The following is a 72,089-nucleotide window of genomic DNA, read 5'->3' on the forward strand; positions in this document are numbered from 1 at the left end:
CTTCTACAAGAGCAAATCAGAGCCAAGACGCCAAACCCCCTGTCACAAAGAGAACTACTCAGTCAACATGAGGAGGAAGGCATGGGTCATAAGGGGAAGAAGAATTGCCCAAAAGGTTGTCGATGGCTGCATGGTCTGCAGGAAGGCAAAAGCAAGGAAATGCCAGCAAGTGGGTGACTGGCCAGCAGAGCCATCCACACAGTTAATAAACACCCTATCAACAGAAGGATTCCTGATGGCCCATCAAAGGTTTACTGCAATCAGAGGGTATCCAAGAAAAATCTGATCAGATCCAACTCTGCACAGATTCCTGGATGGCCTGAACAAAGCATAACTGGAGGAGACAGCGGCCAAAAATGGAACGGAGTGGATGTGGAAGATCCATCCGGCCGATTCTCCACACAGGAATTGTGCTACAGTAGTCACTGTACGCATTGTAAATTGGGCACTTCAGAGCCTTGGAAAAGAGTCTGTGCTCAGTTACAGCGAGTTCCAGACAACTCTGCACATAGCAGCCAACCTTGCAAATGAGCGCCCCACTGACGCCAGGGTACAGAGCTGGGAAGACTGTATTCATTATGTCACACCCAATACTATCCAACTCGGTCAAGCATCTCAAAGCAGGGATTTCAAAACCTTTGACTTTGCTAGCTACTCCTACAAACGACTCAAAGCAATGCAGTCAGAGGTGACCATGTTCTGGAGGTGCTGGAGTCAACTTGCTGGTCCCAATCTATTTGTAAGGAGCAAATGCACACCACACAGAGAAATGCCACTGTTTGTCTGGTTATGTGATCAAAATGCGCTGAGGGGGCAGTTTAAGCTTGGCAGAGTCATCAGTACCAATCTGGACAGAAAAAGCATTGTGAGGGATGTCAATGTCAGGACCTTCCCCAGCTACCGTGGTCCTTTGACAAAAGCTTTAAAAGGAAAAAGTAAACCATCCAAGCTCTGATGGGCATAAGGAGAGGATCCAAGCCACTGTCCTTCACAGGGATGTCAGACGGCTGGTTGTCCTACTACCTGCCGAAGAACAGATTAAGTAATACATCTTAACTTGATTTAAGAATGTCGAACTGAGCCTGCTAAGTTTGCCTTTGAAGCTGCGATCTCCCCAGTGATTTCATGGGAAGATTGAATGGGATATGTCAACTCAAACTGGAGTTTTCCAGGAATGGACTGAAAAAAAAAAAACTTTTAGGAAAAAAAAAATTAAAAAAGAAAGAAAAGAATTTCTGGAATGCAGGAGGGATGAACCCACAAATCCAGAGAGGCAGTCGGTAAGATGCTGAACTTTAAATTAGTTGAGACACTGTTTTCCTGACAAAGATTTGCTGCTGCCAAGCAAGTTTGGTGGATGGATTAATGAACTGTTCAAAGTTTGTGTGTGCCAGAGGGTTTGTTTATTTTAGAATCTAGTAAGCTATTAGTTGCTGATTGATCTGTGAATCTGATGTTTGTCAGTAGAAGCACGGGGAGCGGTGATAAAAATGTTGATTATTGATTAATTGGCATTTGAAGTATATTCTGGTTTAATTGTGGTGACAAACGTGGTGAAAAATGAATGATAAAACTGAATCAGCGGTGTAAATATCAACGGTGCCCAGACTCCATCAGGGACCCATGAAGGAAGACAAAAAAAAAAAAGCCATTTTCCAGCACTGCCACAGGGGCCCCTGTTTTTGTGAATGGAACACCTGGGGGCGGGTCGGTAAGGTAACACTGAGTGGCTGGTATGGGAGGAAGAAATGATAATTTGTCCAATCCAATCACCATGACACCTGTCAGTCATGATGAATCACAATGACGTGACGTCAGTTGTTTCTCCTTTCAGCAAAAAAAAAAAAAGTGACAAAATGTAGACGAAAGTTGACAGTTAGTTTAATCATCATGTTTAGCAAGCCGAAACAGAAAAGCGGCACACATACGTTTTTTACTCAAACCCAGACAAAAGCTAGCGTCCCATTCCCGCTTGCCAGCTAGCTCCACAAATGACGCGGCGGCATCAACCCTACCACCTTGTACTGCTTCTTCGGGCAGCCAGAGGGAGACTTCCCTGCCACCGAAGCCTCAGAAGTTGGAGTCGGCGGACTTGGCTGTGCCCACCAGTGGACCTGTTGCAGGGATTATTCTGACCACAGATCAAGGACTCTACAACATTAATGTGTCTCCCGACGCCAAGACAAAAAGCTATAAAATAGCAACTGGTGTCATAAATGACTTTGCTGAGCGCAAGGCCTGTAAGATGAGCTTCTAACAGTGAGTACAGCTTCTCTTTGTTATGAAGTGGAATTAGTGGGATTTCTATCTATGGCAATGTACTTGTAACCTCATATTTTGGGGAAAATATGCACCTACTGTCTGTAATGCTTGTCTGTGATAACATGCACTGATTGTGTGATATAGGTGCCACATCCATTCGTTAATGCTGTGTTTTTGGAAGGGATATAATGAGCTGTGTTTTCTTGATGGTTATGCTTATGGGCATACTGTGTAATATATCTTTGTGAAGCTTTGTTGTTGTTGGCTATATTTGTTTGGTTAGTTTGGAGACATAATCAGGCTGTGGTAGTTTGAGCCCAGGTCAGGGCAGGCTGTTAGATAAGTGTTGATATGGAGCTTCGGTCACTGTCAAATCAAATCAAATAAATATGATTTAAATACAGTTAAAATACATACATTACATGGTGTTACAGTTAAAGGTTCAGCTAGGCATTAGCTTTATTCACATTTAATGTGGAAAATGTATAAATAAGATGCTGATGTCTGATGCTAGACATTTCTGTAAAGCATTTACAAGAGCATATATTTTTCTTTTTGTGTTTTTTCCTATTTAAAGGTTTCACCTAATGATTAATGAAAAATGATGGAACCACTGAAACTATCTAACTGAACTATCAAACTGAACTGCTGAACCTGCCAATATAAAAAAAAGAAGGAAAAAGGACAAGCTGTTTGTCATTTGAGTGGAATCGAGACAGAAAATCTCCAGGTAAATGCAGGTGAAGTCCATGAGTTGCAGGTGAAAGCTCTGAAAAAAAAAGTGAGTAATGGGCCTTGAGTGACTTCTTTTTGCTTGTTTATTTTACTTTTACTTTTCCACATCCCTTCTGAAATTCTGTATCCATTCTGTTCATTAATAATTACGTTACAAACAATATAAGTATGATCAGAAGATGCAGTGCTTAACAAATTTATTAGACCACCTGTCATAAAAATGAGAAAACATAAATATTTTTGAAATCTTTCAAAAACTTGTTTAAAACTAAAAATGTTAGTGTTATTTATTTGCCAAATAACAAACTGAAACGACTAAATAATCCTTTTACACACATAATAACCAAAAAAGAATATTTTGTATGGCCTCCTTTGGCCTTGATAACAGCTTGCATTCTTGCTGGCATTGTTTTTATGTACTTTTTGACAGTCTCTTTTGTTATTGAGTTCGAAATAGTTTCTAGCTGTTCCCACAGACTTGCTTTATATGAAACTTTTGTGCGATCAATCTTTGAATCTACTAAATCCCAAATTTGTTCAATAAGATTCAAATCCGGACATTGACTTGGCCAGTCCATCAGTTCCAGTACTCCAGATTCCTTTTTCTTGGTCAAATAGTCTCTGCACAGCTTTGAAGTATACTTGGGGTCATTGTCTTGTTGGTATATGACCCCACACCAAATCAGATTCAGTCCAGAAGAGATTCCATGATGCACTAAGATGTTATGGTAGACAGTCTTGCTCATGATACCATCGATTTTCACTAATTTGCCCATGCCTTTTCCACAAATGGAACCCAATGCAATGCATCTGGCATCAAAGCATTCTCCAGCTTTTCTGCGGACATAAACACAATGATGCTGACTGAAGAGTTCAAACTTGGACTCGTCCAGAGTACCCTCTTCCAGTTCTAGTCCAGTGTTTGTGCTCCCTGGCAAATCTGAGGCATTTCTGGATGTTTGCAGGCCTCAAAAATGGCTTCTTAGCAGCTATTCTTCCCTTTAAGCCTTGTTCCGTCAGTCGTCTGCTTATGGTCATTGTGGAGACTTTCTCAGACTCTGATCTAGAAGCATTCATCTCTGCCTGAAGATCAGCAGTGGTCTTCCTTCTGTCTCTAGTACTTAAAATCTTGAGGTGTCAGACATCAGTTAACTTTTGTTTCCTGCCTCTTCCTTGGTGCATTTTCAGTTTCATTTTCAGTGAGCTCTTGACGTTTTACCATTTTGAACAGGAATGAGGAATTTCAAACTGAATTCACCTTTTTATACCCAAATTTGAGCTGGCTCACTGGACTTCTCTGAGAAGTCAGAAATTAATCAAACATACCATTCGACCACTAAAACTAATTTTTCTGTTCAGGAATGCAAGTAAATAACTATAATTTGACATATTAATCAAGAAATAATAACATGCTTCACTATTTTTTCAGTTTTTTGTAAATCAGTAAATTTGAAAATTCATGGATAACAATAATAATTATATTTTAGCATTAAAAATGTCATTTTGGTTAAAGAGCTACTACAGATTGGTGTATTAACCATTACAGAAACATAAAAAAATATATTTTTTTTTTATGTTTTGGTAATTATATTTTTTGCTAATTACCAATGCTGTTAATTTAGGGCAGCTGTGGTATAAACCTTACTTTGGGTGGTGGTCTAATAAATTTGTTAAGCACTATGTACTATATTATCCAAATGAATGAAAGCTGCACAATTAAGTTATGTTTGTTCATACAGACATCAATATGTGTGCTTGCTGTTCTCCATCAAGGCTCTTCCTCCTCCTTATGGAGCTGCTGGTGTATTTGTGGTGAAATCCGATGCCACCATTTCATTCAGAAGGCTCTCCTGCATTTGTCACCACTGCTTTTCATGTCACCACTCACCACCTGCTCCCCACATTCCTCTACATTTTCTCAAAGACCTCAGTCCCTCCTCTTCGCCCTCCTCATCTTTCTCCTCTCCTCCTCCACCTCCTTTTCTCCCTCTGACTATTATTCCTCTAACTCCTTACCCTTTTTCCTCTTCTCTTCTCCACTTTACCTCAGCTACAATCGATTAATTCCTTTTCTCTTTCTTTGGATTCGTCATTTGATAATTGCCCACTCTATCGTGTCTTTGAGTTTTTTTTACTTAAAGAGTGTACAAGTCATAGTAAAACACTCATCTGAATGCAACCTCTCTCATTTGGCCCGTCACCCCTTCGCATCCTCCTCCCTCTTTCTCTTTTCTCTGTTTGCCTTCAGAAGTTGCCGACTAGAAGACAGCATTCACCTGCTGCCTGACACTGCACAAACCAGCTGCTACTGTACCCCCCCCCCCCCACACACACACACACAAATCTAATGGGTTATTGTTAGTGTGTTTGGACATGGAATAGAAAGCAGTCTGGCTGACAAAGGCTGAAAAAGTCCCTTTTGTCCTTTCTGGTACCTTGTGATGCTATTGTTGTTGCTGCGTGTATGCTGCATCCTTATTCTCCTTTGTTAATATATTGTATGTTTATGTTTATTTTTAACCTGCTGCTGCAACAAAAGAATTTCCCACATTGGGATTAATAAAGTCAAGTCTAAGTCTATGTGGCCCGAGCAGCATGTTAACACTGTGTACATACATGCCTCACGGCAGAGGTTTTGGTGACGTGGTGTTATCCAGAGAGGGGGACAGGAGTTTCACATGGTTCATATAAAATAATGGCTCCCTTTAATCCAGTAACAAATGTTTAGTGTCAGTGCGAACACGCTTTCCTCTCGTCACCACACCAGGCGTTGTGTGTTGTGCATTCATTGTTTTTGAGGCCAGCAGTCCGGCAGGACACTGTCTACTTAAGCTTCCCCTAAACCAGAGGAAGTGGTTAGTGGGGTGTCATTACATTGTTATATTCATGCTTATATACCGTATTTTCCAGGCTATAAGTCGCACTTTTTTTTAGTTTGGCTGGTCCTGCAACTTATCAATATATATATATAACTTAACATGTTTTTAAATGTTAATTCATACTGACTGACATGAACCAAGGAGTAAACATTACCGTCTACAGCCACGAGACGGTGCTCTTGGTCTGTGATAACTGTGTGCTGCTCCTGTACCACTGAAAAAATTAACTGAATGCTGAACGCCAAGTCTGATGACAGCCTCACAGAAGAGGAGACGGCGCTTCATCTTTCTCCGGAGTTGGCGGAGTTGTTCAGAAGCGACACCGAGGATGAAGAATTCAATGGATTCAGTGACGTGGAATAAGACTGGGAGCTTAGTGAAATTGCTTACCGGTAACTTGCTTGTTGGACTCGCTGGCTTGTTATGTTAATTTAGCCTATTCAGCCTCCCAGGTATGTTCTTTATGCTATTGTGTACCTGAAAAACTGTTAATGTGTTATGTTAACATACCAGACACCTATTCAGTCTGTTGTTCTGTGTGCTATTGTATAGTTGAATAGCTGTTAATGTGTTACGTTAACATACCGGACACCTATTCAGCCTATTGTTCTTTGTGCTATTGTGTATTTGAATAACTTGCCTTTCCAGATTAAATGTCTGTTCTTGGTCTTGGATTTTGTGAAATAAATTTCGAAATAAATGCGATTTATAGTCCAGTGCGACTTATATATGTTTTTTCCTCTTCATGACGCATTTTTTGACTGATGTGACTTAAACTCCAGAGTGACTTATTGTCTGGCAAATATTGTATATTATTTCTATTATATTATATTAGAATATTAAGATATTACAATACATTATATACTATTATATAACTATATACTTTGTTCTTTTTTAACAATTGCTGTTTTTCTTGTTTACATACTTAGTAATATACTTATATTTTAAGTTATATACTATATACTTTGTTATATTTTAAGAATTGCTATTATTCTGTGTTTATGATTTATTTTTTATTCTCATCCATTTATGTCTATGTGTATGTTTAACCTGCTGCTGCAACAAAAGAATTTCCCAAACTGGGATCAACAATGTCAAGTCTAAGTCTAAATCCAGGGTATATATACATGTATACATGTGTGTGTGTGTGTATATATATATATATATATACACACACACCCTGCCTCCCATGCTGCTCACAGAAAACTCTCCTAACCGGTCACTCCGCTTCTGAGTCTGCGTTTGAGTCCTAAATACAGCTACAGTACATAACAATAGGACTTTATTGATCCCACACCGGGGAAATTTAGTCATTATAGCCAGCAACTTACAGAATAAATCTTCGAAACTCTACCATGTAAAGAGAAAACCATATATAAACCAGATCCAGAAATGCTATCACCATCTCTAGTCTTGAGGTCATTTAAGATGGGCTGAGGCAAATTAAATTTTCAAAAACAAGGAAATTTCTCAGTTTCAACATTTGATATATTGTCTCTGTGTTATTTTCAATTAAATATGGGGTTTCAGTGTTTTGCAAATTATCACATTCTGTTTCTATGGACATTTTACAGCGTCCCAACTTTTTTTGGAAATGGTTGTATGTTGAGACAGGAGAATCCTTTGTCACATACAGCACTCCTCAAAGGCAGTGAATGTAAGCCCCTTGTTGATGTTGGAGTAACAACCTGGGTTGTTATTGTATTCACACAACTTCAGCACACCAGTATTTTTTCAACATTTTTGTAAATAACACAGCAGTAGCTTGACAATGGAGCAATTAAATGTCTCCCAGTAATGAACTTCGTGATGAGCTTTTTTTTTTTGTTTTTGCATAGTTGACTTTTGGTAAGATATTGTTGTACATACTGATATTGACAGCAGCCCTGTCTGTGCACAGAGACTAACTTTGTCATCCAGTCATCCAAGCCTGCATTATGGAAGGGCTTCATTCGTCCATCCGTTAGCCTGTGTGTTACAGCCTGAAAAGGGAGATGTGAATAGAGGTGCTCGGATGCGATGCTTCATTGAGAATGAGGCATCATGCCAAGAGCTCCCCCTCACAGACTCTGCAGGCATGACCAATCTATCACAGATCTCACCTTCACAGGACCAACAAGTTGATCGTGAAGTACACACCCTCTCAATGTCTCCCCCATCATACCAACTGTTTTTCAACATTTAAATCTCTTTTGCAGGGCTTTTACATTTTAACTGTTTACATGCTCAACAAACTTGCATATTCAAACAATCAACGATCAGCTTTCCAACAAAAATCAATCACATGTGCAACTCGGTCAGCCCCAATTCACTCAATCCAAGGAACTCCAAGGTAAACTTTTGACTGTTGGACACAGTCACAATGTGAACAATCTCACACATTCATGGTAAATAAAGGTGTATTTTTCAAACAACTGACACTGACAACTGACAATTGATTGGGGCACCTGGGGTGGTTGTCTTCTTATTAGAAGGTTGGTGGTTCGATCCCTGGCTTCAGCAGTCAACATGTTCAGTATACTAAACCCCAAATTTCCCCTGATGGTGTGCCATCAGTGTGTGAGTATGTGTGAATGCTGCTGTTATTATGATCAAAAAAGAAGAAGTGATTAATAAGTTATCACAAGCAACAAAATCTTGTGGTACGAAAAGGTGCACAAGTAACAGGGATAACCGCGTCCTTGAGAAGATTGTCAAGCAAAATCCATTCAAGAATTTGGGGGAGCTTCACAAGGCGTGGACTGAGGCTGGAATTAGTGCATCAAGGGCCACCACGCACAGACAAATCCAGGACATGGGCTACAAATGTTGCATTCCTTGTGTCAAGCCACTCCTGAAACAGAGACGTCAAAAGCGTCTTACCTGGGTTAAGGAGAAAAAGAACTGGACTGTTGCTCAGTTGTCCTAAGTCTTCTTTTCAAATGAAAGTAAAGTTTTCTTTTGGAAATCAAGGTCCCAGAGTTTGGAGAAAGAGTGGAGAGGCACAGAATCCAAGTTGCTTGAAGTCCAGTGTGAAGTTTCCACAGGCAGTGATGATTTGGAGTGCAGTCTGCTGGTGTTGCTCCACTGTGTTTTCTGAAGTCCAGTCAACACAGCTATCTACCAGGAAATTTTAGAGCACTTCATGCTTCCTTCTGCTGACAAGCTTTATGGAGATGCTGATTTCATTTTCCAGCAGGACACTGCACCTGCCCACACTGCCAAAAGTACCAAAAGCTGATTCGATGACTATGGTATTACTGTGCTTGATTGGCCAGTAAACTCGCCTGACCTTAACCCCATATTGTGAAGAAGAAGATGACGAGCAGATGAGCTGAAGGCTGCTATCAAAGCAACCAGCGCTTCCATTACACCTCAGCAGTGCCACACACTGATCATCTCCACGCCACGCCACACTGATGCAGTAATTCATGCAAAAGGAGCCCCAACCAAGTACTGAGTGCATAGAAATGATCACTTTTCAGAAGGCTGATATTTCTGTTTCAAAAATCCTTTTTTGTTGATCTTTTGTAATATTCTAAATTTCGGGTTTTCATTAGCTGTAAGCCATAATGTTACGACCCAGCTCACTAGGGGTAAGGAAGTAGCAAAAAAACAATGTAAATGGTTAATATAGTTATTTATTTAAACCCAAGTGATTTTTAAATTGTTTGGGGTACAAAAGGATAACTTCCCAGACAACGAAAAGAGCAGTTGGGTGCTTTTCAAACAAATGAAATAAACATAACTTAAAGAGAACTCTCAAAAAGGAGAGCTTACCAGGATCACACACCAAAACGAAATAAAACCCTCCTAAATGAGGCCTACCATAAAGGTGGAAAACGAGAATGAAAATAGATAGGAAATAGCACCCCTACGCATATTGAAGCTAACAAACAATATAACTGGAAGTGAGTTGAGAATGAATCTATATATGAGTTTCACTTTCTGAAATGACTGACAAAAAATATTGAACATTTTCACAATATTCTAATTTTTTGAGCTGTACCTGTGTATATGTTAGGTCTAAAACCAGAGTAAATGTGTACCTGCAGGCTCCCATGTTGTGATGGTTTTGCTGGCTGCCACCCTGGTTTCTCTTCATCACTATTCAAATCTTTCACTTAAGTTACTCCAGTAACAAAACCACAAAGCAAAAACACTCCATCAAGCATAAAATTCCTGCTGACAAATATTCACTTTATTAAATACAGTAGCTATGAGCAAAATATGAAAGCATAGCATTTCTTGCACTCCTCCAAAATTTTAAAATATGCTGATTAACATGTCAGTAACTTTGGTGGAGGCAGATTTCATTGCAATGATAATTTTCTCAGTGTCCAGTTTATTAGGTACACCAAACCACAAGTAAGTCTGTCTAACACAACGGTCTAGTAATAAATCCTTCTTCATGAAAGTTATAATGTTCAGTTTGTGTTTTAAAGACGTGTGAATTTCATGGTTGGATAATTTCATAGCTGTGGTACTGTTGAGCTGTATTGTGTTATGCAGACAGGTATTATTTTCTCCAACCCACTGACATTTCAATGCAGTATACATTAAGTCTTCTCTTGTGTGTTTGTAACAATGCAGCATATTTTCTAAGCTCTTCAAATGCACAAATGTTTTGTGTGTAAAATCTTTTTCTGAAAACTAAAATGCAGATGTCAGATGAATTTTGTGGAGTAAAAAACACAATGGAGTGGAGTACAGAGTAGTACAGAGTGACAATGAATTGTTCACAAGCAAATATACTTACTTCCCACCACTGCTGAGAGGAAGCATGAGTTTAGTCAAACCTCCCAAAGAATCAAGAAACCAAAGAGCAAATCATGTTCCAAGTTTTGACTTTTGAGTCTTTTGCTGTTGTGTCTTCATTCTGTTAAATATTTTTAGAACAAAATCCTCATTGTTGTTGTACATAGTGACTGCAGTTATCTCTGATTTATCCTGTTCAGTGAAGACCGCGGACTCCTACATGTTAGACCTTCCCACCAGAATGTGAAGGGAAAGACAACACTCAAACTGACTTACTATTTCACACTCCAAACCCTTTAATGAATCCACTGCAGACAATCACTTGATGCCACCTGTCAGACTGACATCAGGGCTGATAGCAGCTCAGCTTCCCTCTTTTCTGTACAGGATGTGAAGGTCAGCCCAGCTCTTCCACATGATCAGGAGAGATTCAGAAAGAAGTCCCTTCGGATGATTTGATGTAATCGTTGAAGTCAGTTGGGACACCCAGCATACAGCAGACCTAGACAATACCAGAAGTTAATTAGTACAATAGTAATTGTAAATGTTTGGTAAGTAATGCTTTGTATATCTCGCTGCAAGTCAGTATGAAAGGTAACTTGATTTATCAAGAAGTTTATTTGCCTCAGTGCAGAGGTAAGCATCAGGGAGGATCTCATAGGCCATCTCAAATTCTGATTCTGTTGCCAATTACATAAATAAGAATAATAAACTAAACTAAGTAAGATTTTATGCTGCATTGAAAATCAAATAGATTAATATTTGAATATTCCATTCCATTTTCTATAACGACTATCCCTTTCGGGGATGCGGGGGCTGGAGCCTATCCCAGCTGTCAACGGGCGAGAGGCGGGGTACACCCTGAACCGGTCGCCAGTCGATTGCAGGGCAACATATACAGACAGACAACCATTCACCCTCACACTCACACCTAAGGACAATTTAGACTCACCAGTTAACCTAATGAGCATGTTTTTGGTCTGTGGGAGGAAGCCGGAGTGCCCTGAGAGAACCCACGGGAAGAACATGCAAACTTCACACAGAAAGGCCCTGCCCGACCCGGGGATCAAACAGGCGACCTTCTTGCTGTGAGGCACGCGCACTACCTGCTGCGCCACTGTCCCGCCATATTTGAATATGTATGTATATAAATATTTATATACACATATACATATGTGTGTGTGTGTATATATATATATATATGTACATATATATGTGTGTGTGTGTGTGTGTGTGTGTGTATATATATACACACACACACGCGCGCACACATGTTGTGTTTTTACCACTTGTGGGGACATTACAGAGACTTACATTTATTTCCTGGAGCCTTACCCTAACTACAGGATTGGTTGCTGGAGGTGCGGAAGAAGGTACTCATCATAGGCGACTCCAACCTTTCCCGTATACCCACATTTAGACACCCACACATGCAGATTGACAGTTTTCCCGGAGCCACGTTTCACCACATCACCGCCATTTTAAAGAAGCTGCCACCCCAACACACCGTCACCCAAATCATACTTTCCGTCAGACTCAATAACTGTCTTTCTGAACACGAACCCTCCACATTCCTCAAACAGGCACAGCAGAGTAGAGCACCAGCCAGATCACTTTCCCGAACGCCACCATCTACTTCCTGGTAATAAACTTTTCACAGAAACTGGACAACCGTAAGCAGACCCTAGTCACTAGACTCAACAACACCATAGCCTCAAAATACAACTTCATCCCGGAAACCAACCTGTTACTCTTTCAAACCACAGCCGACAATATACATTGGACTGCCCAGGTGGCAGGGAGGATATTCAGGTACTGGAAACAACACCTGAACTTTTAATGGGAGAAAACTGTTCACCTGCCCCACACCCTTCAAATAGAACAAACCTTTCTGCTGTTTTCTCCCCCACAGCCGCGCAGCCGGAGATACTAGAAAAAGGATTCACATTCATCCCGACTCCCAACCCTCCCACCCGGCTGGAACTCAGAAGGGACCTCCATGCCTTCCACAGAATGCAAAATTAATTGACAATCTGGCAAGGCTCCGACTGCAGCGATCCAATAAGGAAACCTTCTTTTAATGGCCTCTTTTTTCCATTTTTAATGTGATCTAACTTATTTTTATTTTTATTTTTTTTTACGTTTATTTATTTATTTCTTCTTCAAAACTGACTAATTTATTTCATAATTTAACTTATTTTAACTTATACTTTAACTTAATCTGTGGGATGTTTTAGACAGAAAACAACAGTATAGCCTAAGGTCCATAAAAATGCATGATCTAATTTTAACCCCCCTTTTTCTTATGATTTTTATTTTCACAAATTGTGTATATTTATGTTGTGTTTTTTACTAAGCACTTATTCGAATGCACCTTTTTTTATATTTATAGCACTTATGTTTTACTAACCCCTCTTGTTTTATGTCTGCCATCTTGGGTTCAATCCCAGCACTTATTTTATTTACATTTTAATATACTCTATAAAACTTGCTCTTTTTAAGTAGAGACCCTGGAAAGATGGAGTACTTTGATAAATATACAAGTTCCCACTGCTGACCTGCACCATTGTCCAATCGACCGCGCACTCTTGGCCAGTAAAGTAATTTTTTTTTTTTTTTTTTTTTTTAAGGATCAAAGATCCTTTGATTTCAAATAAAAAGGGTCCTAACATCCTTTGGATCCCCACAGCTCCCAAGAGCCCGTGCCCCTCGCAGTGCTCCCCGAAGAGCACTGCGCTTCTATCCAAACCTAACCATAACTACTATTTGCCTATTCCTAACCCTATACCTACCCTAACCTTTCCTAATCCGTAATCCTATCCTCAGTCTTCACCCTAAAATTTAATGATTTACATTAAGGGGACCTGCATTTTGTCCCCATAAGGCAGGTGAGTCCCCACAATGTGACTGTGTAAACAGATTTTTGTCCCCACAACATGATAAATACCTGGTCACACACACACACACACACACACACACACACACACACACACACACAACCCACAAAAAGTTAGGGATATTTGGCTTTCAGGTGAAATTTATGTAAAACGTAAAAAAGTTTACGCTACAGTGACATATCATGAAAGCAGGGCATTTAAGTAGAAGCATGCAGTGGTGATTTCCTCATCTCAAACCATTTATTGAAACAAAAGCCAACAACAGTGGTGGGTATACCACAACAAAAAATGTCAATGTCTCAATAACTTGTCATGTGCCCTTGAGCATCAATTACAGCTTGACAACGACGTCTCATGCTGTTCACAAGTTGACTCATTGTCTGCTGAGGCATGGCATCCCACTCTTCTTGAAGGGCAGCCCTCAGGTCATTGAGGTTCTGGAGTACAGAGTTACGAGCCTCTACACAGTGACTCCGCTGATCCCATAGGTTTTCTATGGGATTCAGGTCTGGAGAAACTGCAGGCCACTCCATTTGAGGTACCTCAGTCTCTAGCAGCCATTCCCTAATGATGCGACCTCAATAAGGTGGAGCATTGTTGTCCATGAAGATGAAATTAGGCCTGTGTTGTTCATACAGGGCACAATGATTGGACTAATGATGTTATTCGGGTAGTATGGGCTTGTCACTGTACCATTCACAAAGCGTAGGGCAGTTCTGTATTGACTAGACACACCTGCCCACACCACCACAGCCACAATCACAGGATCATCTGGTGACAACAATGGCTGATGCATAGCACTCTGCTTGACATCTCCAACATTGTTGGCGGCCATCATTTCTGCTCAACGTGAATCGACTTTCATCAGAGAAAAGCACTGAGGTCCACTGGTACCTCATCCAGCGTAAATGCTCCCTGGCCCATGCAAGACGATGACACCCATGCCTGGTGGTGTGGTCAGGTACCCTTGCAGGTCATCTAGCACGCAGACCATGCTGTATGTAAACTGTTTCGAATGGTCTGACGTGACACTTTGTTGCCTCTCACCTCCATTAAATGTGCCTGGAGTTGAGTAGCATTCATCATCCGGTTCCGCAGGGCACTGTTCACAATGAAGCAGTCATCAGTGTGGCCAAAGGACGTCCACTTCTATGCCTTTCTGTGACTATTCCAGTCTCTGTATCTCTGTTGCAACCTGCTGATGACACTCTATGACCCTCTAAGCTCAGAGGCCACTTCCCTCTGACAACATCCTATTTGACGCTTTGCAATGGTGAGGTACTGTTGATCAATTGTTGGGTGTCGTCTTGGTCTCATGATGTCAAAATGTGAACAGCATGATGAAGACGACTGTTTAAAATCAATTCTAATTGAACCAGAAGATTTATTGGTTGATTCATGGATCAAACACCTGTTGTGAATTTTGCTGTTCAGCTGTACTGAAACTCTGAACAGCTGGACATGTGCATTCAAAAGTTTAGAGAAGTTCAAATTCAGTTCACCTGTAAAGGTTATAGTGCATTTTAGGTTAATTGAATTGAATTTCACCCAAAAGCCGAATATCGTTAACTTTTTGTGAGTAGTGTATATATGTATGTATATGTGTGTGTGTGTGTGTGTGTGAGTATATATATATATATATATATATATATATATGGAAAAAAAAAAAAAAAAGATCCCCTTCTCGCCCCGCCTGGGGCGGTATTGTGCCTCCTTCAGCTCGGGTCCTCTACCAGAGGCTTGGGAGCTTGAGGGCTCTTGGCTGTTCCCAGGAGTGCACTCTTCTGGACAGAGACCTCAGATGTTCTTCCTGGTATCTGCTGGAGCCATTCTCCCAGCTTGGGAGTTACCGCTTCGAGTGCCCCAATCACTACTGGGACCACTTTTGCCTTTATGCCCCACATCTTCTCCAACTCCTCCTTGAGACCCTGGTATTTCTCCAGCTTCTCCTGCTCTTTCTTCCTGATGTTATTATCACTTAGGATCACTACATCCACCACTGTGACTGTCTTCGGTTCTTTGTCTATATCAGCAACCACCATGTCTGGTTGGTTCACCATCACCAGTTTGTCTGTCTGGAACTGCAAGGCCCACAGGATCTCGGCTCGGTTGTTCTGGATCACCTTTGGAGGCGTCTTCCACCTTGATCCCGGGACTTCCAGCCCATACTCGGTACAGATGTTCCTGTGTACGATACTAGCTACCTGGTTATGACGCTCCATGTATGCCTTCCCTGCCAGCATCTTACACCCCGCTTTATGTGCTGGATTGTCTCAGGGGCATCTTTGCACAGCCTGACTTGTCTGCTGTGGTAGATCCCAGCCCCTTTTGACCTTGTGTTCAAGGCTTGCTCTTGTGCGGTAATGATCAGTGCCTCTGTGCTGTCTTTCAGTCCAGCCTTTTCCAGCCACTGGTATGTTTTCGCTATGTCAGCCACTTCCTCAAGCTGTCGATGGTACTTGTCATGCAGGGGCTTGTCTGTCCATGCCAACCATTCTGGCTCCTCCTTACTGGGCTTCTGCTGCCTGAGGCATTCACTTAGCAGGTCATCATTGGGGGCCATCTTCCTAATGTACTCCCAGAGGCTTGTAGTTTCCTCCTGAATAGTGGCTCTGACGCTCACTAGTCCGTGGCCTCCTGTCTTCCGCTTAGTGTATAGCCTCAGGATGCTGGACTTAGGGTGAAACCCTCCATGCATTGTAAGGAGCTTCCTTGTCTTGATATCAGTGGCCTCCATTTCTTCCAGTGGCCAGGATATTATACCAGCAGGGTATCTGATTACTGGCAAGGCGTAGATGTTTACTGCCTGGATCTTGTTCTTTCCATTTAGCTGACTCTTCAGGACCCGCCTCATCCTCTGAAGGTATTTGGCTGTCGCTGATCTCTGTGTTGCCTCCTCATGATTGCCATTTGCCTGTGGGATCCCTAGGTATTTGTAGCTGTTCTGAACATCTGTTATGTTGCCTTCAGGTAGTTCAACCCCTTCAGTGGCGATCATCTTCCCTCTTCTGCACACCATCCGTCCACACTTATCCAGTCCGAATGACATCCCAATGTCATTGCTGTATATCCTGGAGAGGTGAGTGAAGGAGTCAATGTCACGCTCACTCTTGGCATACAGCTTGATGTCATCCATGTAGAGGAGGTGGCTGATTGTTGTCACACTTCGGAATCGGTATCCAAAGCCACTCTTGGTGATGATCTGGCTGAGGGGGTTTAGGCTTATGCAGAACAGCAGGGGGGGCAGTGCATCTCCTTGGTATACACCACATTCGATGCTCACTTCTGCAATTGGCTGTGAGCTGGCTTCCAGAGTTGTCTTCCATAACCCCATCAAGTTCTTGATGGAGGCTCTAAGTGTCCTGTTGATCTTATACAGGTCTAGGCACTCCAGTATCCATGCGTGTGGCATCGAGTCATAGGCCTTCTTGTAGTCAATCCAAGTGCACAGGTTGGTACTTCTGGTCTTACAGTCCTGGGTGACTGCCCTGTCAACCAGTAGTTGGTGTTTGGCTCCTCTGGTGTTGTTGCCACTTCCTTTTTGAGCCAGTAGGCGTGGATCATGTCCATGTGCTGTCCACTGTGGTCGGCTTTCAATTCGAGCAACCACTGGGCATTGGTGTTATGCGATGCCTCCTTCTCCCAGATACTCTTCCAGTAGAGCTCAGTTTCAGACTTTGGTGGGTCTATCTGGGTCTTCTTACTACCCTGCCATTGAGAGTAGACCTTAGGTGGGTTCTTGGAGAGCAGTCTATTTATTCTCCTGGTGTTGGCTTCTCTGCTGTAGCTCTTAAGGCGGGTAGCCAGAGCTGTGAGCCTATGCTTGGCAGTCTCCAGAGCTTCATCTACGGACAGCTTGTTGTATCTCCTTGACACTTCCTTCCTAATCTTTGCACCTTTCTGTAGTTTAGTTAGCAAGCTAACCTCCCTCCTTGTTGCCGTGATCTTGCGCTCCAGTCTCCTTTTCCATGGAGGGTTCCCCTGCTCCTTCCGGCTACTGCTATTCATCTTGTAGCCTAGCATGCGCAGGATGACTGTTGCCACTGCATACATCAGCTGATTGGCAGATTTATAGATAGATAGATAGATAGATAGATAGATAGATAGATATAGCTGTATATACACACATACACATACATACAGTACCAGTCAAAAGTTTGGACACACATTCCTCATTCAATGGTTTTTCTTTATTTATTTTATTTATTTATTTATTTATTTATTTTCTACATTGTAGATTCATACTGAAGACATCCAAACTATGAAGGAACACACATGGAATTATGCAGTAAACCAAAAAAATATGCAGTAAATGAAAAAGTCTTAAACAAACCATAATAATAACCAAAACCAGAATAATAATAACCAAAAACAAAATGATCAGCTGTCTCCAGTGTTCACAAACATTTTTAACACCTTACTGGAGACATGCCACATGCCAACCTGCTTCAAGTCTTCAACCATCATCCCTGTTCCCAAGAAGCTAAGGACCACAGGACTTCACGACTTCAGACCCGTCGCCCACCTCTGTGGTCATGAAGTCCTTTGAGCGCCTTGTGCTCTCATACCTCAAGGACATCACCAACCCTCTCCTGGAGCCAACAGGTCTGTAGCAATGCAGTCAGCTTGGCCCTCCACTACATCCTCCAGCACCTGGACTCTGCAGGAACCTACGCGAGGATCCTGTTTGTGGATTTCAGCTCTGCTTTTAACACCATCATCCCAACTCTGCTTCAGGAGAAGCTCTCCCAGATGAGCGTGACTGGCTGAACCTGCAGGTGGATTACAGACCTCCTGTCTGACAGGAAACAGTGCGTGAAGCTGGGGAAACACGTCTCCGACTCAAAGACCATCAGCACTGGAACCACCCAGGGCTGCGTTCTTTCTCCTCTGCTCTTCTCCCTGTATGCAAACAGCTGCACCTCCAGTCACCAGTCTGCCAAGCTCCTGAAGTTTGGGGACACCACCACCATCTCCGGACCTGTCTTTTTCCACCCATGAAAGGGACGTCAACAGACTCTTCAGGAGACAGAACCCCCGGAAAGCAGCTGGACCGGATTCTGTCTCCCCATCTGCCTTGAAGCACTGCGCTGATCAGCTGTCCCCAGTGTTCACAGACATTTTTAACACCTCACTGGAGACATGTCACGTGCCAGCCTGCTTCAAGTCGTCAACCATCATCCCTGTTCCCAAGAAGCCAAGGACCACAGGACTTAATGACTTCAGACCCGTCGCCCTGACCTCTGTGGTCATGAAGTCCTTTGAGCGCCTTGTGCTCTCACACATCAGGGACATCACTGACCCTCTCCTGGACCCCCTGCAGTTTGCCTACAGAGCCAACAGGTCTGTAGACGATGCAGTCAACTTGGCCCTCCACTTCATCCTCCAGCACCTGGACTCCGCAGGAACCTACGCCAGGATCCTGTTTGTGGATTTCAGCTCTGCCTTCAACACCATCGTCCCAACGCTGCTTCAGGAGAAGCTCTCCCAGCTGAGCGTGCCTGACTCCACCTGCAGGTGGATCACAGACTTCCTGTCTGACAGGAAACAGTGCGTGAAGCTGGGGAAACACCTCTCCGACGCTAAGACCATCAGCACCGGATCCACCCAGGGCTGTGTTCTTTCTCCTCTGCTCTTCTCCCTGTACACGAACAGCTGCACCTCCAGTCACCAGTCTGTCAAGCTCCTGAAGTTTGCGGACGACACCACCCTCATCGGACTCATCTCTGATGGCGACGAGTCCGCCTACAGGTGGGAGGTTGACCATCTGGTGACCTGGTGCAATCAGAACAACCTGGAGCTCAATGCTCTAAAGACAGTGGAGATGGTTGTGGACTACAGGAAGAACTCAGCCTCACCCGCCCCCATCACCCTCTGTGACTCCACTATTGACACTGTGGAGTCTTTCCGCTTCCTGGGAACTATCATCTCCCAGGACCTCAAGTGGGAGCCGAACATCAGCTCCCTCATCAGGAAAGCACAGCAGAGGATGTACTTCCTACGGCAGCTGAAGAAATTCAGCCTGCCAAAGACAATGATGGTGCACTTCTACACAGCCATCATCGAGTCCATCCTCACCTCCTCCATCACCATCTGGTACGCTGCTGCCACCGCCAAGGACAAGGGCAGACTGCAGTGTGTCATTCGGTCTGCAGAGAAGGTGATTGGCTGCAATCTCCCATCTCTTCAGGACCTGTACGCCTCCAGGACCCTGAGGCGTGCAGAAAAGATTGTGGCTGATCCCTCTCACCCCGGACACAAACTCTTTGAGCCACTCCCCTCTGGCAGGAGGCTGCGGTCCATCAGGACCAAAACCTCACGCCACAAGAACAGTTTTTTCCCGTCTGCTGTCAGCCTTACCATCAAGGCCCGGAACCCCCCCTGACACTCTTCACATTCCACCTCGGACTCTACTTGTCACATAACTGCCATAACTCTATGCATTACATGAACAGCTTGGATTTCCTTTCTTGGATTTGCACATTTGTGAACATTCAAAAAAAAAAAAAAAACAGACTGTGTATATATATTTATATTGTTATATTTTTTACTTTTTAATTATATTTTAGATTCTTCAAAGTAGCCACCATTTGCTTTGATGACAGCTTTGCATACTCTTGGCATTCTCTCAATCAGCTTCATGAGGTAGTCACCTGGAATGGTTTTCAATTAACAGGTGTGCCTTGTCAAGAGTTAATTTCTGGAAATTTCTTGTCTTAATGTGTTTCAGACCATCAGTTGTGTTGTGCAAAGGCAGGGTTAGTACAAAGGTCTATACAGTGAATAGTCCTATTTGACTACTATTCTAATCCATATTATGTCAAGAACCACTCAACGAAGTAAAGAGGAATGACAATCCATCACTACTTTACAACATGAAGGTCAGTCAATCCGGAAAATTTCAAGAACTTTGTACTTTGTATCCTCAAGTGCAGTTGCAAAGACCATCAAACGCTATGATGAAACTGGCTCTCATGAGGATCCCCACAGGAAAGGAAGACAAAGAGTTATCTCTGCTGCAATTCATCAGAGTTACCAGTCTCAGAAACTGCAAATTCACAGCACCTCAGATTAGAGCCCACATAATTGCTACACAGAGTTCAAGCAGCAGACACATCTCAACATAAACTGTTCAGAGGAGACTGCGTGAATCAGGCCTTCATGGTCGAATTGCTGCAAAGAAGCCACTTCTGAGGAAGAACAACAAGAAGAAGATTGCTTGGGCCAAGAAACACAAGGAATAGACATTAGACCAGTGGAAATCTGTCCTTTGGTCTGATGATACCAAATTTGACTTTTTTGGGTCCAACCACCACGCCTTTGTGAGATGCAGAAAAGTTGAGCAGATGGTTTCTACATGTGTGGTTCCCACCATGAAGCATGGAGGAGAAGGTGTGATGGTGTGGAGGTGCTTTGCTGGTGACATTGTTGGTGATTTATTCAAAGTTCAAGGCACACTTAACCAGCATGGCCACCACAGCACTCTGTAGTGATATGCCATCCCATTTGGTTTGCACTTAGTGGGACCATAATTTCTTTTTCAACAGGACAATGACCCCAAACACACCTCCAGGCTATATAAGGGCTATTTGACCAAGCAAGAGAGCGATGGAGTGCTGCGTCAGATGGCCTGGCCTCCACAATCACCTGACCTAAACCCAGTTGAGATGGTTTGGGATGAGTTGGACTGCAGAGTGAAGACAAAGCAGCCAATAAGTGCTCAGCACCTCTGGGAACTCCTTCAAGACTGTTAGAAAACCATTCCAGGTGTCTACCTCATGAAGCTGATTGAGAGAATGCCAAGAGTGTGCAAAGCTGTCATCAAAGCAAATGGTGGCCACTTTGAAGAATGTAAAATATAAAACATATTCTGGTTTGTTTAACACTTCTTGTTTACTACACAATTCCACATGTGTTCCTTCATAGTGTGGATGTCTTCAGTATTAATCCACAATGAAGAAAATTAAAAAAATAAAGAAAAACCATTGAATGAGAGGGTGTGCCCAAACCTTTGACTGGTACAGTATCATATATATAATAAAAAGAACAAAGGACTAAAGAAAGTTGAAATGACAAGGATGCATCACACATATTTGGTGTATTTTCAGTGTCTGGCATTGACTTCTGTGTTCTTGCGTTGGTTCATATGTTTTCATGCTTACAATGAGAGACTGGACATTACTGTAAACTGACAAACCTGCTACACAATATATACAGGTAGACCATACATATATGTAGACAATACATTTTGTATTTATTTTAACAAATTATACTAAGGCTAATGTAAATTGCTAGTTTGTGCCGCTCAGCTTTTCATTCAATCATTAAGCTGTGACTTAGGTTACAGAACCAGAGTTTCAATGTAGCACAATAGAGTCTGTTTGACAGCAGACGTACCTGGACCATGGTGGGTTACAGTAAAGAAAGGATTAGTAGCTGGTAACGATTCAATACAAACTGAAACTGTTACAAATCAATTCACTATTACAAATTGCAAATAAATTGAGTACCTGTCTGAACTTGGCACGCAGTTTCTCCATGTCCTCCTCTAGCTTTGCAGACTGCGGATCATCATGAGGGGAGTTTTGGATCAAAACCAGAAGAGAGCCGAGTGCTTTCATACGCTTTCTAACAGTACATAAATATAGACACAAAAAAATCAAACAAGACACTCACTGTGGCTGAAATAAATCACAGAATTTTCCACAAGCAAGCCACTGCCACGATCAGGAATGTTCTCTGAAAATGGTTTCTCTAGAAGGGTACACAGCCTCTGGGTGCAGCTGGACCCAAAAACTCCCTGTTATCCATTCTGCATGGCCATATCCAGAAAACAGCTTCTCAAAATTCTCAGATAACACCCTTTTCTTTGTATTTGGATAATCGAGTTCGCTTGATTTGATTGGTGATGATGATTGGACACAAGTCTGGGTTTTCCTTTTCTTCAAAGTTGGACTGAAAGAAGAACTACTCATATAACAACAATTTTAGTGTGGAAGCTGGAAATATTGCAAAGTACAATGTAGAAAAAAATTAACGCCAGTAACAGTTCAAGAGCACACACAAAATAATAACTTATGTGCATAAATTTGTTGCTCCAGCTCATGCTGGGAAGCTTTCCAACATACCTACCTCATGTAAGCACCATTAAATGATCAGCACCATCATATGATCCCTTTCTCATGTGGGAGCTGATCAAGGTTTCAACTCCCTACTCATGTTGCCATCATTTCCAAAGGAACAGTGCACTATCATTCAAGAAAACTCCATCCAATATTGATCAGTCAGTCATTTCATGTTCCAAGGACCCATGTAGCTGGATGAGCTACAACAGGATCATTGTAGCCTGATAACAGTAGTCGGGATTAGTTAAGGCATGTCTGAAGAACAGGGCCCAGTACTGAAAAAGGGTTCCACTGCCAATTGCTTTTAGAAATGTTAGAAATAAATCACTTGCATGATGTACGTAGTAGTATATGATGAGATGTACAAGAAAACGATTAATGTCCCCCTACAGAGTGCTTAAGCTAAATTGGAGGAAGATAACGACTTGTTTGAGACAATACCTTGATTTGACATCTGTATTGTGCTGGAGGAGACATTTCCATGTGATGGCAAACCCATAATAGAAGGAAATCTGTAGGAGGTTAGAGACCAAGAGACAGAAAAAAAACTGAGGCTGAAGGAATTTAACACAACACAACTTAATTAATTCTTAAATTGAATAAGCTAGCAGTCTGCTAAACCCTACCTAACTATGTAATACGGCAACACAAGCAATTTGCTCCACCACCTTAGCCGCAAGCATGTCTTGGAATATCAAGAAGGTATGAAGTTAAGATCAGTGCCCTCCACATCAGCAGATAACACAGGAAAAGAAAAAGAAAAACTGAGCCAAATGTCTCTTCATGGCGCGTTTGCTAGAGGGACTCCGTACGACAGAAAAAGCTAACAATGGATCGAGACTACAAACTCTATCACTGTCCACCTAGCCAAAGTCATGGTCCCGCTTAAAGCAGAAAATACTTCAGCCAAGTTGCAATCCCCGACTTGTACCGATTAACACGTTCAATACGAGCGCAGCCTGTAAAGGGGGCAGTGTGAGATGCCCGCAGTTCAGATGATCAATGTTCATGCTAGGAAGCACCAATCCTAACTTGTAGCATATCAGAATGACGGGAGAGACTCAACTAAAAGGCTCTACCAAGCATTACCACCCAAATGAAACATAATTCATACAGCAATAAATTATATGCGCATGTAACAAAAAGACCAAAATAGCGTATGTCCACTTTAGAGCGTCTGTTCATTTCACACTTTCACCACATTACACCACGCAAACCACACAAGCCTGGTATTATATGAAAGCAGAGAGTCTGATGATCATGAAGATGTCTGCCTCCTCACTGTGCCACGGAAACTCGGCAAGCTAGCAGCCAAAGAGTAGTAGAAAAAAATTAGCTAAATCATAAAGTATGTCTTACCTTTGCTGTTTTGTGGTCAAAAGTTATATTCCAGCTCAAAAAAACGCAGCTAATGTCTCCTCCTATGACTCTGCATCTTAGTTGTTTACATAAAGAGGAGGGGGTTTCTAGAGTGGAGGGAGCGCTCTTCATGCAATAACCTATCTCTGGGGTTACTTCCTTCTGGATCGTCATTGGTGTTACTATGCTGAATTTGGGCACTGCCCCTCGAATCTCTTGACTCTGACTGGTTGATAGAGGTGTCGATCATCAAAATTGACCAATGGGTTGCTGAGCCATTGACTGGTGAAACTGTGCAGTTAGTTTCACCACTCCGTCTCATTTACACATGAATAGGCAGAGCGCTCACAGAGGACTCTGTTGACCAGCCCGAGATGTTATTTTACTGTTTTATTTGCATTTCGTCCTTTTATAAGAGATAAGAACAATAGCAAACAGAAAAAAAGGATGAAAAAGTGTTTTCAACCGAGGAGTTTCTCCGTATGCTTGGATGAGATAACTATACTCTGCCCGGATGCACCCAAATGAGCACCTGGACATACCTGTGTTAAATCATCTGTGTTCCAGATGAAAGAAAAAAGATAAAATACCGTCATATACCATGAAACCGTTATAATTAAAAAAAAAAACGTGATACCCATTGACGCCCAGCACTACCTGAAATCACTACATATGAAGGATTTACTAAGTAGATATTTCATTAAGTAACTGACCACAATAAGGTGGTCAGAATTAGATACTTGGTTGAAAGTGAAAAGCTGTGAACATCTATGTACACCCTGTATCACCTACACATTATGCTTCAACTGTGATTCTGATAGAGGCTACTAACAAATGAGACAATTGGTAGGAGAGGGCGATTCTGAAAATGGATCGAAGAGATAATACAAATGCAGTCATTGGTGCATGCTTCTGCGCCTCTTGGGCACACTTATGCTTGGCAGATTTCTCATGCTGGATCATGTTGGCTTTCCCTCCATGCGATACACTAAAATCTGTGTGGCAAATTTTACGAGAAGTGTGACTTTAACGTTGCTCTTCATGAATTACGGGCAAGCCTCTTCCCATTTGGTGAGATACTTGTACAAAACTTTTAGCCTTTTGGCAGATACTCCGTCCCTCTCAGTCTTAGTTTTATTGGTGGGTGCCGTTTGAGTGAATTACTCCTTATCAATAGACGTTACAGCTAATTCGCGACATACTAACACCTGCTGTACCAAATGGGAATGAACTACACTCTGGCAAATCAAATAAGTGGTTATGCCTCTCGTCAATATCACAGCAAAAAAGAAAATTCTTAGAAAGGTTAAAAATACAGGAGATTTAAGGTCAAATATTTAAATGGGAGGACAGCAGGAGATAAGGGTAAAAAAACAGGAGACTTCCGGGAAAAACGGGAGGTTTTACAGGTCTGGATGTCAGTCATGTTCTGTACAGTTTGTATGTATGTACAGTCGTGAAAAAATTAGGACACCCAATGAAAATATGTGTGTTTCTTGACAAATTTAAACATATGAATATTTAATATCTATTTTAACAATACTGACAGATTCAAGTAATATAACTAAACAAGTAAAACTGAAGAAAATATTTTTAAAACCTTTGGTAAAATGTAATAAAATAAAAATGCAATTTCTGTTGAGGAATAAATTAGGACACCTCCACATTTTTTCCCTCTTAAGTTGGCTGAAATCACACACAGGTGTATCATATCAGGTGCACATGATTACAACACTGTCACTCCCTATTTAAACCTCAGTCACTCAGTTTGGTGTACTCCTGACTGTTGACGTGAGAGTGAACACCATGGTGAGATCAAAAGACCTGTCTGAGGTCTTCAGAAAGAAGTTGTTGCAGCGTATGAGTCTGGTAAGGGATTTAAAAAGATCTCAGAAGATTTTGAAATCAGCCATTCTGCTGTCCGGAAAATAGTGTACAAGTGGAGGACATTCAAAACAACTGCCAACATGCCCAGGTCCGGCCGTCCAAGCAAGTTCACACCGAGAGCAGACCACAAGATGCTTAAAGAAGTCTCCAAAAACCCTAAAATGTCATCACAGGACCTACAGCAGCCACTGGCGACTGTTGATATGAAAGTGCATGCCTCTACAATCAGAAAGAGACTTCACAAGTTTAACTTTCACGGGAGGTGTGCAAGGAGGAAGCCTTTGTTCTCTAAGAGAAACATTAAGGCCAGACTGAAGTTTGCCAGAGAGAACACAGACAAAGAACACGACTTCTGGAATAATGTTCTTTGGACAGATGAATGTAAAATTGAATTATTTGGACACCAAAACAGAGGACATGTTTGGCGCACACCAAATACTGCGTTCCAGGAAAAGAACCTCATACCAACTGTGAAACATGGAGGTGGAAGTGTCATGGTTCGGGGATGCTTTGCTGCAACAGGACCTGGCCAGCTCACCATCATAGAATTACCATGAATTCTACAGTGTATCAGAGGGTGCTTGAAGAACATGTGAGACCATCAGTAAGAACATTGAAACTGAAGCGGAACTGGACCCTGCAACATGACAATGTCCCCAAACATACCAGTAAATCCACCAAGGACTGGCTGAAAACTAAGAAGTGAAGAGTCCTGGAACGGCCCAGTCAAAGCCCAGATCTTAATCCCATTGAGATGCTATGGGGTGCCTTGAAATGGGCTGTGCATTCAAGAAACCCCTCAAGCATCACACAGGTTAAAGTATTCTGCATTGAGGAGTGGGGAAAACTTTCCTCAGACCAATGTCAGAGACTGGTAGAGGATTACACAAAGCATCTCACTGAAGTTATTTCAGCCAAAGGGAGAAACTAGGCTAGGTATTAGGGGGTAGAGTGTCCTAATTTTTTCCTCAGTTAGAATATGCATTTACGGTGATGTCTTTTGCTTAATGAGTAAAACAGTGTTATTTTTCGTTGTTTACCTGTAATTAGATCACTTTCTTTTCCAGAGATTAATAAAAACAAGATTAGACATTGTTACGTGAACATTTCTTAATGAATAACTGAGTATGGGGTGTTTTTTCACATGACTGTATGTATTATGCCAACAAAGAACAAACAGTACACCGACACATTCGTTAAGCATGATGGGTAAATGGGTAACGTCAAGACAGTCACATTCACTGTGCTGGCTCACCTCAGTGGACAGCTTTGCCCCATGACAGGCTCCATGCCTGCGGCCACCCTGCAATCCTCGGTAAGTCCCTTTCTCAAATCCCTCCCGGTAGCCTTCCCCTCTGAACCTGAAAAACAATAAAACCCTCAGTCACTACCAGGTAACTTTGACATGTGTCCTGGTGTTTCACTTTAATGAGTGACTCTGTGCACTGGTGACTTTTATTGGACTGCGTCTGTTATTGTCCTTTTTCAGACAGCTGTTGAAAACAGGAAGACAATACGCAGCTGTCCTCATGAATGCCTCTTTGTTTACTTTTTCATTACAATGTCAGAATATATCTAATTCATCTTTTCAGTCTTGTTAGAGGAAACTACTCACGTATACTAACACTCAGTCCCACTCTGAACGTTTCTTGTTGTTACAGGATATGCTGGAAACACTCTACTCGAATATATTTTCTAAATGTACCTTTTCTTGGGGCCTGTTTGAGTAAACATGTCAAGTAGAAAAAATATTCAGCCCTTAAAAACCTAAAGAAAGGCCCTTTAAAAGATAAAAAAATAAATAAATAAATACAGGATTTAACTTCCTGCGATTATGGGAAATACATGACACTCACGAGATTATTCCATTGTGCCATTAATTCCACATTGTGATGTTGTGGGTGTAGCATAAAACAACTCAAATGGGATACTGCCAGCTATCTCAGCCAGATCAACTTATGACCACACCATCCATGTATCAAGACAATTTTACTGGTTTCCAACACAAATAAGTGGCATAGATTTGTTTCTAAAATAAATGATCTATTTATGTAAGTAGCTTTAAGGCTATGGGTACTTAAAATGTGCAAATATGACAAACACATTAGATATAGGCTAGATATATCTTATAAATCTTCATTTGTTACACAAGATTACAGATGATCAGATATAGAAAACATACACTATTTGGCCTGAGTATGAAACATTTCACCCATCACAAATTAACATGGCCGTCGACTCTCAGTTATTTCCCCACAATGGTCAAGTCCCACAAAAAACGCTTTTTTTTGCTGAAAAGGGCCGCTGTTCTTCTACATGACAGGTTTACACCAAGACGAATAGGTGTACTTCCAAACATAATTCGTTGAGGACATTCACACGAATATTTTCCACATATTCCGTACAATAAGAAGGTTCAATACGACTGTCAGTACGTGACAGCTTTCTTCAAGACTGTTTTCTGACAAACGTCGTAACTACGACACGACAATCACAGAAACATTCGACTGAAAGTCGAAAGTAACCGAAACACTGATAAACAAAACAACATTCGACTGCCGGAAAGCTCACCTCTCATCCGCCATAACAATACTGTCAAATAGATCTTCATTTCCCGACGTCCCTGTCATCTCCACCTAACTTACAAGTTTATTCTGTAACTGCTCAGGGCGTTTTGATAGCCGTGTGCGTCAGATGCTTAATTTAATAAAGACGTACACTGTACGCTGCTATTCTGTAACGCTGCCAACTGCTTACTGTTGGGTTTCCATCGGTTTCCACCAGGCTGCTCTGCTTTCTTCATCATTGGAGGAATGCTGCCCCCTCGGAGTCTGGAGGTGAACAGTCACCGTTTCTGCATACAGCTTACTCAAATAAGTAGGTGTGCGCTACCTCTCAGTCAATGGACGAATAGTAACATAATAAGGTAAGTGAAAAATAAGGACAACACAGTCCAACGAACAGAAACATAGCAACACTGGTCAACTCTATATTGTCTCCGGTTTTGAATATGCTTTTTTTGAAACTCTGCCTTATCGTACAGTACAGTTAAAATTCTGTCATCATCAAAGCTAGGACAAACTAATACATAATAGTATCTGCCACCTTGTTACCTATCAAACACAGTAAATGGTTTAGGGTTTTGACTCATGTTCACTGAAAACCCCATGAGTCTATCACAGGGGGCTGTTCAACAGAAATGGTCATGAAATAGAGGCAATACATAGTTCAACCAAAACAACTTAAAATTGAGGAACAGAGAAAGAGAGAGAGAAATAGAAAAAGAAAAAAAAACATCTGCTCAGGTTAAGGTGACCTAGACAGATACAAAGTACAAAGCTTTTTAAGAAATACAGAATAATGACCAAAGCATCTTCATGAGATAGAGAGATTCCTCTGTTACTGCTGACAGTCACAGATTGCTGATGAGAGCACAAACACACACACACACACACACACACACACACACACACACACACACACACACACACACACACGCTTGCTCTAAATCAGCAGGATCATTCTGAGCTTGCATTGCAAAATACTGTGGGTACTTTGGACTTTGTCGAATAGTAGTCTTTTGCTGAAATTTGTTCTTTTGACAGCAGAGGGCGCCGTAAGACAAGTGGAAAGAAGAAAGGCAGCTTCTCCAGCTGGGTCTGAATCTGCAGAGATAACCTGTCTGTAGACTTGTATTTGTTGAATAGAAAACTAGAGGCAAATATGAGCAGCTTTGGATGTTTACCACAGATGTTGAAAGCAAATAGTTCTCAATCTAGTACTGATGTATATTGATACTACCAGGAAAGAGGATGTGCTATGTCACTGAACCCCCCATGAAGTCATGTTTTCTCTCTAACAGCTGTGAAAACACAGCTGGAGGTCTTGGATATGGGATCATCAGCAACATTAACACAGATTAATGATTTAGTTGTACAAACATTTCTCTGAGGCAAAGTCTCACTGGTTTGTGTGGGTGGGGAGACACAGACCAGCCTGAGGAGCCATGAAAAAAGGAAGGAGGCAGTTAGTCTGGAATATGTGGTCATTTTTCTTAGTTAATTGTCCTCATTAACCCTCGAAAGTCATGAATGACAAAACTAATAAAGTTTGATTTTTAGTACAATTTTTCTGTGACTGAATTAACCTACTAGGTGGCCTTGGGGCAAATATTGTTGTTGATCTGAACTGGTGAGGGCCTTGATGTGGCTCTTGCAGTTTCACTTGATCTTAAGGCTATGTCTTGCAGAGGGGCTCTTTGTTGATTTTATGCTGACAGTGTACACATTCCTATATAAATTTGAGTGTGATCAAATTATCACAACCCCAACTGTGGATAGGGATGGGAGGAGCTCGATAGAGGCCCCACACCTAATCTCTCTTCCAGGGCCCTCTCGTGGATAAATCCAGTCCTGTTGACAGCTTTGTAGGCCCTCTTCTTGTTAGACATTTTGATATTTAAAGTAAAAAAAGCACAGGTATGAATAATGAATGTAATGATGACTGACTTCTGAAACTTGACAAAATATAACACATTCACTTCATTATGTAATAACACCTACATGCTGTAATAATCTGCCACATTTTGTAATACACATCCTTAACACAATATGTAACAAATTTCCTAGCATTTTGTAATAAATTATTACATATTGTGGTGGTTAATACAAAATGCAGAAGTTGCACTTTTTTCTGAAAATATAACATCAGAACTGACATACCCTATATGAGGCTCGGGAACTGTGTGACTGATGTGGTAGTTTGCTGCACGGGAGCTCTGCAGGCTCCAGTGCTCTCTCCTTTCCTCTTCACTCTCTACACATGGGACATCAGACACAACATTGACAGCCATCACATCCAGAAGTTCTCTGATGATACTGCTATCGTTAATGTGTATCACAGAAAAAAAAACTGGAATACATCACCAACTTTGTCAAATGGTGTGAACTGAACCACCTGCACATATATGCCACCAAGACAAAGGAGATGGTGATAGACTTCTGTAGGACAGTGCCACAGACTACACTGGTGACCATCAAGGGTTTGGACATTGAGACTGTGGGCAAGTACAAATAACTGAGTATTCACCTTAACAACAAACTGGACTGGACTAATGACACAGATGTCCTGCACAAGAAGGGCCACAGTCGTCTCCATCTTCTGAGATTGAGGTCCTTCAGAGTGTGCAGGACATTGTTGAGAACATTTTATGACACTGTGGTGGCATCTGCAATTTGTTGTTATTGTTGTTCATGTCACAACATCACAAACCTACTTATGGCACTGCTCCCTTATTTATGTCATCATCTGCTAATATCTTTGCATATGTATAACTTACAGGTCAATTTCCCCAGTGTGGGATAAACAAAGTCTTATCTTATTTTATAAGCAAGTCATGAAAAGATTAAATTCCATGATTTCACACCATAACACAAGGTGGCACGGTAATAACACTGTCGCCTCACAGCTAGAAAGTCCCGGGTTCGATTCCCGCTGTGGGCGCCGGGGGTGTGTCCTCCACCATGCCTTCAGTGTCTGCTGCTCGAGGTAACACTGTCACCTCACAGCTAGAAGGTCCCGGGTTGGATTCCCTCTGTGGGTGCCGGGGACGTGTCCTGCACCGTGCCTTCAGTGTCTGCTGCTCGAGGTAACACTGTCGCCTCACAGCTAGAAGGTCCCGGGTTGGATTCCCTCTGTGGGTGCCGGGGGCGTGTCCTCCACCATGCCTTCGGTGTCTGCTGCTCGAGGAAAAAAGGGGCCTTTCTGTGAGTTTTCATGTTCTCCCCGTGTTCCTCCTTAAACCCCCCCACCCCCATTAAAAATGTGCAAGAAGATCACCACCTGACCAATGGTGACAAAAGGGAACTGGGTCCCTGGGCACTGCTGTCATCTGGCAGCCCACTGCTCCTGGTCTGTCGCGGAGGAAGGACTTGCCGGGATGGGATAAATGCGGAGAAAAGAATTTCACAAAATGCATGGTGTATGCAGATTCCCTCCGTAACTCTGTGTGAATTGTGACTAATAAAGGGTGTCTTTCTTTCTTTCTTCGTTAGTAGTTCCTCCAAGAAACTGTGACGTCACTGGTTCAGAACAACTGATTTTAAAGCAGCACCTCAGAGACACAGAGAACCGAATCAGAATCAGAATCAGAATCAGAATGCCTTTATTAGTCCCCCGAAGGAGAAATTCCATTTCAGTTACATCCCGTCCAAGAAACACAAAAAAGACAGTGACACATAACAGGGGAGGACAGGAGCGGGAGAACTGTGGGTCGCACACATGGGGAGTGCCCCGTTTACTTAGATGTGAAAGAGGAAAAACAAGAGGGAAGAAGAGGGTAAAAAAAGCAACTCCCAAACTAAGCTCCTGTGGGGGGGGGGGGGCACAGTGTGGGATTAGGAAAAAAAAACACCTCGGCACATAAGCAACATAGTAAGACATTACAACAAAATCTCAAGGACTTGCACATGTGGGAAGGGTGGGGGAAGTTGGGGAGGGTAGGTGTTGCAGCACAGACACTGGGGGCGCGTGCACGCAGCCACATTTGAGTGCCTCGCAACTGCGACAAGGGAGGGAGGGGGGTGGGAGCCACGAAGGCGTTGAGTTGGAGGGTGTGTGCGTGTCATATGTGTCTTCGTGTGTGTGTATGTGTAAGCCCGTGTACTTCATCTCCACTCAGTCCAACCTATTGTCTCTGCCGTCTGATAACTGATGACAAAAACACAGCCATAGCCATGGAGACGACCTCGGAGAGTCCTGATCCAGAAACAAAATTCACAGGAGTAGGGGGGTGCTGGGGGAGGAGATGGGGCCGGAGCATCTTGTCTGCATAACATCCAGGAGAGTGGAGAGACACCGGCCTTGGGAAGGCCAGCTATCTCAGGGAGCCAATGAAGATAACAATTGTTTTGGGGCAGGCCGACACTGCAAATTTTCCGTCTGCCTTTGAGTCTCTCTGCATCTCCCAGTGTCTTTGTTCAAATATATCCAAATTCGGTGGTCAATTTCACCCAAGCCGAGCTGAAAACTTCTCCAAGTTGGCATCCATCCTGCGAAAGAGTTCAGGAATCGCATCCAGCCTGCGTCCTTGATCAAGAATCGCATCCAGCCTGCGATTTTGATGAGGAATCGCATCCAGCTTGCGATTTTGATCAAGAATCGCATCCAGCTTGCGACCGAGCTCACACATCACTTGAGTCTGAGTGTTTACAGCCCTGCTCATTCCCTCAATCAAGACTGGCAGCTTCTCGATTGCCAAAAGTGCTGCCAACATCTTCTGAACTTTGCAATAGATCAGGAAACTGCTGCCTGCTGCTGTTTGTCACACTATATCCCTAATTCAGATATCATAGTGTCCTTTTAAGATTGACAGGGAGTCTGTAACAGAGATGTGCTGCATAATGGCTAAAGGTTGCTTCTCAAGTTTAGTCTTAGCACTACACGCACTCTTGGCAGCCCACACCTGCTAGGAGTATAGTTCATAAAGATGTCTGTAACGTAGGTTGTATTCTGTGCCACTCCATGTACTGATTTATATACATGCAGCTTTGCTGTATATTCAACTCAGTGACTGACAGGAAGCCAGTGTAGTGACTTAAGAATTTGAGTAATGTGGTTTGACCTTTTGGTCCCTGTAAGACCTTTAGCAGCTACACTTTTAATGTGCTGAACAATTTTGAGGTCTGTGAAAAATTTTTCAGTAGTCGACTAGTAGTAGTAGTCGAACTGCTAGAAATAAAAGAATGAATGAGTTTTTCCAGGTCAACTTTTGACTCAAAGTGGCTATATTTATAAGATTGTCAGAGAGGACACTAGTGCATATGGCTGCCGCTTCTCGCTCTGAAAGTTTTATGTTGTACACGTTCTGCTCTCTGCTGCTGCTGTTTTCTGCTTTTTGCTGCTGTTTCTGCTATACTTGCCAGCAAAAGCTGCCCACTTTCAACCTGCCTTTCAATCAGCCGACCAAAACTGAAGATTATGAAAACGGACAACCGACCAATCTAGCTGGACCTTTTCAAACAATTCCTCCACGGTGGTGCTAGGCTTTTGCGTTCGGATCACTCTCAGTGTTCTGTGCGCTGGCTTGGGTTCTTACCGGTGTTGAAGGACTTCTACCTCAGGATGCATCGCTGCAACCTGGTTGAAGCCAAACCCGAGCTTTCCACCTGCATCAGTGTGGCCGCGCTGGCCCTCTGTTCTGGCTGGGACCACTGCCTTCCAACCGAGCCGACCTAGCTCCCATCTGGTTGACATCCACCATCGCCGCTCAGTTGAGGGTAGAGATCTGAGCAGGTTTCCACTTGTCTCGGTGTGGTTAGCCCCTGGCTGGCTGGGACCGCTACCTTTGATTTGAGCAGGCTAGCTAGCCAGCGTTGGCTCCCTGAGCTAACCGACTACATTGGCCTCCTTCGGCCTCCAACCTGAAGGACTCGTTTCTCCATCTGCCATGCTGTGGTTGAGGATCCTGTCTATCGTCTCTTCACCTGCGACAGCCACCATCCACCTCCTGCACAGTTTGTTTCTCTCACAACCTCGCCATGACGCTTCACTATACAGCCATGCAACTCCGCCAGCTAATTCCCCAAATGCCTCCTTCCACCGAACTCATCACCACACTGAAAAAATCCCAACTTCTTCTCCTCAATTCCACCGCTACAAACATGATTCCATCACTGTGGTCTGTCTGCAGCTCACACACTGGCTCCTGCATTTTCTCATCCCGTCTCCACAGCAACACACGTCGTCAGAACAACTCCTGCGTGAACAATTTCAACCTCTGCCAAATCCCCACCTCTGCCCCATGAACTTCAAAATAAAAGTCCCTGAAATTAAAGTCCCTTTTTAACACAAGATCCCTCAACAATTAAAGCTTCATTCTCGATGAATTTATCACAGACAATTTACTTCACCTTCTCTGTCTCAATGAAACCTGGCATAAACCTTTGGACTATTTAACACTAAACCAAACAATGCCTGCTGGATATTCCTACCTTGAAAACCCCCGTTTGGAGGGCAAAGGAGAGGGTATCGCTGCCTTTTACCATCAAGACCTCCAACCCCGCGCACTCTCCATCCCTGCTGCTCCATCCTTTGAACACCTTGGTCTTAAACTACCCAGCTCTAAACCTCTCATCATCTCAATCATTTACTGCCCCCCCAAACCCAACCCATCATTCCTATCAGATCTCTCTGAATTCATCACTACACTGTTTTCTATCTCACCATCTGTTTTACTCCTTGGCGACTTCAAACTCCACATTGACTCCCTGGACTGTAAAAATGCTATGGATTTTCTGGACCTACTCAACTGCTTTAGCATCACCCAACACATCAACTTCCCCACCCATAACTGTGGACACATCCTGGACCTGGTTTGCTCCACTGGCCTCCACATCCACAGCATCTCCAGCACTGACCTCTCCACCTCCGACCACCTGGCCATTACATTTGCCATAGACATTCCCGCCCCCAGACCCAAACAGGACCGCACAATAACTTTCCGCAACCTAAAGTCCATCTGCCCAGCAGCTCTCTTCATCCATATATTCAACACTCTCTCCGGCCTCACCCTCCCTATAAACCCAGCTCCCATGGACCTCGTCAACATCTACAACAACACGCTCTCAGCTCCCTCACCCAACTGGCCCCTCTGAAATCCAAAACTGTCACTTTCATTCACTCTGCCCCCTGGTTCACCCCGGAATTTCACAAACTCAAAAAACAACTGAGACAACTGGAACGATTACACAAGAAAACCGGTCTTACAGTACATGCTCTTGCATACAAAGAGCACATGCACCTCTACAACTCAGCACTAAGCAAAGCCCGCTCCATCTACTACTCTGGCATCATACACTCTGGATCCTCCAACCCACGCACTCTGTTTTCCACCATTAACAAACTTCTCAAACCCCAGGACTGTTGTGTGTACGAACACACTGAGACTGGAGGAAGGCGAACTCACAGTGATGACTACAGAGAGAACACAGGGCAAGTTGGTAGAAACAACAGAAGGTTTATTAACCAAAGGTGTCCACAAGAACGGGCAAACAAAAGGCGAGAGCACAAAAACACTCTGACTTGTCTAATAAAGGGTGTCCACAAAAACGGGAAAACAAAAGGCGAGAGCAAGAAACACGCTCTGATCCAACTGAGCTCTAACTCCTCTCACGACCGAGGCTGGGCTGGGCTGAGGGCTTATCCACAGGGCAAAGGCTCCTGGAGAAAAAAAAGGACAGGATACAGGTCAGTGTGAACTGGACAGGCACAGACTGATCAGTCGACTGGCAGAGGAACAACAGAGTACCACTGAGGTAAGCAGACGATCTGACGAATACTGGAGGAAAGAGCCGGGGTTAAATGCAGCTGCTGATAGGTGGTGATGAGGTGATGATCTGCAGGTGTGAGAGGAGGCGGGCAGGAGGAGCTTGGCTGACAGGTTCAGCCAGACACGACCACAAGGGGGCAAGGAAAACGCAGGGAAAAACACAGGGAAAAGGGGAAGACAGTGCCCTGCCTGACAGTACCCCCCCCCCTCAACGAGCGCCTCCTGGCGCGACGACAGAACGTCTCTGGTGAAAGTCCCGGGCCATCTGAGCGTCCAGGATGAAGGACCGAGGAATCCAACACCGCTCCTCAGGGCCGTATCCCTCCCAGTCTACCAGATATTGGTGGCCGCGCCCTCGGCAGCGCACATCCAGGATGTGGCGGACTGTGTAGACGGGCTGACCATCCACGATCCGGGTGGGGGGCCGGGAGCCGGCGGGTGGGCACAGATGACTGGAGGAGACTGGCTTGATTTGTGAGACGTGAAACACAGGATGTACTCGCAGGGAGGGAGGGAGGAGCACCCTGACAGCGGACGGGTTGACAACGCTGCCAATCTCGAACGGGCCGAGGAATCTGGGTGACATTTTCTTACACATGGACTTAAGGGGGTGTTATGCCCCGGTTTAGGGGAACCTTTGGCATAACAGATGCGCTCCCTCCAGGCTTCCCACCCCAAAGAAGGCCAGCAACTGGATAAACCAAATTCAAACAATGTGCAGTTTTATTTAGGCCAACATAACAAACAGAACAAACTGAAATCACCCTACACTTTCCTAATAAACAAAAGGAAAATAAATGACAAAGAGAGAGCCGCTCTGGTCAGCCGCCAGATGCGCCTGCAGCAGTGCAGGTGATGCTGGACAGAGGGGACAGCGATCTCCTCCTCCTGGGATGGGAAGAGGGGGGGCTGGTAACCGAGAGAGGCCTCGAAGGGGGAGAGTCCGGTGGCAGAACTGACCAGGGAATTGTGGGCGTATTCCACCCAGGGGAGATGACTGGACCAGGCGGCAGGATCCTGGGAGGTCACGCATCGGAGCGCCGACTTGAGATCCTGGTTGGTGCGCTCCGACTGCCCGTTTGTCTGGAAGTGGAAACCGGAGGAGAGGCTGACGGAGGCTCCCAACACCCTGCAGAACTCCTTCCACACCCCAGAGATGAATTGGGGCCCCCTGTCAGAGACGAGGTCAGCCGGGATGCCGTGCAGGCGGAAGACATGGAGAGTTAATAGTTCTGCAGTTTCTTTGGCTGAGGGGAGAGGGGCAGAGCAATGAAGTGAGCAGACTTAGAGAAATGGTCAACACAGGTGAGAATGACGGTGTTACCAGCTGAGGGAGGGAGACCAGTGACGAAGTCCAGGGCAATGTGCGACCAGGGGCGTCCAGGAACGGGGAGTGGTCTGAGGAGACCCGCCGGGGCCTGGTGGGAGCTTTTATTTTGCGCACAGACAGAGGAGGCTGACACATACTCCCGGACATCTTTCTCAAGTCCAGGCCACCAGAAACTTCTTTTGAGTAATGTAATAGTGCGAACTGTACCTGGATGGCAGGCGAAGCGGGACGTGTGACTCCAGTCCAGCACCCGGGAGCGGACTGTCGCGGGGACGAACATCCGGTCGGGCGGGCCACCACCAGGATCAGGGTGGTTTAATGCTTCCTGTACCACGGATTCAATCTCCCAGGTCAGGGAGCCCACCACATGTGAGGCTGGGAGGATGGTAGCAGGCGGAGAGCTGGACTCGGGACTGGCGAACTGGCGAGAGAGCGCGTCAGGTTTCACGCTCCAGGAGCCAGGTCTGTAAGACAGGGTGAAGTTAAAACGACTGAAAAATAATGACCACCGGGCCTGGCGGGAATTCAGCCTTTTGGCCGCTTGAATATAGAACAGGTTTTTGTGGTCGGTCCAAACGGTGAATGGCACCTCAGATCCCTCCAGCCAGTGTCTCCACTCCTCGAGCACCAGCTTGACCGCTAGGAGCTCCCTGTCCCTGACGTTATAATTCTTCTCGGCAGGGGAGATTTTTTTGGAAAAGAAGGCGCATGGATGGAGTTTCTGGTCTGGAATGGATCTCTGTGAGAGGACGGCCCCCACCCCCATGTCGGAGGCGTCCACCTCCACCACGAATGGCTTGGACGGGTCCGGATGCACGAGGACGGGGGCGGAGGCGAATAGGTCCTTAAGGTGCTGGAAGGCGGACTGGGCCTCAGGAGATCAGGAGAACTGCAGAGAAGGAGAAGTCAATTTGGTCAGGGGAGCCACCACCTTACTGTAATCCTTGATGAAGCGCCGGTAAAAGTTGGCAAACCCCAGGAACCGCTGCTGCTGTTTTGGTGGGAGGGGGCCACTCAACCACCGCCTTGGTCTCGTCGGGGTCGGTCCGTAGTTGTCCTATTTCCACATTGAACCCCAAAAAGGACAGAGAAGTGACGTGGAACTCACATTTTTCTGCCTTAACGAACAGCCTGTTCTAGGAACGTTGGAGCACTGACCTGACGTGTACTTCATGTTCCTCCTGGTTCTGGGAGAAGATCAGGATGTCATCCAGATATATGAAGACGAAGCGGCCGATGAAGTCACGGAGCACATCGTTGACCAGAGCCTGGAAAACTGCCAGCGCGTTGGTGAGGCCAAATGGCATCACCAGATATTCGTCGTGGCCGAGGGGTGTGTTAAATGCAGTCTTCCATTCATCACCTTCGCGGATGCGCACCAGATGATATGCTTTGCGCAGATCCAACTTGGAGAAGACGTTAGCTCCCTGCAGAGGCTCGAAAGCAGAGGAGATCAATGGCAAAGGGTATTTATTTTTAATGGTTATGTTGTTCAATCCCCAATAGTCTATGCACGGGCGAAGAGATTTGTCTTTTTTAGCAACAAAGAAAAAACCAGCACCCACCGGAGAGGAGGAGGGACGGATGATCCCAGCTGCCAGGGAGTCTGAAATATACGCCTGCATAGCATCTTGTTCTGGGCATGAGAGATTATACAGACGGCCAGACGGCAGGGGTGCGCCTGGCAGCAGGTCGATAGAGCAGTCGTAAGGGCAGTGGGGAGGGAGAGAGACCACTCGATCCTTGTCGAACACCACAGCCAGGTCGTGATAGATCGCGGGGATGTGGGAGAGGTCCAGGGGTTTGACCGGTGCTGGAGGCTGTGAGGAAACAGGTGGCAGAGCAGAGCGCAGACAGGAGGACAGACAAAACTCACTCCACCCCAGGATCTTCCCGCTGGACCAATTTATTTGAGGATTATGTTTACTCAACCAGGGGTGTCCGAGTACCAGCGGGGGGTCGGAGGAAGGCACACTCCTGGTGCCTTGGCGGAGGGAGAGGAGTCTCCTCGCGCCCTCCTCTTCGTGCTCGGGAGGGTCAAAAACAGAGCGAAAATGGATTAAAAATTCCTCACAGGTGAGTTGATCAATGGGATTGCTTGAGTGGAAAGCCTCAGCCCAGTCTAGTGCCTGCCCTCATAGCCTAGTGAAAATATACCTGATGCGACTAATGTCTGAACTGAAGGTGTGTGATCTCTGTGCAAACATCATTTCACACTGGAGGATGAAACCTTGTGTCTCACAGAGTTCCCCCGTGAAGGGCTCCGGGTCCATCACATGTGAGTCGGGGCTGTGAGGAGGGTCCTGCGAGGCGGCGGCGGCCACAGCCGGTGGCGTCACTGGACCAGCAGGGAGAGAGGCTGAGGGATTAACAGAGTCATTTAAAGGGAGCAGACAAGCCAGGCTGCTGGTTAGTGATCTCACCTGCTCGCTGAGTGTCGTATTTTGCTCAAGGAGAGCAGTTAGCGCTTGACCGTGTTGTCCCAGGAGATTCCTGTGGCAAGCCAGAGCACGCTGCATGGTGGGTTGGTCCATCTCTGGGCCATCTGAGTTCTGCATGGTCAGATTGTACTGTTGAGTGTACGAACACACTGAGACCAGAGGAAGGCGAACTCACAGTGATGGCTACAGAGAGAACACAGGGCAGGTTGGTAGAAACAACAGAAGGTTTATTAACCAAAGGTGTCCACAAGAACGGGCAAACAAAAGGTGAGAGCACAAAAACACTCTGACTTGTCTAACAAAGGGTGTCCACAAAAACGCGAAAACAAAAGGCGAGAGCACAAAAACACTCTGACTTGTCTAACAAAGGGTGTCCACAAAAACGGGAAAACAAAAGGCGAGAGCAAAAAACATGCTCTGATCCAACTAAGCTCCAACTCCTCTCACGACCGAGGCTGGGCTGGGCTGAGGGCTTATCCACAGGGCAAAGGCTCCTGGAGAAAAAAAAGGACAGGATACAGGTCAGTGTGAACCGGACAGGCACAGGGGATCAGTCGACTGGCAGAGGAACGACAGAGTACCACTGAGGTAAGCAGATGATCTGACGAATACTGGAGGAAAGAGCCGGGGTTAAATGCAGCTGCTGATAGGTGGTGATGAGGTGATGATCTGCAGGTGTGAGAGGAGGCGGGCAGGAGGAGCTTGGCTGACAGGTGCAGCCTCACTGCACGGGCCTAGACAGACAGGTGAAGACAGACACGACCACAAGGGGGCAAGGAAAACGCAGGGAAAAACACAGGGAAAAGGGGAAGACAGAGCCCTGCCTGACAAGGACAAAATCACATCCACATTTACCTCAGAGAAAAGCAATAACATTCTATCATTTTTTCATTCCAAGATTGAAAACATCCACAACCAGCTAATCACCTCCTCCACCAGCACCCCCAATTCTGAACCTCCACAGCATCCATCCCCTGGCCATCAGCTTTCCATTTTCTCACCCATCACCACAGCTGACCTCTCAAAAATAATCTCCACCATGAAATCATCCACCTCCCCTTAGGACCCCCTCTGAGCTTGTCAAATCTTGTTTCACCTCTCTCGCCCCACTCATCATGGACATCATTAACTCCTCCCTTACCTCTGGCACCATTCCCCCACCTCTAAAGCTTGCTGCCGTCACCCCCCTCCTGAAAAAACCTGGCCTTGACCCTGATGACCCCAACAGTTTCAGATCCATCTCCAACCTCACATTCCTCTCAAAACTACTGGAAAGAGTCATCGCTACACAACTCAAACAATACCTACACTCCAATAACCTGTACGAAACATTCCAATCTGGCTTCTGAACCCACCACAGCACTGAAACAGCTCTTCTCAAAGTTACTAATGACCTCCTATTCTCCTCTGACCCTGGCTCCCTCACTATCCTCCTCCTCCTCGACCTCAGTGGTCTCTTTGACACCATAAACCACTCCATCCTCCTCAGCCGTCTGCAAGCCATTGGCATCAATGACTCCGCCCTCTCCTGGTTCACCTCCTACCTGTCGAAAGATTCCATTACATCTCCATCAACAACCACAAATCTCCCACCACCCCTGTCTCACATGGAGTCCTTCAAGGTTCAGTGCTTGGTCCAACCCTCTTCATCGTTTACATGCTCCCACTAGGTCACATCATCCACTGCCATGGTCTCCATTTTCACTGTTACACCGACGATACCCAGCTGTACATCCCCACCACTGCCATCACTCCTATCATTCTCTCCACCCTCACCAACTGCCTCACCAACATCAAAACCTGGATGAACCACAACTTCCTCAAACTCAACTGCAATAAAACTGAAATCATCATCTTTGGCCCTAAGTCCACCCTTCCCACCATCCAGAATTTCTCACTGTGCATTGATGGACACTCTGTCACTCCCTCCCCCTGGTCCGGAACCTAGGCATTATCATGGACCCCACACTCTCTTACAAGTCACACATAAAGCACATCACCAAAACATCCTTCTTCCACCTCCGCAACATTGCATGCCTTCGCCCCACCTTCTCCCCGTCAGCTGAATTACTCATCCACGCCTTCATCACCTCCAGACTCGACTACTGCAATGGCATCCTCTATGGCCTCCCCTCCACTGTTCTTCAAAAACTGCAATATGTTCAAAACTCGGCTGCCCAATTACTCACACACTCCCCCTACAGAGAACACATCACTCCCATCCTCCGTCAACTTCACTGGCTTCCCATAAAACAACGCATCAATTTCAAGATCCTCCTCATCACCTACAAAGCCCTCAACAACCTTGCACCCTCCTACTTAACTGACCTCCTCCGCTCTGCTGACGCCAACCTCCTCACCCCCATCATCAGGACCAAATACCGCACCCTGGGGGACAGAGCCTTCGCCATTGCTGCCCCTGCCTTCTGGAACTCCCTGCCGCTGGCCATCTGGAACTCTGACTCACTCCCTTCATTCAAAAAACAGCTTAAATCTCATCTTTTCAGGACTGCCTACAACATCTGACAATTTCATTTTTCCACTGCAGTCTTTCCACCCCCTCTCTCTCTTAATGTTTTGTCTATTGTCTACTGTCATAGTGATGTGTTTTGTTTGATGTTTGTTTAATGTTGTTGTCTAAATGTTTTTCTTATATTTGTAAAGCCACTTTGAGTATTTAGAAAAGCGCTAAATAAAATCGATGAATTCTTCTTCTTCTTCTTCTTCTTCTTCTTCTTCTTCTTCTTCTTCTTATTATTATTATTATCAAAAGCTGAAAAATGTTACCATTTTATGTGGTTATTCAGATTAACATCAGAGTCAACTATAACATCAAGGGGGGCACCACAGGTCACGTGCCTCTCTTGGGCACTCCCCGTAGGTGCCACCCCTGGTGTTATATTGTAATATTTGGGAATGTAAATTTTGCTTGATTGCTGAAAATACAATGCATACAGGTGGAGACATACATTTCAACTGCTACTGCTATTATTACATCCACTGTTACTGTGATTGTATTTCGGTCTGTCTCACTCTGTCTGTCTGTCTGTCTCTCTCTCTGAGGGAGTTGTTGGGTCTCTGGAGATAAAAAAGCTCGGCCTGTACCAGCTCTATATGGAAAGTGTCCTTAGACAACTTCTGTTGTGATTTGGCACTTCAAATAAAACTGAATTGAATTGAATTTAATGTTTGCTGGTTATTCCATAATAAACAGTATTATTATATTTTCATCATAAAAAAGTGCAACTCCTATATTTTGTAATAACACTGCAATATGTAATGATTTATTTAAAAATGCAGGAAAATGTATTAATAATGTGTTCAAAGTGTTTATTACAAAATGCGACAAATAATTACAAAATATGGGTGTTATCACACTAAAATGTATTACATTTTTCTTTTCCAGTTATACATAACAAATTACATATGCTGCTACATATGCTGCTAGTTCATGTTGGCTCACTGTCACACTGTCATGGTTTACTGGGACGATTGACCAGAACAGAACCTTTGCCAGTGTAACGTGCTTTCTACTATGATGTCCTATGACATGCCAAAGTCACAGTTTGATTGACATCTGGCTTCACATATATTGTAGCATTTGCTGTTTGCATAAAGGTAAAGTATGTTGCACATACTGTATAGAATTAGCAGGAATTTGGGGCAGCTGCTGTGAGCCAAAGAGTTTTGGGACTTATGGTGTGTGGGTCCCTGGAGTAGTTGCCTGTTTTGCCTGTTCTTACACTTAGTATACAAAGAGTCAACATAGGTGTGTAGTTGTACAAACATGATAGGATGCAATATATATGCCAAACGACATTAATCAAATTGCAACTTTAAAACAATCTAACTGGGCCTTTTGAAGATCTTTCTTGAACTGTTTCATGAGAATTCACAATTTCTTTTATTTTTTTACAACTGTAATACCTGCTTGTCTTTTCCCATTGGGTTATGAGACAATAGTGCACTGAAACACAGCATTCTCAAAAACAAAGCATTTGTAGGGCTCTGTTTTCGTCCCTGCTGTTGGCGGAGCACAGGGTGTGCACCCCGCACAGTGGTATTTGCGTGCAGCGCAGGCGGGTGCACAGCGCACTTGGTATTTTGGTAAGTGATGATCGTTGTCTGCTGTTACCCACATCATTTCATTCCAAATACAAATGTTATCATTGCAATGCTTAACATTATCAACAAAGATGGAGTACATCACTGCTTTGAGGAGAATGAGGAGGAGGAGGAGGAGGCCGAGGATTTACCGTCTAAGGACCTCATATTTAGACATGAGTGAGCAGGAGTGCAGGTGGGCCACAAGAATAATGCCTTCAACACTGTAGGCTATGCAATTTTCTTTAATCATCTACTCTTTTGCATGTCACAGGAACAAATTGCATCTGCCAAGGGAGGTCGTCGACGTGGTAGCGCGCATCGTGGCCTCTGATGCGCACCTCGACTGCACTCTCCCGCTCGCGATAAGGGTGACAGCGGCTCTGACCTTCTTCGCCACCGTGTCTTTTCAATATACCGTGGCCTTGGTGGTGGGGATCAGTCAGTCCACTGTCTGCTCGGCTATGCAGTTTCCTCCAGTCTAGTCCGACATGCAAATGAGTACATAATTTTCCCTGCAACACCTGAGAGCCAGCTGGAAACTAAGCGAGGATTCTTGTTGAAATTTGGATTCCCCGGGTTCCTGGGGGCAATCGACTGCACTCATGTGCAGTTGCACGCCCCATTGACCCAAGCCCAAATTTATGTGAACCGAAGGGGGGTCCATTCCATCAATATCCAGGTGATCTGTGACTCAAATTCCCTGGTGACAAACGTGTATGCCAATTTCCCCGGGTCGGCACATGACTCGTTCATCCTGGCGAATTCTAGCATCCCTACAGTCTTTCAGGGGGACACCCCTCTGGATGAGGGGATGGCTCAGTCATCCTCGAAACTTGCCATGCGCCTCACCAGCGGCGTTTTTAAAGGTGAGGTGAGGAGCTGGTGTGATTGGTGAAGATTGGATTCGGCAGTGTCAAACCCACTCCACACCTTCTCCCCTCCCTCTTTCCGAGTTGCGCTGGTGGGTGGGACTGAGATGAGAAGGGGGAGTAGTTGCGCCCGCAGCGCAGTGCACAAAAACACCAAAGTCTGCGCCACCACGCCCCATTGGCAAAGCGCACCTGACTTTGTGCTGCGCCGGCGGCAGAAACGAAAATAGAGCCCGTAGTGTTCATACTGACTTTGGAGACTGACAGGTGGAACTAATCACACTAAAGAGGGCTCCATTCGGTGAGCCAGCATCGGCAATACCAGGGCCTGGAACCGCATGGACAGCAGCTGTTAGTAATGCTATGAATTACAACTGTGTTTGAGAAGTAAATGATACAATGAGGTATGTTTGCTGTGAGAAAAGTTCAACTTGAAAATTTGAGAAACTTGTCACAATTCGGCTCCGGTGTCTCTGTTCTCTCCTGAACTAACAGTTTTTCTTTCCTCCCTCTCTGTCAGCAGGTGGAGCTCGAGAGAGAGACGGGTCTGATCGCTCCAGGTGCGAGTTTATTAGACACACCTGCGCCTCATCGGCTCATCAACCGGCTTCTTAAGCCAGCTCCAGCTTGACTCCTGTGCCAGACTATTCTCTATGCTTTAGCCATACAAGTTCTGCGCCTGTTGCTATCTCTTGTCTCTCTCTCGAGCCTCCAGTGATTGTGATTTTTGCTGTAAGCCTCTAGTGAGTTTGCTCCTAGACACTTTGAGTTTGATAGCTGATTTTGTCTTTCTAGTGAGTTTGCTCCTAGACACTTTTAGTTTCCATCTCCTGAGTGAGTTTTTCGCCCTTGTGGTGTTTTTGTGTTTTTCCCTAAGATGGTACTTTTTCCCGCTGTGGTGTTTTTGAGTTTTCTTTTTTGTTGGACTTCCCTGTTAAGGTGATTTTGTGTTTTTCCAATAAACTCACTTGTAATGACTCTGCATCTGGGTCCAGACTCTCCCTGTTCACACGTGACAAAACTTTCAATTTGGATGAGCTGTGAAAGCCAGTTTCGTTCATGTTCCCTCTGCTAGAGATTACGCATTTTTATTTCTTAAATCAAATTTCTAGTGAAACTATCTTCTGAAGTCTGCAAGCTACAGTTTCAGGAGGAGCATGATGTTGGTGGCTAAAAAGGGTACTTAGATTTAGTGTGCAATTTCATAAAGGTGGGGACTTGACAGGAACAGAAAAAAGATATTGATCCAGAGATATCCTGACTTAGAAAGGGTCATGTTTATGGTTTAACCTTCAAAAGTTCTGGATCCTACAATTTCCATAATGCAACTTGATAACACCACACCGTTCAAACTCTACAACCTCTGTGTATAAAACAGACAAATATGTTGTCTACTACCCAAACCAAGATAGCTATGATAACTTCACCACCAGTATTATCTTCTCAAGCTTGACAAAAAAGAAATAGAAAAATCCGTTAGTGCCCATTTAACAACTACAGTTGCAATCAAAATTATTCAACCCTCATTGCATATTAGGCTTATTGGCAAAATATACAATTTCTCAGCTGTTTATACAATTTCTGCAACTGTATGTATCAAGATGTGAAGTGCAGATGTCTAGTGCAGTCTACTGTAAAAGTGTGTGCTTTCAAATAGAGACTGACTGTCTAAGCTAGTTTTTTCTTCTCGTTCACTCTCTGTGCGTGGGGATGTGTATGTGTGTGTGTGATGTGATGTGCTATGTTGCTACTGAACAGGTGTGGACTCAAAAACTCTGGCAGGACTCCAGAACAACACAGCTGTACAAATGGCTGCTGCACTCTACTGTGTGTATGCTTGGTGCAAAAGAAATTAAATGCTTCACTAAGCAGTCCACTGCAATGATTCACAAAAGAGCAGAGATAACTTAATCTGTGACTCAAAGATGAGAAAGATTTATAGTAAAGTGAACACCCTCAGGTTCAAAGTGTCCTCTATCCAGTCTAAATAAACTCGATACAGTACCATGCAATGTGCACAAGGACCTTGTGACCTTAAAGATTTTGTAGTCACATTTGCTGTGACTGTACAGTACACATGTTTCAAAGGTCTTAAAATACATTGTCTGTTTCAGCAGAGATATCCAAACCTCACAACATGTTGTTGTCAAAGAGCTTTCACTTTTAGCAAAACCAATGTAAGAGACATGTGGTTCAGATAACAGATTACAACCCTTATGATCTAACTGCCCTATAGTCTGCATATAGTACTGTAGTGACGTCACAGCTATACACCATAGCTAGCATTTGATGGATGGCAACATGTAGTATGTTGTGCAACCTCAATGTAAAACCAAAGTGTGCCATATTAACACACTAGTGTGTGAAACTGAAACAAGGAATTAAAAGTTTTGTAAGACTTTCAGTTCTATATCATGTTTACACAAATCAGTCAAATAATTTCCGTAAAGAAAGATCAGGAAAACTTCCACAAGTTCATTGAAAGTTGAGATACAAAATGACACTAATATTTCAGGCATATGATTTGAAGACAGAAGCCCAAAATGAATAGTAGCACTATAGAAATTTTCAGGACTGATAAAAAGGACCTCTGTCTTTCTCTCATTTAGCTGGAGAAAATATTTTGCCATCCAGCATTTGACATCCTCCAGGCAACTTAGAAGAGACTGTTGATTTTTGTGTTGTTTGGTTTCAAGGAGAAGTATAGCTGTGTGTCATCAGTGTAGAAGGGTGAGAGTTTTATGTTCCCAAAACAAACACCAGTGGAAGCATCCAAGCAAAATAAAATTGAATGGAGCTTTGGGGGTACTATACAGGAGACAGTAATAGAAAAGGATGAAAATTTATCAACCATAAATCAAACTCCATGTTGTAGATACTAGCACTATTTTTAAAGCATTCATCTAAATGCCTACCACATGTTTTCAGATGGTCCTATAACCATCCACTGTATCAAAAACAGGGTTCCCAAGTTTTTAACTGAGTTCAGAGTGAGATTTTGGTAGCGGCGGGGGTGGGGACGGGGGTCTGATCTGATAAATGACACATAAATTCGTACAAATAAAAAAAGCGGCTCTCGCTCCGGCTCCCAGGCAGGAGCCTGCTCCGATCATTCACTTCAAAGAGCCAGCTCTAAGAGCCCCTAAAATGGCATGATTTCCAGAGTCTAAACACAGCAGTAAGTAATGTGGTGGATCCTGAAACCTGAGTTGAATTCGTCCAGAGAATTGATCCTAAAAAAGGGATGACTTTTACAGAGCCATACATAAAAATTATCATTTGGAATTTGGTCAGAAGTCATACAGTTGTGTTTTTTTGTACGTTTGAAGGTGACATTAAGTAATTCTTCCCTAGTTAATGTCATCATTAACTAGGGGAAATCTGCATGCATACGGTGACACAAAAGTGTGAGGAATCAGAGAATGTCTAATGGAATTCCATGTTGTATGCATGCCAGGCGGCTAGGTGGTAGTGTGAAACAACACCACGAAGTCTGCGCGCCTCCATAGAACCTTCCTTCTACTTCTCTCCCTAGTAGCGCGAAACCAAAACATGGTGAAGAAACAAGCAAAAACTGACAATTTGGTCTGGACAGACGAGTAGGTGCAGTTATTGCTACAAACAACTTTAGATTATAAAGCCACAAAGGCACAAGAGGGTGTGGACTGGGAGTCCTGCCAATCCAAATATATAGGGCTCTGGCAGATCGGAGCACACTTTTGCGTTTTTACCCTTCAGACGGGAATGCAACGGTGGAGTGTTTTTAAGATTTCCACTCTGGAGGGGGGTTTCACTTTTGTGCGTTTTTAAGCCCCCAAAACGCCGTCGCCGTCTAAACGAAAGGCACATCCGCTAAAATATTTTGTCGTTTTCGCCCACGAGTGTTGTCGTGTAAACGGGGCCAGACTTTTAAGTGCATCTCTCTAACTTAGTTGTCATGGAGATTGCTCACTTGTCATTTATTTATAAGGCCCAGTATCATTTGCTGTTTTTTAGGGTGTACCAGCAGATATGTTAAAATGTTAAATGGCTTGGTTTACTGAGTCATCAATGCATGTCAACATGATCACTCACCAAAATTTACCTCGAAGACATAGGACTTTGAAACATTTAAACACGCTGATGAATTTTCTGACTCTGCATTCTCCATACAGATGCACAGCCACCTGAACTCGAGTAAGGTGCCTCATCATTTTGATGCAGTCTCATTCTACGTAATATAGGTCATACATGTAACTTTGCCATATAGTCACTCTGAAATTGAACCAGAGTAACCTTTGCATGTGTCACGGAGGTCAGACGTTATCTTAGAGGTGATAGACAAAGCAAACTGTCAACTTCAAAAGAATCATCTCTTCCTATGTCCTCAGAAGGGTGTGTATGTTTCATGCTGTTGTGCTCAACATAAATAGGATGTATGATGACATAGAATACCCTCCACTCACTGGTGAGCTTGAGGTGAAGGGCATGTTGTGCTGAGCAAACACAAACAGGATTACTCTATTTGCTGGGTTTGTTCAGATGAAAAGATGACATAAATGTCTTCAGAGGTTACTGAGTTAAGCTGATAAAAATACTTTCTCATCCCAGTGACAAACAGACAGGGACATAAACACCCTTTACACTCCCAAATGTGTCAAGAGCATGACTACACAGTCTAGTCTGTGCCAGATAGCTGCTGGGACACGTGTACGTATGTGAGCAGCTGTGTTTGTAAATCAGGACAGTGTTGCAAAATGCATCCAAATGTGAAACGTGAGAGTGTTTACTGATCAGGTGTCAGTGAAGTTGGAAGAATCCTGAGATTTTTTTTTTAACCCAGTATTTTAACCCAGTATTCACTCTTTCTCTCTTCCATTGAGATGTATCTGAAAGTTCCGTAAAATAAAAAAAACTATTTACAGTTTAATTTGCTCAAAATGTAAGTAAACGGTAAATGGTCTGCTTTTTATGATATGCAGTACTTAAACTTGCTCATCAGGAGTGGTAACAGTGTTTTGTAAATTGCTGAAATGAAGTCTTTTCAATGCCTATTATCACTTTACAAAATTGTTATGCCGAAAGCGTAAGGAAATGGTTGCTTACTTAGATATCCACCATCAAAGTGGATTTATCAGACCTTTTTCACTGCAAACAGCTGCTTGCTGTTAGACTGAACCAAAACAGTCAAGTTATATATCATAGGTAGGTACCAAAACAATTAATAGAAATATGCTGAGAGGCCAAAACATTGATTTGTGCAGTTTTATCTACATGATACTTTGTGTACTCACACATCTTTTTTCATTTAGTTTTTATGATAAAATCGTCTGATATGTTTCAACTTATTCACTTTTGGAACAGTACTTTCTGTAAGTATAAAATGAAATAAAATAAAATATCTTTAAAAAAAGGCTGTGAGCAGAATTACTTACCTCAGAGGTATATATGTCTATCTATCTATCTATCTATCTATCTATCTATCTATCTATCTATCTATGTATATATATTGTTTTTTTGTTTTCTTCGGCATAGTTCCAATAGTTCTTTCAAAAAGTTTGGGTAAGATTTCAGTGATTTCAATTTCAAGTTTAATGTCATACAAAAACCTGCAATTGACTGTACATGTCAGTGTATCACTCACCTGAGACAGTTTTTAATCATATTTCCGGGGTGTCTTTAGATTCTTGTTTGCACATTGCATAATTATTTATGTATATCTCTCTCAAGTTTAATGTCATACAAAAAAACCCAAACCTGTAACTGGGGGTACATTTCAGTGTGTCACTCACCTGACACATTTTTTTTTTTTTTTTTGCATATTTCTGGGGTGTCTTTAGATTCTGTTTTGCACATTCCACACTGAAACCTTTATGAATACCTGTCAGTTACAGGAGCTGCCTGAGTTGCAGACATGCAGTGAACCTTCCTGTGTTCAATATGTTTAAGTCTCACCACTAGATGGCAGTGCATTATCTAAATTGTCATTCAGTGGCTGAACAGGTCAACAATCAATCACATTCTTGATAACATTGAGCAGTCCAAAAGACCATCCTTTTATTCTGGGGTGTCTCCTTTTAGGGTTGGCCACCAACATCACACTCTTTCATCTTTTCATCATGCCTTCTCCAACTCTTTCAATATCACTTTCCCCACCTCAACTGCCAACCTTCATCACCTCCACTGACTATGAACTCCACCTTCTCCAGAAACACCATGTCCACCACTACTCTACACATTTCCAACATTTTGGGGATTTTTTGTCCTGCATTGAATAGTTACACAAAGCTGTAAAAGGTTAAAAAAAAAAAAAAAGTGGACAGTACTTGTCAGCCATGTCAGTCATCCATGTGGAGTCAAATGACATGAACATTTTCACTGTCAGCCTTCCTCTACTGCTGAGACTGAGACTGAGACACAGCTGCAGGGTCTCGCCACTTACCACTAAGGGCTACTGGGAGGTCTCTTGAGATTCCTGTCTGACAGTGAGGGTCCTCCACTCTCTCTCTCGAGAGCCCCTTCAACCCCCCCCCCCCAGTATACACACATGCGTGAAAAATTCTCAATTATTCCATAAGCCATCACCCTAATCCCCCCTTTTATTTGGCCCAAAAAACATATTTTCCATCTAACTTAATTTGGGTCTCTTTTCCTTTTTTTTATTGTCATGCATTTTGTCACCATTATTCTTTAGATTATGTGTGGCATCTGACCATAAAGAGGGAGCAAAGATGGGCAGTAATGAGAGACTGACCTAACTCCTAACCCCTTGCTCAATCCTTGTGAAGGACTGAGTCTTTCGAGGATGCCCCTTTCATACCCAACCATGATACCATCACCTGTTCCAGTTAACCTGTTTACCCTTGGAATGTTCAAAACAGGAGTTTTTTTTTTTTTTTTTTTAGCATTCCACAACAGTCCCAGTCTTTTGCTGCACCTGCATCTCAGTTTGTTTGAAATTCACAGTCTTTTCTGTTGATTCAATCATGTCAACAGGATTAGAAATGTTATTATGTTTTATTTTTGTTAACACAGTGTCTCAGCTTTTTTGTAATTGGGAATTTTACTAAAATATAACAGTTTGACCTATCCCATGTCAGACTGCAACCAAGAGTATTTTCACTATGGATTATTCTTATGATTATTTTCTCCAATCAATATTTTTGGAATTAATCAATAGATTTTACAGTCACAATAAATCACAGCACAAAATGACACCTTCAAATATATTTTGTCTGACCAGCAGTCCAAAGCTCATAAAATGTTTGTTATGGAGGAAATCGTACAAAAACATGATCCTGACAAATACCAGAATTTCCTGGTATAGATAACCAGAATGGATGAACCTGATTTTTTTACTACTTACATCAACACAATTTGTAGGGCACTCCTCCAGCACTGCATTCGTACACAATTGATAAATGGTTGACACATGAATGATAGTGTTGTGCTGTGCTAAGTGACTGCCTGTTGCAGTAGCTCCATCGTTTTTGTTCGTTTTTTGTTCATTTAGTGTGTTTTTTCCATTCTTTTTAATTCTATTTCTTAACTGTACTTTTGGTAACTGTGTCACGATGTTTGCCCGCAGTCTTACAACTTTTTTGGTGGCCCTCCTGTTACTTTTTGCACTCTTTGTAACAAAGGGCCATACAGAGGGGAGCGGGGGCATTGTCTACACACACGAGCAGCTGATTGTGTAGTGTAAACCCACGCTGCTGCCCAGAGAGAGGATTGTAGTCCCGGACGGGCTGAAGAGACAACATCGCTAGACAGAGCCAAATTGTTACATCAGGGCTGCACAGACAACAGTGAGAACAGTCAGGAAGCTAATGAGTCACTGCAGGACTGCTTTAACACAACAGACTGGCATGTGTTGTGTGAGCCACATGGGGAGGACATCAACAGCCCGACAGAGTATATCACAGTGTACATCAAATTCTGTGAACAGACCATACTGCCAACACGGCCCTGGATCACCAGTGTACTGAAAAGTCTGCTAAACAGGAACAAACAAACCTTCAGGTCAGGGTACAAAAAAGAACTGAGGAGTGTTCAACAGAGGCTGAGGGGGAAGCTGAGGCAGAGCAGAGATGCCTACAGGAGGAAGCTGGAGGCCAAACTCCAGCAGAAGAGAGTGAAGGATATATGGACAGGAATGAAGGAGATCATGGGCTCAAGGCAAAAGACAGACTAGCAACTGGCAGCCTTGAAAGGGCCAATGAGCTAAACCATTTTTTCAACAGGTTTAGCTTACAGCCAGAAGTGGCTTTGCACTCCCTCCCCCACCCCTTTCACACTGCACCACTATCCACAATGGCCTCCATAACTCCCCTCTGCCCAAGCTTTCACTGTCCAGCCTGCAGAGAGTCTGTCGAAGATGTCCTGCATGATTCCTGTTCCGAAGAAGTAGTCTCCATCTGGCCTGTGGCCCTTACCTCACCCCTGATGAAGGTGTTGGAGAGGCTGGTCCTGGCCTACCTCCGACTGGATGTGAAATCATCACTGGACCCTCTGCAGGTGGCCTACCAACCCCATCTGGGTGTGGACGACGCCATCATACACCTGCTGCAGCGTGCTCACTCCCGCATGGATTGTAGTGGCAGTACTGTGAGGATCACTATTTTTGATTTCTCCAGTGCATTAACACCATCCAGCCGCTGCTCCTGGGTGAGAAGCTGTGAGTAATGGGAGTCCCACAACCAGCCCACAATCTCTTAGAATACTGACTACCTGACAGACAGACCACAACTTGTTCAACTGGGCAATGTTCTGTTTGAGACCATGGAGAGTAGTACAGGAGTGCCACAGGGGACTGTTTTGTCTCCTTTTCTCTTCACCTTGTACACCTCAGACTTCCAGTACAACTCCTCATTGTAACAGTTCTCGGACGACTCAACGGTGGTGTGGTGTATAAATGATGAACGAGAGGAGGAATACAGAGCAGTGGTGGCCGATTTTGTGGAATGGTCTGGTAGAAATCATCTGTTGCTGGCCAAGACCAAGGAGATGGTGATTGATTTCAGAAGGAACAGGATGACCATACAACCACTGTGTATTCTGGGGGAGAATGTCACAGTGGTGGAGGATTACAAATACCTCAGAGTGCACCTCGACAACAGACTGAACTGGAAAACTAACATCAACGCTGTTTACAAGAAGGGGATGAGCAGACTCTATTACCTGAGGAGGCTCAGATCATTCAAGGTGTGCAACAAGATGTTTGAGATCTTCTACCCGTCTGTTGTTGTCAGTACACTCTTCTTTGCTGCAGTGTGCTGGGAGAGCAGCATCAGAGCCAGCGACACCAACAGACTGATCAAGCTGATCAGGACGACCAGCTCCATTATTGGCTGCAAATTAGACACCTTTGAGGAGGTGGTGGAGAGGAGGACACTGGACAGGCTCTTATCCATCATGAATAACCCCGAACATACTCTTCACCACCTCATGGACAGACAACAGAGCTCCTTCTCCAGTAGACTGCTCCAGTTCCATTGTCACAAGGACTGCTTCAGAAAATCATTCCTGCAACAAGTCATTGTCACTGTATATAATAGTAACTTAAACAGTTAATCTACCAACCTCACAAACCCCAATATTTCAGTGTTACGTATTATCTGCACTACTGCAATATTGCACATACTGTTTATTGTTTACCTTTATTTATCATCTGCAACTTGCACATATATTTTTTTCTCGTATATAGTTTATAGTGCTGGCTCACTCTCTCTTAGGAACTGCTGTAAATAATTGTTTATATACTTAGTTATATTGTATTTTTGATATATTATTATAATATTATATAATATGTATTATATATTTTAATACATGTTATATTCATAGATATTTAGTTATACTTACTTATATTTTTAACAATTGCTGTTACTCTATGTTTATTTAATTAGTTATATTTTAAGAATTGCTCTCATCCCTATTCTTCTGTGTTGTATATATTTTGGGTTTGTCTGTATATTTTAACTGCTGCTGCAACAGAATAATTTCCCAAATTGGGATCAATAAAGTAACTGTTGTGCCTGGTGATTGTGAGTTTGTTTTTTTGTGGTTCTGTGTGTGTTTTCCTCTCCTCCCCTGTGTCTGCAGTGGCCTGGCGGTGCTGGGGGCAGACAGCGCACCTGCGGCTGATTCCTCTAATTTCTCCTGCACTTAAGCAGCATGGCGGCTTCGCCTCGCTGCCAGATTGTCCAAGCTTCTTGCCTGACTTCCCAGCCATTTTGTCCTAGTGATCATAGTGTCCATAGATTGCAGAGCTCGTTTCCTAGTCGCCTTGTGCGGATCTCCTTTTGTTTCTTGTTGTGTGTGTGTTTTTCTAGTATAGCTCCCTCAGTTTGTTCCTACCTTAGTTAGTCTATCTTTAGAGTTTGTAGTAGATAGTTTAGTTTAGGGCTAAATTTGTGTTTTTTCTATACTTCGGGGTTGTTTTGGTTATAATTGTAGTATCGAGTTTGATTGTAAAAAAACGTTGGTATTTCAACGGCTCCTTTTGTTCACTTGCTGTTTTTTTCTGCCTCTTTGGGTCCAATCCAAAACACTTAGACTACCAGTCTTAACAGTAACAGTCTGAGTCTAAGAGTGAGTGGGTGGAGCAGAACTGATCCTGACACCTTTAGCTCTTGACTGGATGAAGTGATAACTCTGCCATTTGTGGCTCTGAATGTGGATTGGTCGCCCACTTGTCAGAAGATTGGTGCTTTGATTTCTGGCCTCTGCAGTCTACATGTGGAAGTATCCTTGGTCATTATTGATGAGTCACAGTTTGTTGTAGTAATAATAATAGAGCCAGACAGATAAAATGTAATTTAACTTAACTGTGTGATTGCTTACACACTGCAGGAGACAGATAATCCTTAATCTTTAAAAAGAAAATCCAGAGTTGGTTCTATGGTGTTGTGTTCAGCGTGTCTCTCTGAGAAATAATAATTTAAATTAATAATAATAAGAATCGGGGGGAGACATTTCCCCTTTATTTGTCACACACATGCACATGCGGAACACTGCACACGAGGTGAAATTTGTCCTCCGAATTTCACCCATTCTGGTCGTCCCTCCTCCACGGCAGACCAGGAGCGGTGGGCAGCCAGACCGGCGCCCGGGGACCCATCTTCGCTGTCACCATTGGTCAGGTGGTGATCTTCTTGCATGTTTTTAGTGGGGGTATATTTTTACGGAGGATACCCCAGGTGACCTCGAGCAGCAGGCACCGAAGGCATGGTGGAGGACACACCCGGTGCCCGCAGCGAGAATCGAACCCGGGACCTTCTTGCTGTGAGGCGACAGTGTTGCCACCGTGCCACCGTACCACCTAAAAATACCTAGAAATACAGCAGAATGCAACACTATTCACCTTATATTTCTGTATTTTATGGGCAATGGCAAACTGCTGACCTCTTTTGGTCAAATGAATTTATTGTTGATTTATTGTTGAATTTATTGTTGATCAAATGTTACACAAAAATGGTATGTAATGGAAACTTTATTGCCGAAGCCTAATTTTTTCTATTTATGCCATTCCTGTAGACGAGCAATGCTGGCTAAGCTCAAACTTGTCAACTATTTAGATCACTGCTGACCATTGGTCATTGCTCTCTAAAGCTATACATTGCAAACAGGACAGTCCTGTCCTATAGCTATTCCTGGCAAAGCTTAGGAAAAAAAATGGTAATTTTCGCATTTCATTTTAACTAAAAAAAAAAAGAAAATTGTGTGTGTGTGTACGTGTGTGTGTGTGTGTGTGTGTGTGTGTGTGTGTGTGTGTGTATATAAGGGATGAGCGAGTACAGCACTATCTGTATCTGTATCTGTTCAACCATCTAAATGATCTGTATCCTTATCTGTACTCGGAGTGGGCGGGGGCTAACAGAAATGGGTGGGGCTTAAATCGGTACATTATTTTAAGTCTGAAATTGATATACAATAAAAATATTAATATAGGCTACTTTGTGTGTTCAGCTATATGTGTGTATGTGTGTAAGTGGTCTGTAAGACCACTTTATTTTTTAATGATCTGTGTGAATTTGGTGATTCATGCAAACATCCAGTGATGGCAAACAGGGAAATAATATGTCAGCCTTGTTCACTGTATTCTTCTCAAAAGCACCGCGTTCAGTACGAGCAAAGTTTTCCAACTGACTTTATATCACCAGCCAAACTAAAGGCAAGCAGACGGTTAAAAAAAAAAAAAAAAACGACCGGAGCGGAGGCAGTGACCGATGTGACACAAGCCGTTTTCAGCTCTGTCTTGTCAAATGCACCGTGTACGTTATGAAACAAGTTCACCAAGTAACTTTAAATATCATACAAACCGAAATAGAGGCGAGCTGAAGAAAACCTAAGGAGTACTGAAGAGAGCAATGTGAGCTACAAACCTGTCTGTGTAGGGAGGGGCGGGCGCTGTGTGTGACTGGCCAGTCACAGAGCGTGAAGACAGTCAGTTACCCAATGAGGATTTTTTTTCAGCATGAGCTCGGATATTGACGAGTTTTACTCGTATCATGCTCGTACTCGTCAAAAATGCTTTATCCGGTCTGGTAAAAGAGTATCCGGCTCAACCCTAACACACACACACACACACACACACACATATATATATATATACACACTGAGCCAGCCCTTACTATAAGATTTATCAAAAAGGAAAGTTTTAAGCATACTCTTAAAGACAGTGTCTGCCTCCCCGACGAAGACTGGAAGAGTTTCCACAGGAGCGGAGCTTGATAGCTAAAGGCTCTAGCTCCCGTTCTGCTTTTGGAGATTTTAGGAACCATAAGTAAACCTGCATTCTGGGAATGCAGCGTTCTAGTAGGATAATAAAGTACTATGAGCTCTTTAAGATAAGATGATGCCTGACCATTTATGGCTTTGTAAGTAAGGATCTAAATTTTACAGGAAGCAAGTGCAGAGCGGCTAATATCAGAGAAATATGATCTCTCTCCCTCATTTTTGTCAGAAAGGTGCTGCTGCATTCTGGAGCAACTGGAGAAAATTCAGCAAGGAATTTGGGCAGCTTGATATTAAGGAATTGCAATAATCCAACCTGGAAGTTATGAATGCATGGACTAGTTTTTCTGCATCATTTTGAGAGAGGATGTGGCTTATTTTTGCAATGTTATGTAGGTCAAAAAAGGCAGTCTTTGAAATTTGTTTTACATGGAAGTGAAAGGACATGTCCTGATCAAAGATAACTTCCAAATTCTTTACAGTGGTGCTGGAGGCCAGTGCAATGCCATCCATAACTGCAATGCCATCAGAAAGAGAGTTTCTAAGGTGTTTAGGGCCTAGTACTATAACTTCAGTTTTGTCCGAGTTTAGCATCAGAAAATTGCAGGTCATCCAGGTCTTTATGTCCTGAAGACACACTTGTAGTCAAGTTAACTGATTGATTTCTTCTGGCTTCATTGATTAATATAGCTGGGTATCATCTGAATAGCAATGAAAATTTATTGAGTGCTTCCTGATAATGTTCCCTAAAGGAATCATATATAAGGTGAATAGAATTGGTCCAAGCACAGAACCCTGGGGAACTCCGTAGCTGACTTTAGCGAGCACAGAAGAGTTGTCATTAACTTGTACAAACTGAGAGCGATCTGAAAAGCAGGATTTAAACCAGCTTAGCGTAGTTCCCTTAATGTCAATGAAGTGTTCCAGCCTCTGCAATAGGATACCATGATCAATGGTGTTGAATGCAGCACTAAGATCTAATAAGACTAATACAGAGACAAGTCCTTTATCTGATCCAATTAGAAGGTCATTTGTAACTTTAACCACTGGTGTCTCTGTGCTATGATGCACTCTAAATCCTCACTGGAAAACCTCAAATAAACTATTGTTGTGTAGAAAGTCGCACAGCTGATAAGCAACTTCTTTCTCAAGAATTTTTGAGAGAAAGGGAAGGTTGGATATAGGTCTATAGTTGGCTAAAACCCCTGGATCGAGGGTAGGGTTAGTGGAGGTTTAATTACAGCTACTTTAAAGGCCTGTGGTACATAGCCTATTGATGAAGACAGACTGACCATGTCTAATGAGGAAGAGTCAATTAAAGGTAAAACTTCTTTCAGCAGCTTGGTTGGGATGTGGTCTAGAATACAGGTTGATGATTTTGATGACAAAATTATTGAAATTAGTTGGTGAAGGTAGACAGGTGAAAAACACTCTAAAACTGTGACAGGTATAACAGTTTCTACAGTTTCTGTGTTTGAAGACAAAACAATACCTGTTGACAGGAGCTGATGATTTCTGTCTCTAATAGTAATAATTTTATCATTAAAGAAGCTCATGAAGACATTACTGCTCAGAGCTAGAGGAATATATGATTCAACAGAATTATGGCTCTCTGTCAGCCTGGCTACAGTGGGGAAGAGAAACCTGGGATTGTTCTTATTATCCTCTATTAGCGCAGAGTAATAGGCTGCCCTGGCACTGCAGAGGGCTTTCCTGTATATTTTCAGACACTCTTGCCAGGCGAATCAAAATTCTTCCAAATTGGTAGAACGCCATTTCCTTTCTATTTTCCGTGACATTTGCTTTAGTATACCATGGAGCTAACCTCTGTTTTATTATCTTCTTCTTTAGGGGGGCAACAGAGTCAAGTGTCATACGCAATGAACCTGTAGCATTATCAACCAGGTAGTCAATTTGGGAGGGACTAAGGATGGCTTAGGAGTCCTCTGTTGTATTGAGACATGGCATTGAATTAAATGCTGATGGGATCATATTCTTAAATTTAGCTACAGCACTATCAGACAGGAGTCTGGTATAGGAATTTTTGCCTACTGGTGGGTAGTCTGGTAATTACGGAAGCTCTGAAAGGCAAGGTGGAAAAAAAAAATAAAACGGCCAATGTTTAAGTTTATCTCGTACGTACGAGATAACTCGCAATTATTATTTTTTTTCACCTTGCCTCTCAGGGCCACTGGCTCAGTTATTTTGGAGGAAAAAAAAAAATCTGAAACGAGAGGTTTAACCTTCTCAGTTACTTTAACTACAAATATCTGCTGTAAACCACAATGGGACTGAGAGATTTCTCCATAAAATATTTATATCACATAATTTTATATAGAATTATGAATGAAAGCTCCATGTGACAACACGTAGCTGTTCCGCCACTGACAGTATGCCACGTCATCCAGACTGACCTGCCATGCAAAAGTGAGCCGCAAGCGGCTCAAACATATTTGTAATCATTTTTATCAGGTGTTTGTCTTTTTCAATCGATGCTTTAAAGTAGTGGGCTAATGCACGTCATGTAGCCTACTGACTCTTGCAACAACACATTTTAGATTACGGAGTTAGTACGAGATAAACTTAAACATTGGCCGTTTCATTTTTTTTTTTCCACCTTGCCTTTCAGAGCTTCCGTAGAGCCAGTGGGCCTGAGAGGCAAGGTGAAAAATATGAATAGATAGATGAATAGTAGATAATATGAATTCAAAAGTTATTAAATGATCATCTGATAAAAGAGGATTCTGTGAGGAGACTATAAAGTCTTTAATTTCAATGCTATATATCGGAACAAGGTCGAGGGTGTGGGACAAACCAAACTAAAAACACGACATCCCTGGAGGAGGTAATAATAATCTTGTGATTTAATTTATAATAGTGTGACAGTCACATGTTTTTATGCTTTAAGTACTTTAAACTACTTACTACTTACTACTTATTACTTAAGTAATTTAAGTAGTCTGCAAACCAAAAGGTTGACTTTGTCAGCAGTGCATGGATGGCATTGCATAAGTTTGCTCACATTTAGCTAACAATTGAAGTTATCTGGGAGTGCAGTTCAATTGTCTGTCTGAGAAACATTCATTCATGAGCAGTTTGCTTTGCTGTCTTGTCCTAATGCTGATTCAAACGACGCAATATTTTTGTCTGATGGTCACAGTGTTAGATCAGGTGATTTTAGAGTCTTAAATAAATAAGAAATACATTTTTTCCATGTCTTGGCCAAGAGCCATGATAGACTACAAGTTATTTACTAACGCTTGCTATGTTTCACAACATAATTGATGTCACCAGGAAGGAGGTGCTAGGGACGGACTTCAGGGAACAACAACATAAACAAACAATGGTGGTGTGTTTGATGCTGGTTGTCTCGTGCAGCTACAACATCAGTCCTCTTTCGTTTTGCCCCAAATACAGTTGTGCATGGAAAGCAGTCTCTGCTCCTGTTGGTCAACTCCTACTGCTCCTACTGGTTATTTGGAAAACTTTGTGGAATTTGTCAAGCCAGGTAAAAAAAATTCTTGGCTTTTTGTTGGAACATTGTGAGGCGTCTCTGATGCGCCATTGATTGTTGTCCACAATTTTACTGTGCACAGCATAAAACGATAAAAACAGACCTGACACCCTACATTTGCCACATTGGGCTATAATTGGGTTAATATTATGTAGTCTGAATGCAGCACAAGTCATACTGTAAGATGCATTGTTTGTATCAACACCTTTTTGACAAAAATATATTTTAAACTCCAACAGAAACATTGTATTTATACAAGTTGATTCTGGATTCTAGAAGAGGTTTCACCTTTCATCCAAGAGGCTTCTTAAGTACTAACTGACTAGGAGGGAGTCCCAGACATTTATCCTCTTGCAGGACTGTTCACACCCTAGTAGTTATTGAGGTTACATCTGAATCATTGACCCACAAAGCTATCACGTGAGTTGTTAGGGTTACATGAGTCATGGTGTAAATGGGTGTTAAGACGCTTGGGGAGAGATCCCAGATTGTTCACTATTGGAGAAACTGGTGACCCCATGGCACAGCCATGCTTTTCTCTGAAGAAACTCTCGTTGTACTGGAGATAGGTGGTTGTTAGGCAGAGGGCACATATGTGGTCTAGGGTGAGGTTGGTTCTGTTGGATATATATATATATATATATATATATATATATATATATATATATATATATATATATATATATATGTGTGTGTGTGTGTGTGTGTGTGTGTGTGTGTGTGTGTGTGTGCGTGTGTGTATGTATATAGTGATTGGTTAATGGATTGTCCTTTTCCAGTTGTTGCAAGCAGTTGACTGCCTTATTCTTACAGCTGCTGATAGGATCTTGGCTCAGTGTCTCACAGGTGGCTGTGTCAGTAAATACACTGGTCACCTTGGCATGGTTGTCAGCTGTATATAACACCGCTGGCTATTTTCCTTTATTGGGCAAGACAGTGATGTTCTGCTCTCTCTGTAGGCCAATGCCTTCCTCTGTTGGATGGTGAGATTGAAAGATGGTGCTTTTGCATTGATGAGGGCAGCTGATACCTTCAACCTGAGCTGTTTCCCCTCTGTATCTGCCAAATTGCTGTGCCTGATGGCTGACATTAATAACATTTCAGTTGGTGTTACTATCCTGCAGATCTGTCTGTTCCTAGTTTTTCACATTTCCCTTCTCCCAGTTTAATGTGTTGTCTGTCTGTTTTCCTCTGTCTAGTTGGGTGTGTCTCTACACCTGGCCAGCTCCGCCTCTTCATGTGCACACCTGATGCGCATGGCCCTGATTAAGATACAGGATAAAAGGGGAGAGCTCTCTCCTACCTGTAGCTGGATTGTCCTGAATCCCTGCCGTTGTCTTTGTTTGTCATGTGTGGGTACTCGGTTTTGCTATCTCCTCTCTTTGTTAGTTGTGCTAATGTTATTTTGTTGTTGGACTACCACTTATAATGTGCTCTGTGTTGCGGTTGTCTGCATGCCTCATCAGTGCATGCCTTGCCTCAGGTACCCGACTATTCCCTCTCTGTAGTGTTGTCTCGTTCGCGAGCGATTTGTTCAAAAGAACGAATCTTTTAAGTGAACGTACTGAACTGAATCACTTCCTGCTGACAGCAGCGCCGCCTGCTGACAGTTCAACTGAACTGAGAAACGAACGAATCACTTGACAGTTCAACTGAACTGAGAAAATGAACTGTCAGCAGGCGGCGCCCAATTTGCCGAGTAGACCAGTTAAATAGCATACCATAGGATAGGACACTTAAAACATCATGATTTGTAATATAGTTATATTTTCATGCCTTTGGATCAAAGTAATTAATAACAGTTAGTTATAAGGTCACAAATAAGTTCAAAATGTTTAAATACATAAGTTAATTTCATGGTTAAAAACTGTTCAAATGCTGTGGTTAAAAGTTATCAGAGTGAGACACCCTTCGTAAAGGATCGCTTTGGTTTCTGTAGAGTGGGTGCTCATCACGTCAATAGACAATCTTTGGTAATTTTTCTCTCAGGAGAGACTGGCTGGCGGTACGGCAAAAATTAAGATCGTAAAAACCCTCATAGTTCGCTGTGTTGACTTCAAAGCGTTTGAGCCTCAGGAAATTTTCGTCTTTGTAAGTATCACGTATACAAAGCACTTATATAGAGGCCATGAATGTTATGAATTAGTGTTTGCAAGTCAATTGTGTCTCCGTTGGCGGATGCCGATGTTACAGATGTGTATTAGCTGGAACAACATATTTATATTTACATACTCAAGAAAAAAAAACAGCAAATATGAAACCAACAAACACTGAACGTTTTGTTTTAAAAAAACAATCAAACTATCAGGCTTAAAGCCCAAAGTGCTTCTGTTAGCTAACATTTATATTAACAACCTTAAATGACAATGAAAACACAGCAAATCCTCATATTTAAGACTATCAAAGCAACAAAAAATTGTCACTTTGTCTAAAGAAAATAACTGAAACCATTAGGCTTTAAGCCAAAAGTGCTTGATCACGCTTGATCAGTTCCCTTGGTTTGGAAAAGCAGGCAAGAGAAGCAAAATAAAACACCTGCCTCACTGCATCCAGTCAGCCAAGACGTCTTCTCATACCAGTTCCGTGAAAAAGAGCAAGTATATCTCCTCCCTCTGTCTTCGGACTGCTGTCTAATTAAGACGTCCGGCCGGTCAGGTCCGAGCTCCTTCACTCTCAGTTTCTCCTGCAGTGTTCTCCTCTCGAATGGCGTTGTTTTCAGTGATTTTCTCTCTTCATTTTCTCCTTTTTCGGCTCTCTCTGTGACTAGCTAATGATCTTGTTTGCTAATTACTCCGACACTCTGCACTCAACATCACTCGCTTGGCGGTTTTAATTACAGGCTAGCGGGTGAACAAACCGCTCGCTCTCTGCTGCCACCCCATGGCCGGTGGTGTGTATAGCGATCAGAGGGAGAGCAGTCAGCTTGCGCCCCGCTGTCTCCTATCTCTTGTATTGAAGAGGAACGAACTGCGCATATCAAAGTTATAACGGGAGTTGATGGGGAAAGATGTGTGCACCCCGGGCCGGATATATGTCAGCTATTAGTAACTGTAGACAACGTAGGACATTTCTAATCTGACTATTTAGTGCAGATTTTACATTTTAATAACTCACTTCAGACTATATTATTCATTTTGCCTTTTTAAAACATAGAATATATTTGTAAAAGTCATTTTAAAAAACGTTTTATTAAAGGAAGGGCTGTGTGATTCTACATGATGTGAGACAGAGGGGGCGGTGCCCTAGCGCCCTCTATCGGCCAGCCACCCCTGATAGTGATACAGTGACAGACGTGGTTCGCTGTTGTTTAGCTTTATCTGTGTTTTGAACACTCCATATATGTTATTTTGTGACTGTGTATATAACATTTTTTGTAATTTGAATCACAGGTAACAAAACAGGACTGCCTGCTGTGAGTTTTGACAATCTAGACATTTGCCATCACTACAAGTGGACCTATGAAGCAGAGACAACAAGACACCCCTTCTTTGTATTGACAATGTGAGTTTTAGGCAAGAAGGACCTTGTTTTGTCAATTAATTGCCTGTATTCACCAGAAGTTGGAGTGTGTTGAGTTGTCTAGGTGGATATTTGCTTGTGATCACCTTCATCTACATTTTAGTAAACATCTGAGCAGGTTTGCAATAGCACATACGGTGTACAGGACAGACAAAGCTAAAGGAGAGAAAAAAAAATACAATTAAGTGGATATGTTTTCCTAACTTGAGAAGTGGACCCATCATGACTGTGACTTTTGAATGGCATTTACCATAGCCAGCAATAGTAACCACAAGTGTAACAGCCTCATGGAACAAGTGAAAAATGGACTGGCTGCATGAAGTCAACATGTGACAGGCGGCAGGAGCTTTGGAATGACTCAGCAGATGATAAAATGACATGAGCAAATCATAGGAATCAGTGCTAACATTATCAAGCTAGTCTGACTAGCTTCTATTCGCAAAGTGCCCTTGCTGACTTCTGAGTGGAATACAAACTCAACAGCATAGTGTGACAGTGCTAGCTATTGTAAAGGGATAGATGGCTTAAATTGCTAACATTTGATGGCCACATAGAGGCCTGAAGCATAGATGCTTTTTCCATAAAAATGGAAAAATATATGCAGTAGCTCAGTGGTTCCCAACTTTCTGTGCAGGGCCCTAATATGAGTCAATATCTCTTTGCAACCCCTAGATTGCTTGTCTATACCTTGTGTGCTACTGAAAGGTTTAACTTGAATCCTTTTTAAAGGCCTTCAAGATTAAACTCACAGTATTTCACAAGAAAGACAATTTATTTTTTAATTAAAATTCATTCATTAAAGAAAAGCCCCAAAACAAACACATCTACGTGGGTAATCATATTGCAATCCTTGATTAATGTCGACACCCCTTGGAGGGATCCAGGTCAGGAACCATTGCTCCAACCAACTGATTTACAGCAAGTCCTCTTGTGACCCTGCTTCCTGCTCCCAACAGCTTACTTAGTTGTGAGTGACAGCGCTGCATGCTTGATTGATACAGTCTTAAGGTCTGCTTGATGGATGAGCTGATGTCAAAAAGATCTGTTTGCCTTGTTGCTTTCAAAGGCATAGCATGGCATGAATCAAGATCTGAGCCTCATCCCAGCCACACCGGAACACCAAAAGGTTGTGACCTCTGACAACAAGATCCAACATCATGTGGAGACTGCACATCAATAAACACTTTGAAACTACACCACTCAACAGAAAACCAATGGCCCCAACAAAACCTAACTGTGAGACAAAAGCAACACAAGTGGAAAACAGGAATGCATGAGTGGAGAGTGGGATGATGTTGCTGTGGGATGTGGGGGTTTAAAAAACAAATAATTTGATACAGAAGCTGAACAGCAGACATTTGAATGCTCAGAGGACTATATGGGCTGTGACTTTTTAGTGCCTGTCTGCTCTAAAGTAATGCAGGTTTTGAAAAGCCTGAAGTGACAGCTTTTTTCTCTCTTTCTGTCCCTGTGTAATGCAGCGACTCAGTCGGGGCCCAGAGACACTTATATCACCGGGCCGTGACAGCTACACACATACACAAACACACAAAGACACACAGAGTGGTGGCTCCAAGCCTTTTGTTGCTGGGTCCTGGTCTACTGATCTTCCTCGTTGCTGAAGGACAATACAGGGGATGCAAGTCAAACAGGATGCTGTCTACTTCCCAGTAACATAACAGGCAGTCGCACAGGCAGAACTAATCTGGGAACGTCTCTCCAACTCTTTTCCAAAAACTAATTTCTGATGAGAAATAAAACAAACAAAAAAAATCTGGACCTATCACTAAAATCCTACTCACATCATGACAGTGGTATTATTACTGGGACAAGAAATACCATTAATCTACCCCACTACCACTGCATATAACTGGATACTTTACTACTTTTATTCAGCACAGCAAAGGCAAAACTCAAACTCCGTGATAAAAATGTATTTAAAACCTTCCCTTTTACATCTCACTACTGCTACCATTTTTATGCATGTTGAGATCCTTTACTTCAGTACATGCTATGCAAGAATGGAAAGTGTTGCAATTAAAATTCAGTTTAACAAAAGTATTGGCAGTAAAATGTAGTCACCAAGCAAAAGCAGTCAGGTTTGAGAATGAGGAGAATGGTCTTATGTCTTCTTATTTTTCTTTTTCAGTTAAAATGTAAAAAGAAACCAGTATCTGACACATAAAAGTCAAAGTAAAAAGTAGAAATAAAAAAAGATCTGCATTTCTACAGGATATATCTTTCAGTGCTTTTTAAAATAAATGAACAAAACACAAATCAATAAAATAAAAGGAAGCTACAGAACACACACTGCATTACTAATTAGTAACAAAAAGTGTGTGTGTGGGGGGAGGCATTATTCATGCTGGAATGATGCTCGTGATTGACCTTTTTCATCACTGCATGCTGATCTCCACAAGCTAACTGAGGCACACAGATTTTTTTCCTGGAAAGTGCAACATTCCACATCTGGTTTATATTTTTTAAAACATATCAGAGATGGTACCAAAGTGATAATCTGCATGAGCCACTACCAAACAAACGATGAAACAAACTATAGGTTGACTTATCTCAGTTTAGTTCTGTTACAAGACCAATATTATCAAAAATGTTAGGTTATATTCATGAAAATGCATGTTTCAAATGAAGGACACAGAAAAGTACCCGTAATATTACTATCCATCATAATTTAAATAAATAGCGAGAAATCATCAGCTAAAGTTCAACAAAGACTGAGACAGAGAGGAAATCAGAGCAAAACCAGTGAGCAGCTTGAAGAATAGCTCTCTTTTTCTTCTCTCTCCTCCTCTCCATCAATCTTAGGGCTCCTGTTTGGGATGTCCCTCTTCATGTGATGTGGCAGCAATTAGCAGGAAGACTTTTGTCCTTTTGGACAGACCGTCCATCCACTCCACTGCTCCCTGTCCATATGGGCTGAATGAAGAAAACTGGAGGTAGCACGGCATGGGGATCAAACAGACTTGCCTTGCCATGTTATGGTCCCTTAACTCAGAGGGGCTAGAAGAATGGAAAGGGAGAAGAAAAAAGAACTGAGTGAGGTGTCAGTTTTCCCATGGGGGGTGTGTGGAGTGTGGATCGGGGGAATTTCTTCATAAGAAATAAAGTCTATACTTTCATGCAAGCAAAAATCTGGATGTTTGGGTGGAAATTAGAAAGAATTGACACTGCAGTTATTAACTACTGCGCACCTATTCTATTATTTATATTCTATTAAATCTCATATTGCAGCCCTAATCTACAATTCAGTTACACACATATATGTAATGTAAAGGATGAATATAAAACTCAAATAATTAGCTTAATGCTATAACCCCCTTACAAGTTAAACCTGGAAATGTATTAACTTGCCTTTTAAACTTCAAGCTCTACATAGAAAAATGGGGATGTGGGTACTTTGGTTGCAGTACTCAAGAAGATCCAGGGGGTTGTGTGGCAGCAGTTGTCAGATTCTCTCCAATAGCCACAGGACAACAGCAGCAGTCCCTGCTCATCAAAAATCCACCTCAACGCCAGCAGGAGAATATCACACAGCCGGGCGATTTGAGGCTTGAGAGTTCAGAGAGTGGACAACTGGCTTTCAAAGCTATAACCATCTGAGCCTGCTTTTAACTCAACAAAAAAACTGTACTTTGTATTGTATATTAAACCTAGAGCAAACTGTAACTCACTGTTTATTAAATGTAAGATATATTTTTCACTAAAATAGTACAGTAAAACTATTCCATCTAAAACAACATATTCCTTTGGCATTTAGCTTAAAACATTAACCATGTATGATAACTCATACAAACATATTATCAAAATCTGCCTAGCATTTGCCATGAGACAGGCAACAGAGAGAATATCATACAAGCAGCTGATTAACGGCCATCAAAGAGTGGGCTCTCATAGGCTGCATCTGCTACAACCTGAACCTGTGGTCCCTCCTGCCAGTGTGTTTGTATACAAACTGATAAACTGGCCAGTGTAAAGCAGTTGTGATGTAGTATTGGATAAAAATGGCAATAACAAAGGCTGGCTGAAATTGTACCTGGGTTACAACAGCATATGGTTAGCGTGCCTGGGGGGAGAAACAGAATGTATTTCTAACAAAGAAACTTAATTTAAGTTTCAAAGCTTGCAAAATGAAAATATTCAACGTGTGATTGGAATGAGTTCTTAAATGTTGTGACCGTTTCAATTTCAATGGGACGAGATGAGTCGAGATCTTAGGAAGATTTTTTTTTTTTTTTTTTCCCATTTTTAAAATTGTATGAATTTAGATGGGACTGAACAACTTCAAAGTCAGACTGCAGAGATTCAAGGGTTTGTACTACTGAAGGGGATGGGGCAATTGATAACTGTCTCATCTAAAAATAAAAAATGAAACAGTGTTTGATAGATTATCACAAAGATTATTTACATATATGGACAACAGTGGTCCTAGTATGGATTCCTAGTACACACCTTTTGTTACAGGGAGGAAGGAAGAGGAAGACCCAACAGGACACATTGTGCTCTGGCTGACAAGTAATTTGAAATCCAATTTACAGCTATGTTGCTGGGGAAAGGCAATTTTCCCCTTGTAGGGTCTCCCAAGGTAAATTGGTCCTTGGTGAAGGGCCAGACAAAGAGCAGCTCAAAAGACCCTTATGAGGACAACCAGCAAGGACCAGTATACCCTGCCCGGAGGGATACCGGGCAGGGACCAAGCCTTCGCCCATGGGGCCAATTCAGGCCCAGCCGGAAACAGAGACATGGTTCCATCTTCCAGGAGGCCCACCACCTACAGGAGGACCCACAGGGGTCCGGTGCAGTGTGGATTGGACAGCAGTCCAAGGTGGGGGCCTTGGCAGTTTGATCCCTGAACACAGAAGCTAGCTTTTGGGACATGGAATGTCACCTCTCTGGTGGGGAAGGAGCTTGAGTTTGTGGAAAAGGTTGAGTGGTACTGACTAGTTATAGTCAGGCTCATCTCAACTCATAGCATTTACCCTGGTAGACAAAAGGGTTGCTTCCTTGCGCCTTCAGGTTGGGGAACGAGTCCTGACTGTTGTTTGCACTTACACACCAAACAGCAGTTCAGAGTACCCACCCTTTTGGAGTCCTTGGGACAGGTGTTGGATCATGGTGCTCCATTGTCCTGCTGGGGGACTTCAACGCAGGCAAGATGTGATCTATGAAAGTCGCAGTTTGTCAATAACTAACACCATGTTCAAACATAAGGACATCCATTGGTGCACCTGGCACCAGGACACCCAAGGCTGCATGTTTTGGACTCGGGTGAAGAGAGGAGCAGAGCTGTCAACTGATCACCACCTGGTGGAGAGTTGGATCAGATGGCAGCAGAGGATGCCGTGCAGACCTTGTCAGCCCAAAGGAGTAGTGAGTATCTGTTGGGAACGCCTGACAGAAGAACCAGTTAAGTTGGTCTTCAACACCCACCTCCGGCAGAACTTTGCGACTGCGTTCTGGAGGCGATAGGGGAGTCTGAATGGGCCTTGTTCCAGTCCGCCATTGTTGAGGTGACTATCTCGAGCTGTGGCCATACGGTTGCTGGGGCTAGTCTAGGCGGTAACCCCCAAACCCGCTGGTGGACACCAGGGCTGAGGAGAGCCATCAGGCTGAAGAAGGAGGCCTACAGGGCATGGTTGACCTACAGGGCACAAATGTGTGGATTAAGGTAGTTTATTTTGATTTTTATTTATTTTTTTTACTAAAACTTTTGCACATAGTTACATACATTTACATAGTTTTAAGACCTAATTATTCAACTTTATATTTGTTTTTTAAGCCATTTTTGTTACCTTGTTTCCAGTAACTCTGTTCATTGACATCATTATTGAAGTATCTGATTGATATTTGGTTTAATTCTGTGTTTTTATACAATTGAATTTATTATTATTTTTATATATCTAAGTGATTTTATTTGTTGTTGCACTTTATTGTTGTTCTTGCACTACAAATTATTTTTGCACATTGCTGTTGCAGTTTTTTGAAACCAAAAATAATAAACCAGATGACACTTTTACGGTTAATACAATGCTTTATCACTTGGAATGTTGTGTAAATTAACTCCAGACAGCTCTTGTAGCTGAATGTCCTACATTTTGAGATTAAAAACCATATGTAGCACCCTGGACATCATTCATCATTCATCCATTGATATTATTTGTATTATTATTGCATTGGTATTATTTATGTTATTAACTGGGCCACCCGCTTAAATGTGTAAAGACATGTCAGGCTGACAATAGGATAATGTAAACAACACTGCCAGAGCTGTATTGAGTTTATAGGGCCCCAAAATCAAATTTTGCTTAGAGCCCCAATGAAAGCTTGGGCCGGCTCTGCCCCTGGGAACACAGTCATAGGCTTTTTCCAGATCCACAAAACACAAGTGGACTGGTCCTCTGCGGAATACATGTTGGTGGGATTGAGGAGGTCCTCAAAGTATTCCTTTCATCGCTCAACCATGTGTCCAGTTGACGTCAGCAGTTCCCCGCCCCAGAAACTTGCTCACACTGTTTACAGCGGCGGTTAGGGTTGGACTCCACAAAGACTGCCCTTTGTCAATGGTTCTATTCATAATTTTTATGGACAGAAAGGAACCTGCACAGTGAAACTAAAGGAGCATCATTCAATTTTAGATTAAGACAGGTTAATCAGATTCCCTTGGACTCTATATAATTATATGATATTATATTATGTATTGCTCTCCATGCCATCAGTTGGGGATGGGACAGCCTCTTGATGATAAAATGTGCAGAAACCACAATAGTTTATTGTAATAAGAATACTATGATATATAATCTAAAACTGCATCTAGCAACTCCTGGTCTGCTGTAACTTTTATTAATGAACAGGTTTCAATATTCTTACACCTTGGTTTATTCTCTAATTTCCCTTTATTGGTGCAATCATACTGAACATATGAATGGACCAACACATTTTGTGAACATTTCTTTCATCATGTACCACAGCATATCAATGCTATGTGGTATCACAACAATAGGAGGTTAAACTCATTGATTAATCCCTTTCAAATGTCCTTCCTATGTCTGTCTTTTCTTCGTCTTTAGTGATTAAAATGCAGGGTTTTTGGTCCTGGCGAAATATCAATCAGATGTCCTGTGAATACAGAGAAGAATTCAGTTGGAGGGAAATGGCAAGTAAGTGAAAACCACTGCTGTTTCATCAATATTTGCTCAGTGCATTGTTGTTTTACAGTTGGCAGGTGATTGAGGACAGCCCTGAGGAGAACAGTGTATGTGTGTGTGCGTGTGAGTCAGTGCCACACGGAGACACGTGTGTCAGAGTGTAAGCAGGGGACCTCTCACAGGGACTGTGAGGGATACATGCAGCATGCAAAGTTTAAGATGTGAAT

General features: G+C 42.9%; 1 protein-coding gene across 1 annotated transcript; it reads right to left on the minus strand.

Moving 5' to 3' along the window:
- Window positions 1-10,034: 10,034 nt before the first annotated feature.
- lto1 (LTO1 maturation factor of ABCE1) lies at window positions 10,035-28,670 on the minus strand. The gene is made up of 5 exons (XM_076757179.1): window positions 28,453-28,670; window positions 27,137-27,242; window positions 23,077-23,147; window positions 22,021-22,138; window positions 10,035-11,115 (listed from the first exon to the last, which is right to left on the minus strand). Exons 1-5 carry the CDS (start codon window positions 28,509-28,511, stop codon window positions 11,044-11,046), a joined length of 426 nt encoding a protein of 141 aa, XP_076613294.1. The 5' UTR covers window positions 28,512-28,670; the 3' UTR covers window positions 10,035-11,043.
- Window positions 28,671-72,089: the final 43,419 nt, after the last annotated feature.

The sequence above is a fragment of the Chaetodon auriga genome, chromosome 1 (assembly GCF_051107435.1).
Source record: "Chaetodon auriga isolate fChaAug3 chromosome 1, fChaAug3.hap1, whole genome shotgun sequence".
NCBI lineage: Eukaryota > Metazoa > Chordata > Actinopteri > Chaetodontiformes > Chaetodontidae > Chaetodon > Chaetodon auriga.

Excerpts from the sequence above, each read along its gene's own strand:
- lto1 (XM_076757179.1), bottom strand. The coding sequence starts at position 28,511 with ATGACAGGGACGTCGGGAAATGAAGATCTATTTGACAGTATTGTTATG. Across the intron at positions 27,243-28,452 it reads ATTGTTATGGCGGATGAGAG|GTTCAGAGGGGAAGGCTACC; the intron begins GTGAGCTTTCCG and ends ATTGTTTTTCAG. Across the intron at positions 23,148-27,136 it reads GGGCAAAGCTGTCCACTGAG|ATTTCCTTCTATTATGGGTT; the intron begins GTGAGCCAGCAC and ends AACCTCCTACAG.